We start from the raw sequence: 70686 nt of genomic DNA, 5'->3' as shown, positions 1-70686 counted from the left end.
TAGGCCCGCGCATCGCCCCCCGCTGCTGGCCCAAGGCCGTCGCCCCCCTCTGACCCCTGCCCGCACTTGCCTCCACCGCCCCGCGTCGTCCAGTCGCCGCGGCAGCCGCCCGCCTCCGCCAGCCTCTGCCGCGCGCGCACTCGCGACCCCCCTGCTCGCCCCGGTGGCAGCTGCCCCATGCCCGCCTCCCTGTAGTCACCCACGCCTCCGGCCCGCGTGCTGCTCGTCGGCCGAGCCCGCGCCCAACACCACGGCGTCGCGCCTGCGCTCCCGCTCCGTCCCACGGCCCCTCCAGCACCGGCCCGCCTCCTCTGTCGTGCCACCGCGCCCTCCCACGCTCGTCGTTGCCCGCTGCAGCGGCCGCGGCCATGCCTGCTGGCGCCGGACCGTGCGCCCGCCCCTCGCCGTGGCTCCGCTAGCCGCGCCGGCGCCACCCCTTGCCACGGCCTCACCCGCCGTTTGACCCGCTCGGGTCCGCCCCCTTGGGCACGCGCCCACACCCACAGCCCCATTAACCCGCGCCCGCTATGGCCTCTGGCCCAATGCCAGGTGGGCCCCACGCCCCTGTTAAAAAAAGAGAATCAAAAAAAATTAATATAAATTAATTAGTTAATTAACTTATTTAACTCGGGATTAATTAGCCTAGTCACTAGATTAGTTGAAACTATTTTAGTTAACTAGGCACAGTCAATGACAGGGGGCCCGACCCCCTGTTGACCAGTCAAATGTTGACTGGTCAACTGGGACCCCCTGGCCCACCTGTCAGCCTCTGGTACACTTCTGTGTACGCAGAGCTGGGTGCACATAGCATTTTAGCTATTTAATTTCGAATTAATAACAATTTTAGAATATTGCTAAAACTTTAGAAAATCATAGAAAATAATCCGTAACTCGGATGAAAAAGTTTTATACATGAAAGTTGCTCAAAAAAATGTGACGAGTCCGATTACGCAGTCCGTTCATCTGTCATGCATCCCTAGCATAGCAAACATGCAACCTTTCCCCTCCGTTTCATCTGTCCGATAATGACAAACTTCGGGAAAACTTTCCCGGATGTTATCCCCCTTCGTCGGTATCGTGTAGCACAGCATTAGAACACCCCTAGCCCCGCGTGTTAACCCTGTCATGCATCTGTGTTGCATCTGTTTGCATTAGATTTTTCTACTGTTATTGATTGCTCCTATCTGATGCATAGCCTGGTTTTGTTACTTACGTGCTTATCCTAAACTGCTTAGTATAGGTTGGTTAGTGATCCATCAGTGACCCCCACTTGTCCTAGTTGCCCTTGCTTCATCATCGACGACTCGATCAGCGTGATCGACGACCAGAGCCCGACACCTCACATCACATCACGCCCCTTTTGTTGCTCTACTCTGCAGAGCTATTATCGAGTGCCGTGGGTGATCCCTCATAACGCACTCCTCATGATAATTCTGTAGTGTAGCTATTCGGTCGTGGTCATCGAGGGTGATTTCCTCTTTCACCATTCCCGATACGGCTCTGTCGTGCAACACCTCAAGTGTGAACTTCAAGGGTGGTCCCTCTTACGTTCACCTTAATGATTACATTGAGTGGAATCCACCGGGGGTGATTCCTCGGGTTTTCCCCTTGATGTTTGGACACACGGTTACCTTGACTTTACTTGAGACATTGGTGAAAGTCGGGCGGGCCCGGAGAGCACCCGAGGAGTTGTTACGGTGGCGGCTGGCTGTTTAGCGGTATCACCCAGGAGGGGTGATAGCTCTGGACTTGTCCCGACAGCCGTCACTACTTTAATTGTTAATGCACTAACAAGTTTGGGTATTTGTTCTGAGTTGGCCTTTGGCCTTTACGCACTAACCACCACGCGAGAATAGTTATGGGCCTCGACGTCGTGGTACCAGCTGAAGCTTTGTCAGACGTCCAGTTCAGCATTGTGGTCGGGCCGGATCGTGCCATCCACATCACGGGTGGTGCTGGTATCCCCTTGCGCACAACGACCCGGAGTGCAACGGGCGATGGGCCCAGACCCCGGAGTGCTTAGGATGTAGACCGGCGGGGACCTCTCTGCTGAGCCTAGGTCGGGCTGCGACGTGTTGATCTTCCGAGGCCGGGCATTGGCCCCAGAAAGGTGTGTCCGGCCAGAGTGATCGAGCGTGTTGGGTAACGTGGTGCTCCCCTGCAGGGAAGTTATATATTCGAATACCGTGTCCTCGGTAATGGACGTTCAGACTTATATCCTGATCCTATACAACTAGAAATGGATACTTTATATGTGATGGATATGTTGGCTCCGGGATTGCTTTCTCGCAGGGAGTCGAGGAAGGATCTCTGGGCCTTAATGTTACAACATGCTTGTTAATACTGCTATTCTTTACTCTTCTACATAATGCAAGATGCTTGGAGCTGCCTGAAGATGCTAGTCTTCGATAGGCTAGGCCTTCCCCTCTATTTTGGCATTCTGCAGTTCAGTCCACAGATACAGCCCTTCCATTTGATACCAATGCATACTTAGTATAGATCTGATGCTTGCGGGTACTTTGGATGAGTACTCACGGTTGCTTTGCTCCCCCCTTTCCCCCTTCTTTCTCCTTTCTGGTTGTTGCAACCAGATGGTGGACCCCAGGAGTCAGATGCCACCCCCGTCGACTACGACTAGTACCCTGAGGGTGCCTACTACTACGTGGAGCCCGCCAACGACCAGGAGTAGTTAGGAGGTCCCAGGCAGGAGGTCATGCCTCTTCGATCGTTGATGTTTGTGCTAGCCTTCTTAAGGCAAAACTTGTTTAACTAATGTCTGTACTCAGATATTGTTGCTTCCGCTGACTCGCTTATGTATCGAGCTATGTATTCGAGCCCTCGAGGCCCCTGGCTTGTAATATGGAGCTTGTATGTCTTTTATTTGTGTCTAGAGTTGTGTTGTGATATCTTCCCGTGAGTCCCTGATCTTGATCGTACACGTTTGCGTGTATGATTAGTGTACGGTCGAATCGGGGGCGTCACACAAACTTACATAGTTTTGGAACCCAAAATTGCAATTTTGAAGTTATAGGGCTAAACTGACACACCCCCAATAGCTTTAGGACCCAAAACTGCAGTTTCAAAGTAATAGGACTAAACTGACACACCTCCGATAGTTTTAGGACCCAAAACTGCAGTTTCAAAGTTATAGGACTAAACTGACACACCTCTGATAGTTTTAGGAGTTGTGATGCATTTTACTCTCTAAATGCATCTCTAGCAGAAAAGGGTGTATACCATTATCAAATCGGGATATAGAGTGGCGACTATGACATCCTCTTCTGTGTTGTTAGGTGGCCTAGTCCGGTCTCTTCAACCCTCTGAACTAGTCCTAACAGCTCGCAAGTCTGTATTGCATGGGGTGATGGTCCAGCGGTTGCTACTTTAACAATTATTAAATCTCGTCTCACGGGCGAGTGACTATCATGACCTTCAAAGCTTAGTATGTCTAGGGAGTTTGCAGGTGTTCTTTTTCTTTACTGTTGCTTCAGTACAATTTTCAATCTCCAACAGGCAGCGTACAATCGAAGAAAGAAGAAGGCTAGTATGATTATCAATGTAATATTAGTTTTAACTGGTTGTTCTGCGTTCAGTTGTCTGTCCATTGTACTTGCCGTTATTTGCCTTGATATTTATCATATGAAGATGTATCTTTTCCCATAAAATAAGCAAGGTATACGACGAAGCCAGAAAACACACAGACCAGCATATCATCAAACATTGACTAAAGGTCCACGTTGCGCAAAAAGTCCTCCACATTATCTATACGTGGACATCATCGAGACACCGTCCAAACTCCAACCACTTGCTCCGAGGGTTCCTTCATGCCACCTTCTGGCATTGTTTGAGACCGACGAAGTCACCACACCATCCCTGCAAGATGTCATGGGCCGCTCCACCACCTCGGATGCCGGATCCTGCAGATCCAGCCACCTGGGTGACGGCTTGGCGCGGAAGGACCACTCGGCTGTGATGGGAGAGGGGGATGCGGGTGGAGTAGAAATCAAGATATCCCTCCTCTCTATAGAATGCGTTATAAATAAAGAGGGAACATTAATTTCCTGAGTCATGAACGAGTTGTTGCCATAGCTAGAGTAGTTTCTTTTTTACCATGCACTTGATATGTCGTGCACGCCCCCATTGTCCGTCATTGATTTGAGATTTGTGCTACTTTTTTGGTTTTGTTGGCAGAGTTTGTCTTGTTTAAGAGTATTAGATAATTATCTTTATGTTCTTTTTCGTGTTTCAAAATGTATCATAATGCTTTTACGTATCAACAAATAAGACTGCACTTGCTTCAGAGTGTATTTGCTGTTACACTACGAGATATTATGTTACATTTCGACATGAGAAAAAAAATCAATAAGTTGTTATATAACACTCTAAAAAGACAAAATTTGCCGAAACAATGAAATGTAGTACAAATCGCAAAGCATGGAAAGACGGCGGATCCGTATACTATATCACATACGTGATAGAATACCATTTTCATTGCCGAAGCTCTGTGCAATCCAAAAACCGTGGTCTCAGCAATCTAAGAGTGTGAAACCAGGACATGAGAGAGTCCTTACTTCGTCTCCAGGCTTTGACGAGTGGCACGAGGGCGGGCCGCATGCACATGGGTAAGTACTTCCATCACTTTGTCTGCATGCTGTAGGAGGAGCCTATATATGCATAAGCTCAGAGAGAAAGCCGAAAGTGCTATTATGCTCCCGAGCACAGATGCTCATGTTATCTGAGATGTTCGTTCCCTCTGAGATTCACACTGCCACTCGTATTTCCGCATGTATGTGGCAGAGTATATTAATAAGCACAGTTCAAATGGCCCACGCCGATCAGATAATTATTGCAGCCCCTGCCGTTACAGCTACATCCGGTCTAGAATCCTCTCACGTTCTGAGCCGACTCCCATATAGTCACGGGCCGTCACATTAAACGAGGCCAATCACGTTCTGAGCCAGAAGCTTTCTCCTACAAGCTACAAGTTGCATGTCAAACATAAACTCATCACTTAGGCCCCGTTTGACAACCTATTTTTTTACAGTGGCTATGTTTTCTGCTAGTAGTTTCCTTTGCATGAATGGAAACAGTTGTAAAATCACACACTGGTAAACATTTTACATGCCCTGTTTGGATATGAGGGGTAACTGCTGGACTTGCCGCTGGGAGAGGAAAACTGAATGCAATTTGGCAGAAAAAGATCATAGGTAAACTGCAGAAGAAATAACCCCCCCCCCCCCCCCCCCCCCCAAAAAAAAAAAGAACTGCAGTATCCAAAATGTTGAATCAACCATTCTTGGTCATAAACATGGTCATTTCTCTGTAGAAAAACTATGAGCTGAATAAAACTATTTCGACCAGTTCCGGCAATCACAAAAAGCTGAACTGACATTGCATCTCTGAAATTTAACAATAATCTATGTTCATGCCAACCGTATTTCCAAATTGAAATTATGAGCTAGTAATTAAGAACTCCGGTGAATTATAAAATCAAAAAATGAAGGCCTAAAATCATGAGCTGAGGAGAGCCCAATTCCAAGAAGTTCCAAAATACCAAAACGAAAGACTAAACACATCAGGCGAGAAGTGGTTCAATGATTTTATTCTTGTGACCTTCCAACATGTTTCCTGCAATTTAAACATATAACAGAACTCAACCAACGAGGGGAGATTAAACAATGTGAGCTTAAACAATGTGAGCTTACATCTACATAATCAAGAGCTACGATTAATAGTGAAAATCTGAATCAACAAGCATCAATGATAAATGGTAGTTAGAGCATGTTCTCAAGGGATTCCAGCGGCGTAATCATAAGTTGAGCACAAAATAATCTACAACTTATTAGCCTAAGCTACAACAGTGTAGAATGTTTAAATTAAGAACACTGACAATGTCATTAAGCTACAACATGTTTAGCCTCCAAAAACAGGGAATGCTTGAGCACAAAAGAAAATTAGTTGGATGATGAAAGAAAGACGAGAAAACAACAAGACACTAGCTGCCAAAGGAATTCAATGCAACGCATCCCGATGACATATCGAGCCGCCCAGATACCACGCTCACCTGTGCTCGTGACCAGAACAACCGCTTCCTACAAATCACCATCTATTAAGAAATCAATACAAAACATTACCAATCAATCTATGCATTACCTGGTGCTTTTAGTCCTGGGTACCATGCCACCCATCATATGTCTAAATCAGAAAACACCCACTCAAAGCTTTCAAACTGTCTCAACACCAACTAAAACACTAGCGCGAGCGCACTCATACCAACAAGACCTCATGTTCAAACTGTCTCAACACGAACCCTGAATTGTGGTCATCTTGTTGTGATGAGATAAGCCTACTAAAAAAATTAACCATTGAACAGTAAAAGATCTATATATAATCCGTCTTACCGGACATCCACACACAAATTTTGTACACATTTCATTCTCTCCACATTCAACCTCCTCTTCCCATATCTTTTTTGCAGATCCTTTCTCCCAGTAATAGAGGTTGTAGAAATCCTACGTCTCTCCCAGCAAGTCAAAACTTGTCCCAAGCGTCGGTACAATAGCATTCCCAGAATGGTTCTCCGCAAAACCCATCGGCGCTTTCTCGAAGGCAGACACGTGGGAGGGGCAAGGTGCAAGGTGTCCTGTTTGGTGCCTCTGCTCCAATCCTCAACTTGAAATTTTTCCAAATGTTGGCACAACACAAAATTTAGTTAAATTAACCTATCAAACCACATAGTTTGCGCACACAGCGCAACACAGCATCCGTTACAAAAATAAGCCCTAATACATGCACAATTATTTTAAGCCAGTTGGCAGTCCTAAAACCCAGAATCTCATCTATCTAAACTACTAGCAGAAGATATGTGTTTTGCACATATAGGACTACATGATCACTTCATGGCATTTAATTCATCAGTAAATTTCCAGATGAAACATAAATTTTGGAATGATGAATTCTAGAATGCATGAAGACAAAAAGAGAAAGTATAAAATATAGATGCCATGACTTTCTTAATTCACAAGAATCAAGTGCATTTGAATTTGCAATGATATGACTTCTACAACTGTTCGAGGGAGTGAGTACGCATTCAATACACAAAAGACAATTTGTAAGATCTCTAAATTGTGTAGAAAAACCCCTGCAAAAAATCCTATGAAAATATTACGTTCTAATCTAAGATGTCTTCGACATTAAAATCCACGGTGGTACTATAAACACAAAATGCGATTGCTTCATCATTGGTTCGATTAACAATTCCTAACGGAAGGAGTGGTTCCAATCCTCGTATTCTCATTGGATTTATTTTCCTAAAGCTAGCTGGATGCACTGATCGGAGGATCTCAACGATGTAAACAATAAAATCTCAAAAATGACATAAGTGACATAGCGATGATTCCGGCACAAGAGGAGTACCACTGCAGTTTCTACAATAAGTATTGATGAAGAATACTAGGCCCACTTGTAAAACACTAAAACACGATATAGCGTTGCACTGCAGTTTATGCAGCAGGGAATTTCTTGTACTCATGGATGTATGACAAATTATATAGGTTCAGTATCATCCATGTCTAAATTTACAGAGACTATCCCCCTAAGCGAACCCAGATGAATCATTACGACATTTCTCTGCAACAAATTCAGGATTATTTGTTTTCAGCAACGCACCTCTTAGTCCACTAAGTCCAGCCAGGTGCTTGCAGATTCATCTTGCCGGTGGACAGTTTGGAGACCTGGACCAAGCCCTCCCGTCTCGCTGCCCGACCTATTTCTTCCCTCACGGATCTCCGCGTCCCCGCTGATGGCTGCTGCAGGTGCGTGATCTGCTGATCGACCCCGCCCGGCGTCCCTTATGCCGTCAGATCCGTTGGAGTTGAGCTCTCCCCCACCTCCTGAACAAGGGGAAATCTGGATCGGACATGGACACAAGGAGATGCGAATTAACAAATATAGTAGCAAAAGTTCAGATGACGCCCGCATGTAACTAAAGACCAGGGATTGTTTGCGCTACCTGCTGGCTGATGCGCTGTATTAGAGATTTCATCGCCGGCAAAAGTGGATTCCTCTCCCTCACACAATCTCCTCTCCGGCGCCGACAAGGACTCAGTCCCCCACATGCCGGTAAAGTGATTTTCCCGCGCTTGTGGCTTCATCTCCAACACCTGCGGCCAGCATGTCTGTCTCTTCTTCACAGACCCGCGGGTCTTTGCTCAAGGGCCGTCGCTTCATCCACTTGCCGCAGAGAGCCCGCCGTCCCGAAAGCCGGCAGATCCATCGGCGCTGCACTTTCATCCGCCTCCTCCGTCAAATTGGGTCTGGTGCAGATAGGAAACAATCAGACAAAAATGAAGAAGGAACAAGGACCGACGAATAGCAGATCAACAAAATTTATCCTACTGACGGGCTGCATTAGGAATTCCGCTGGCAATGAAGCACCGATCTAACCAGTGAATACGTCAACAAAATCGATAGATTTGGCGCATACCTTTTCTCTGGTTGCATCAGGAACTCCATGAGCCAGATCTTGGGATGCTCCTTCGCACGCCGGCAGGGATCCTTGGCACGGCGACCTAGCTTGTGGCGGGGGCGGGGGTGGGGAATGGATCGAATGCAGCCGAATAGCAGCCCTTCGACGCGCTGCGCCGACGGCAGACGGAAACTGGTTTTCCTGTTCCACGGATCAGGACGGCAGCGGGCGTCCCGAGCCACGGATCAACTCTGACGGGATAACGGTGACCGGCATTCCGCCGTTTCCTGGCCCACAGCTCAGCACCCCCGCTATACGTATCCTCTATTTTTCATCATTATCTGGTCTCTCGTATATCGCTGCGCCATTAAATGCGCCGCATCTCAAGACGTGAACGAGCAGCCCTGATAACGAGCACATGTGCACTCGTGTGCAGAAACACCGCGTCTGAACAAACAAAGCCGACCGCATCCTATAATATAAACTCACAATTACCATGGCGAGCACTACCAAGGTCGTGGTGATTTTTGGCATTCTTGTTTTCCTGCAGGTGTGGTGCGCTGCGGGGGATGTCTACAACATCCCAGCATTGATGTCGGTGAACGGGTTCGAGTAAGGAGAGGAGGGAGGGCCAGCGAAGTGCGACGGCCAGTACCACAGCGACAGCCTCTTGCTGGTGGCGATGACTTCGGCGTGGTACGGGCCCGGCTTCCGATGTGGCTTGGTGATCAGCATCAAAAGCGCTGGCGGGATCACCGTGAAGGCCATGGTCGTCGACAAATGCGACACGGACAATGGCTGCGGCACCACCGAGATCAGCACGTCGGCCGCCGTGTGGCATGCCTTGGGGCTTGACACCAGCGTCGGGGAGGTGGCCGTCACCTGGTCCGATGTCTAACTGAAACATGGAGAGAGTGTTTGCGCTGGTAAGTGGTGACAGCCTTAAAATGGATGAGATTGTGCTCGAGTCATTTGCTTTCAACTTCAAAGTCTTCCCTCAATGTACGTAGTAGCCGAATAAAAGCAACAAACTACATACATGCGTGCGTACATGCATGATGTCTGCGGGTAATCTATACTTAATTATATGTAAGTGTCCATCAATGTATGTTTTGTTGTATAACGTATAAGCAATGTCCTTGCTGAGCAATGCATACCCAGCAATATATATACTTCAACATCCTCCCGTGTGTTTGCTCTGTACTTTTCTCCTTATAATTAATTACAAATTCTCCTAAAGGCGACTAGGACAATGGTTGCGGCCCCACTGGGATCAGCACGTCGGCGAGGTGGCTGTCACCTGGTCGGACGTCTAATTGAAACGGTTGTTTGTGCAATTGTGCTGGTAAATCGAGTCATCTGCTTTACCCCAACTTCTTTTTTTTTGCGAGAAAACTTTCAATCTATTCATCTTCTATCATAGCAGTACAACGAACACTAGAAATAATAAAAATTACATCCAGATCCGTAGACCACCTAGCGATGACTACAATCACTGAAGCGAGCCGAAGGCGCGCCGCCGTCATCACCCCTCCCCTGCCGGAGTCGGGCACAACTTGTTGTAGTAGACAGTCGGGAAGTCGTCGTGCTAAAGCCCCGTAGGACCAGCGCACCAGAACAACAACCGCCGCTGATGAAGAATAACGTAGATCGAAAGGATCCAACCTGAAGACACACGAACATAGACAAACCACAACCAAATGAAATAACAAACTACTCCCTCCGTTCCCAAATATAAGTCTTTCTAGAGATTTCAACAAATGACTACATACGGAGCAAAATGAGTGAATCTACACTCTAAAATATGTCTACATACATCCGTATGTTGTTGTCCATTTGAAATGTCTAAAAAGACTTATATTTAGGAACGGAGGGAGTACATGGGTACGTACATGCATGATGTGTACCAATAATCTGCTTGTATGTACCCCGCAAAAAAATCTGCTTGTATGTACCCCGCAAAACAAATCTGCTTGTATGTAAGTGTCAACCATTGTAAATCTTGGTCAGGCATATTCAAGAATAATTGATCATTGCCATTATGGGGTTCCAGAATATTCGGGAGATGATTGCCACTACGTCTTGGTATTTGTGATGGGAAAGACGTAAATTAGTGCACAAGGAGAGAATACAAGATGCAAAACAGATTTCAATGGGGATACAAGCTCTTACGGCTAATTACGTTGTTTCGTGCAGTCCAAGGGCTTCTATGAAAAGAGGGGGTTGGATTCGTCCCCCGGTGGGTTTTGTGAAACTTAATGTTGATGCTTCTTTTGATCATGATCTTCTTAAAGGTACGGCCGGGGCTGTCCCAAGGAACGACAAAGGGAATTTTATTGCAGGGGGTACTTGGAAACTTGATCATTGCGTCGATGCTCTAACAGCGGAAGCTTGGGCTCTCAGATTCGGTCTTTCACTAGCGCAATGTGCGGGTTGCAATCGCCTTGTTATTAATTCTGATAATTTGGAGGTTATTGAAACGATCAATAATGGCGGACGGTCAGCAGGAGCGGCGGCGGCAATTTTTGATGATTGCTATTTTCTGGCGTGTGATTTTCCTACCACTAGTTTTGAACATTGTAATAGGGAAGCCAATAAGGTTGCACACGAGCTTGCTAGGTTGGCTAGTTTTTCTTCTACTGTTGATTGATTTGAGGAGCCTATGATTGAGATTGTACCATTCCTCACAAACGATGTATCTGTTTTTTCGTTGAATAAAGTCCATATGTTTTCAAAAAAAAAAGTGTCAACCATTGTAAGTTTGTTTGTGACAGTACAAGTCACTGTATGTAAGATGATCTCATGCTAGTCCTCGATGAGCAATATACTTCCACATCCTCCGGTAAGTTTGATCTGTGTTTTTCTCTTTATAATTACAAATTCTCCTAAATTCGGCATTCTCCTTTTTTATTCAAAGTTTAAAATAATGAAAGTAGAATTAGTTTCTACTTCATGAAAAAAAATTAAAATGGAAACTGTGGTAGGAAAATATTCACATAATGATTTAGGTGCAAGTACACCAGTAAAAAATATCATCCTACGTTAATGAAGTGACAATGTAACGTTAGCTGGCACCGGGAGTAACATATAGACAGGTTTACATGGGTCGCCAAATAGGAATAAGTTCCTTTAAATTTCCAAAACCTTACAATACAAATGGGAAGTGTGGATGCATGCAATACCATGTCCAAAGAAAACAAAAACTAAATCTATTGGTACAGAACAACAAGATTGCTTCCACTGTCCCATGTAACAACTTTAGAGAAAAAAAAGAGCATGCACCAAACAACTGCTTGCCAAAAAAAAGTAGGAACAGTCACACATGGATTGTCATGCAGTGCATCTTATCATTCCACATTTCAATCGGTGTTAATTAGCCTATGCCGTTTTTTTACTATTGTAACTTACCAGACATGCATGTTGAAAAAAAACCAAGGCACTGTTTGGAACATGGAAATCTCATAAGAATGAAGACATATAGGAAATTTGTGCAAATGAGGAATCATTTGCAAATTAGAAATACAAAATATTTCTGTTAATATTTTAATATGTTACTACCTATTTTCATAGCCTATAAAATATTATAACCTTTATGCCACAATTAAAATTTGTGCCACCATTATATATATTTAATTGCTTCTATTTTATCAATTAATAAATACACATGAAAATATGTTTTCTTTATAACATTTTATACACATATGATCTACATGGTTACTTCTTGGTTCCGCATGCATGTGTAGAAAATTTCATTCATCGGCGGCGGTTGCTATTCTGGTGCACTCGTCCTATGGGGCCTCAACATGACGAGTTCCCGGCTGTCTACTACAAGAAATTTTGTCCGGCTTCGGTGGGGAAGGGGAAATGACGGTGGTGCGCCTTTGACTCGGTTCAGTGCTTGTAGTCGTTGCTAGGTGGTCTACAGATCTGGATGTAATTTTTATTGTTTCTAATGTTCGTTGTACTACCATGATTGAAGATGAATAGATCGAATATTTCCCTGCAAAAATAAAACATGGTGCAACAACCGATCTGCGAGGTTAGTTTATGCTCATCACTCTCCACGGTCCACACATACATATCTAACTCGTCGATGCCCTTACCAACCAAGTTCTTATCAGTTCAAGAGGCTGGTGAGCTCTCTGCATTGATAAGTGTCGCCACTCGGTTCAAGTTTATCGTTGTCCTTTTAAATGTTTGGAAGGTCGTTGAACTTCTCGAGGTTTGTTTCTGAACTCGTGGAAGCCTTCTGTCTTTTCAATAATTTTCTGCATTTCTAGTTTTCTAATTTAATTTTTCTTTTACTCTTACTGTAATGTTCTAGAAGCCATCATTATAATTTTAATTTCAAGACTGAAATTTGAATTTTCCCCCTAAATTAGTGGACGCCCACCTGTAAGTTTTTACGTTACTTTGTAAATTTTAAAAAATTCATCCTATTTCCACTGCTTTATCTGGCGGACAAATATGTGCATTTCTCCTTTTGGGTATTGTGTTATTATTTTTATTAGTTAAGTGCTCTCACATTAATGTGGTCTTATTCCTTAATATAAAACTTAAACGACATGCCCAGTCTTCTGAAAAGCAGTGGGTTTTCTAATGCGCTTGCACAGTTAAGCAATTTTGATTTTTATAATATTGTCTAGGGTTTGTTTATTAATATATTTGTGAGATAGTTATATTTTTTCATTTTCAGAAAACTATGTGCATGTCCCAAACGAATTTGGGAGTATATACAGGAGGCTGATTTGTTGACGGGATTGGATTTGTACATGCATATATCCTTTGTGGTCTGTTCGCAAAATAAACTTGTGGTTGTGCACGTCTGGGGGAGAAAAGGTAGTTCACATACCTAGGTCTACGCCCACACACTAAAATATTGTACACATATTTTTAGCAAACAGAACAACGTTGTGCGTGACTTTGATCTGTGATACACATATTTGCTATCTTTTGCATGCATGCATGCACTGGAAACTTCGCTAATAGTTTTCAGAAAGAAAAAAAAGAAGCTATAGTTGGTTAGGTGATTTCCTAACAAACTTTGGACATTTCCTTCTTCGTTTTGTACAACCTGGACGTTCCTTTCCTAGTGTGAACCTGTTGGACTCTCAGGCCTTAGGAACGTATGGGCTAGTAAATGTGAGGCGGTAGCGTTGAGAACGGCGATGGCGCGGACGGGCTCGTGCGCTCCTGCTAGCTGGCGCGAACAGAGCGACGACGTGTTGGGTACTGTATTAAATGCGGTTGTATGTATACATCGTCATTACGTACGTTCGCAAACTACGTGCGGAAACGGGGACGTCCAACATAACCGGTAAATATCGGTCCAGGATAGTTATGTTCTGTTGGTGCAGGTGCGCAAGTACTGTTCATAGGAAACTCCGTCTGATGCGTCCGTTACACAAACGCCGCGTGCGAGATGGATAAGTGATTGCTATAATGTGGGCCATCGTCACCCGACTGACGCTGAAAAGTAAAACCAGATCTGTCTTCTCCCCGGTGGTGCCTGGCGCGGTAGACGAATTTGAAACTGCATGGGAGCAGCTTATTGAGACTGCATGTGTGCGTACGAGTTCAGAGATGTCTGCAGCTCAGTCGATCGGGTACTCTGCTGGGCAGGTGTCTTCAAGTTCTGCTTCATTCGGCATTCGACTCGTTGACCAGCGAGAGCAGCCAACAAGCAGTGATCCACAGCATGAAGTTTTCTCCCGCAGATCCTCTTTGATCGCGGTATGTACATATCATCTTTGCTGCTGCTGTTCTGTTGTTCCCCCTTGTCATGTTCTAGCAGTAAGGATGCAGATCTGAAATTTTTTGACTCGTGCATGCAGGCTTCAGTTCATGGCAGGGCTGATGGCGTGTCAATGGCGGATGGAGATCTGAAAGAAGAACCTGAAGTCCATATCTCGTCTTTCAGCTGTGGAGGAGGTGGCTACATATGATACAGAAGACCATATTTTTGCTGACGGTGATGACTCCACAAACGTGAGCAGCTGTTGAAAGTCAACTACCAAAGTCGCTCGTGGATCCACCACCGACGACGATGATGGCGCCACACCAGCTAAGCGGGCACGCCTTGATGAATGAAAAATCTGCGGGATGTGGTAACAGCTGATAAGATGGAGGTACGACTCCATAAGTAGAAAGCCCTGACAAGATTAGCCCACTATTAGGTTTGCCTGAAATAATAAATGTAGTTGTCGTTTCCCCCTTTACCGCTTTAGTACAGAAGTGCAAGCGCAGGAAATTGTATTGTGTTAGGTTTGTATGGAGAACTGAATGTAGGTCCCACCACGCCTAGCTGGATTGTATGGTTTCTGCTTAATGTAGTTCACCGTTCGTGAAAATTTAGATCTAGCTTCTTTTCTTTTTTTTGCGAAAATTTAGATCTAGCTTCTGCTCCGCTGATAAATTAAATTATGAGTACTTATTTAGAGAGCAACTAATTAACGAGCGCTTCTTCAGGAGTCTCACAACGATCAGCGTCAGTTGTCGCGCCCTCAGCCATTCGCCACGTGTCGCACTCTGCCGCTCCCTCCGGATTTTGTTTTTATTTTATTTTTTCGCACGCGTTTTCGGCTTTTTAAACGGTTTTTTTTCAGGTTTTTTCGACGTTTTGGTTTTCCACCGGTCTTCCTTAGCTTTTCGACAAAAAAGTTGCGCAAAAAAACGCGTTTTTTTTTCCTTTCGCGAGAGTCACGGCCGTGCCTCTTGGAACGGAAAAAAACGCGTTTTCTGTTTTTTTTTCTTTCACGAGAGTCACGGTTTTGCTTCCGCGAGAGTCACGGGTGTGCTTTCACGATGACTCTCGGAAACGAAAAAAACGTGTTTTCTGTTTTTTTCCTTTCGTGAGAATCACGGTTTTGCTTCCGCGAGAGGCACGGTTGTGCTTTAGCGAGAGTCACGGCCGTGCCTCTCGTAAACGAAAAAAAACGCGTTTTTTTCGCGAGAGTCATGGTTTTGCTTCCGCGAGAGGCACGGTTGTGCTTTCGCGAGAGTCACGGCCGTGCCTCTCGTAAACGAAAAAAACGCGTTTTTTTCGCGAGAGTCATGGTTTTGCTTCCGCGAGAGGCACGGTTGTGCTTTCGCGAGAGTCACGGCCGTGCCTCTTGGAAACGGAAAAAAAACGTATTTTCTGTTTTTTTCCTTTCGCGAGAGTTACGGTTTTGCTTCCACGAAAGGCACGGTTGTGCTTTCGCGAGAGTCACGACCGTGCCTCCTCGGAAAAATAAACGTGTTTTCTCTGGTTTTTTTCTTCCGCGAGGGTCACGGTTTTGTTTCCGCGAGAGGCACGATTGTAATTTCGTGAGAGGCACGGGCGTGCCTCTTTCGGAAAGGGAAAAAACCCGTGCTCCCGGTTCGGTTTTTTCATCCGTTTTTTGTGAAAAAAAGTTCGTCAAAATCTATCAACATGGAATCTAGTTTTGAAGATCTCGACGCGAGGAATCCAATGGTGAAAGCGGTTCGAGATTTGGACGCACGGTTTGAGAGATAAAACGTTTTGAATAAACGAATCTATGAAAAAAGGGAAAACTTCCAGATTGGGACAAATGGCGCGCTGCATGTGCACCACTTGTCGTAACCAAGGGAGTTGGAGTGATCTTTGCAACGAGTACTCCTCAACTAGTGATTTCGACACCATACTTGTGTTTTCTATCATAACAATCCCCACAAGGTGCATACCCTGTCCAATCTCACGGAATAAAAACATCCATTTATGCAAGGTTTGTGATTTATAGTTGGCGTCTTTTTTTAACTCGGAAGAATAAGTAAAATAAGAATTTATATTATTTTTCTTCGAGTAAGTAAAATAAGAACAAATGATGTTCCATGCACCAGAAAACTACAAACAAACTTGCATGACAAAAAAAGAGTAACGGTTTTTCGCTTCCGAAATAAAAAGTAATTAATGCACCAACTACTAGCAGCAACAAATAATTATTTCATACACACTTGCCTAGATGCCTTCCTGGTCTCCACGCACAAATCACTCTCTCCCGCGGCCGCCTATGCTTACGTAATACTCCCTCCGTTCCAAAATAAGTGACTCAACTTTATACTAACTTTGTATTAAAGCTAATACAAAGTTAAGTCACTTATTTTGAGACGAAGGGAGTACCAAATTAATGAGCTGCGTTGACAGGCCAGGACACATTAATGGCTGGGTTAAATACATCCGGTGGGCCGCACAACAACATAACGTACGTCACCCGTTACACGCGGTTCCCTTACTTCCGGTACACATAGGTATAGAACAGGAGACAAACGACACGTTACAAAAACACCATCAAATCCTCGTCTAACGTCCGCACCACCAACGTCTCTTGCCGGTTACGTACGCGCATTAACTCTCCCCACCCGCCACGTACAATACGGCAGGCATCTCGCATCTCCAGGGGATCGAACGCGTGACCATTCCGAGAGCGTGCGAGCTTGTCCGCGCCTGGCAATTTTCACGGTAGCGTTCCCATATCTCGTTTAATCCTAGACGCACAAAGTTCTCATGGTTATTTTATCTTTTAAATTAGTTTATGAGGATTAATGCTGAGGCTCATATAGTTCCGGCAATTAGTACCTCTGTATCAAAATATAAGTTGATTTTTTTGGTCTAGATTTAGACAAAAAAACATCTTATATTTTGACAAGATATAAGATATAAAGATATAAAATTCAGACTCTGTGACGACACATGAGTGGTATATCGCACCTTGGAGAGGGAAACGAAGAATTTAATCTTGTCCTTTTCACATGGATTGAAAATCCATACCAGTTCCCTATGCCACGAGTGTCCAGTTCCCTTAGGCTGGTCATAGTGGGGACTAACTTAGACTAGTGTCTTAGACTAGTGTCATGCATATGACACTAGTCTAAGTTACTACCTTCATAATGCAAAGTAATATAATAGTAGTATCATAGATGGCTTCATTTATTAGCTCGTAGACTCATCTTGTCTTGGAAAGCGCTATGTTACAGTAACATATTATGTTACCACCTCTCATTAATTACTTGCCACATAAGCAGAATTTTCTCGAAGTGCGCTATGTTACTAGCTAAGTTACTCCCACTATGACTAGCCTTAGCTCAGCGGTCTTGTCTCCACTGCAACACGAGCATACATAAACTCATCATTGAGAGAAAGCTAGCAACAGGGCAAGCTAGCTAGGTTATAAACGCAACCGGGAGGTCGCTCAGGGCCTGTTTGGTTCCAATAAGTCATCTGACTTATAAGTCAGGTGACTTAAAACCAGTGACTTATAAGTCACGCCTGTTTGGTTGTCACCTGACTTATAAGTCACCTGACCACACCTTCTCATCTTATTTTTTTATGTAAAGGTGGTGGGACCCATGCAAAAGGGGATGACTTAGAGGGTGTTTGTTTTCAGGGACTTATTGGTTTAGGGACTTAAAAAAGTCTCTATAAGTCCCATCTAAACCAAACAGGAGGGACTTATAGGGACTTAAAGTGGGCATTTGGGATTTATAAAATAAGACTCTCAAGGAGGGACTTATAGGGACTTATAGTTGTAATATGGTCTTTTAGTCCATGTTAAGTCCCAAGAACCAAACAGGTAGGGACTTTTTAGGGACTTGGGACTTATAAGTTGGGACTAAAAAAAGTCATAAGACTTATGAACCAAACAGGGCCTTATATGTTTTATAAGTTGGGGTGGAGCAACTTATGACTTATAAGTTGGGGTGACTTATAAGTTGGGTCTGTTTGGCAAAATAAGTCACTTTTTTCACTTTTCGACTTATAAGTTGGTGACTTATTTGGAACCAAACAGGCCCTCAATTACCACGGCGAACACAGCCAAGGTGGCGGCAATCTTATTTGTTTTTCTGCAGGTGGCGTGCACTGTCGCCTGGCACCATGCTGATCCAGGGACGTCGTCTCTCACCATCGTCCAGGCTCCAGGGGTGATGACGGTGAGCGGGTTCGACAAAGGAGAGGAGCGCGGGCCGGCGTCATGCAGCGGCACATACCACGACGACATGGAATTTGTGATGACGGTGTCTACCAAGCTCTACACGAGCGGGGGCCTGTGCGGCATCATGTTCCGCATCACGAGCACGGAGACCGGGCGCAGCACGATGGCCGAGGTCGTGGATGAGTGCCACGACTGCCGCGACGACCAGGTGGGAGCGCCGGCCGGCGTGTGGGGACGCCTCGGGCTCGACACCAATGTTGGCTTGGCACCCGTCATATTGACCTGGTGAGAGCCTGAGAGGTCGGCTGGTGTACATGCTTGCTGACGAGATAAACTGTTCATGGTAAATCAAGTTGGGGTCATACACGATACATGCATGGTGTGTGAGGCATATATATATATAGGAGAACAGCTGAATAAAGCAATATATACTTACCTATAGGTGTGAATCAGTGCAAGTCTCTATTATTTGTTTTCAACTGTTAAAGACATACGAGTACAATACACATTTCCTCTTCTCTCTCACAGAAAGAAAGGCGACCCCCGAGGCCATGGTCTCCTCCTTCGTTAGCAACTCCGACGAAGAAGGGAGCAGGAATCCTTGATCTGTGTTATGGTGATGTAGTTAGGTCTCTTTAGGAATAAGGTTACGATGGCCAAAGGCGGCGTTGTGGTGGTGATGCTAGCGCCTTACATTTAGATGTAGAGGAACACAGCCCAATTGTTATTCTGGAGCCCATTCTTTTAGCGAAGATCAACACAACCGCTTGATCACATGAACATATTTTTATTACCATGAATATTGACCATCAATAAAACACCTCTAGTTGTGTTATGCTAGAACAAGAAAAGGCAAATGTAGCAAACATTCCCTGCGACTCCACTAGTGTTCCACCAGCTTCGGCATCAAAGACAACAAGTTCGTTAACTAACACAACCAAAGGGTCCCCGCAAGATCATAATAACACTTTGCAAACAGAGCTCAGCTATCTAACACCGTCTCTTCAGACGATACACCGGTTTCGATCAGGGTCGCCGCTCGGCACTGCTGCTATAGCAGCGGCCTCTGGTTTACATCCAAGGTGTCATCGCTAGTCTGGAAAAGCTTCTTGCCTAGACTGCGCCACTCCGCCTTCCTTTTTAGTTCCATCTTCACAGGCGCGTCGGGCCAAAGCAATCTGATGAGACAACTACCTAAAACCCAGATTGAGAATGATGTTAATGGCCCCACCCAGTAGCAAATTGCCGAGCTCAATTGTCTAGCTGAACAGACTTTGCAGACCCCAATTGCAACCAACACGCCGGTGAAAGCTGCGCTTGAAGCCGCTCGCGTCACCACCTTGGCACATTTGAGGCTCGGAGAACATGCTTTGGAGGCAAGGCCACGCAACATCCCTAGTTCCAGTCGTCCAAGGAGACAGCTCTGGCAGAATGCAAACACATAGACTTTTTAGGTTTTGCGCACTCCTGTTAAGAATGTGGTGAGAAAGATCCTTTATGTCTGCACTGCAATGGATTTGACCATATGGATTGGACTCATCGCCTGATATTGCCATTCTGACATTCCCAGCCTCTTCTACTTCTTGGGGGTATTCCCTATCAAATGCCTTCCGTGCTGCAAAATCTGATGGATGTACTATCTTATGTGGATGGTACCTAATCCCCTGCTTGTGCCACTTCATCATTTTGGCAGACACCTTGGCCATGAAAAGGGGATGCGGTCTTGGTATGAAATGAAGATACGGAAGAACCTTTGCAGGGATGGCTAGCTGCTTCTTCTGACCATCAGCAGTGTCCATCTCAATATACCTATAGGTACCACACTCCTTATAGTAATTTTCATCTGCATACCCATTCCTAAACAAAAAACAATTCTTTGGAAAAACATGTATCTTCTCATATTCTATAGAGAGCGCCTTGATGATTTTCTATGACTCGTACATGCTTTTGGTAGTTCATCACCCTCTGGGAGGCTATTAGCCCATAGTTCTAGAAATGCTTCAAAGCAAGCTCAGCTATAGCCGTACTCGGCCTTGACTGCCAGTAGTTGCAAGATGGCATCCAACTGAGAGATTTTGGCGCCCTCTTAAAGAGGTTTCTTTGACGAGGCCAACATCTCAATGAAGGAATTTGCGGTTTCCTCCACTTCATTCTTTGAAGGTGTCAAATGTGGCGTCTTTGCAGCAGGGAGATCGTCTAGCATGTTTCTAACCCCATCGTCCTCATGACCATCGATCCATTGCCACATCACCATCTCTGTAGCATGTTCCTACTCTCGTCAAAGTTTACCAGCATGGTGAGGAGGCAAAGGGTCCAACGCATGCTTCAAGCTTCGGAGTGCAAACTGCAATTCTTGCATATTTCCATTTCTACTCTAATCTGGCCATGCACTAGCGTAGCGTAAGTTGATTGGACTATTTTAGAAATTTCGGTCCAAGTTTCTGTCCTTCAAGCTGCTCTTCTCCTGTTGAGGTATGCACATACATACAACAACATTTTCTAGCTTTCTTTCTTTGTGCCCTTCAAGTATTCTGCTGCATAAGTAGCACTAAATCTTTGAGCGGTCAAGCACAAAACTAACATGTTACCATTCTGTTGTGCAAGAGTAGGTGCTGGCAAGAAATCTTCAGTTATGGGTTAGATTATTAAATTTTCCTTTGTTTCTCTCCTGGCCTTCAGCAGAGCAATTCATCATGAGTCTTCCTAAATTGGTAATGTTCTTGTCCATGGTTTTTCTTTAGCTATGAGTTATCTTATGTTGAGCATCTCGTTGGTCATGCATGCCAATATTTCTCTACATCAACCCTGAGTCATGCATGCATGGTATATATTATTCGTTCTCATCGATGGAAGGGGACACTAGGTTGGAAAACACTGGGTAAAGAAACATGGTGGTCTCTAGATAGTGTTGCAATCACTGTAAGTGTCATATATGCGAGAGCGATCCTTGGCTAATTTATTTATTTAACAAAATGAGCTTAAACCCATAGGTATGTAGAAGGATTCCTACTTTAGGAGAAGTTAGGAATACTAAAACGACCTATATCTATGACAATAACCGACAGGGTAGATCATTAAATGTTCCTCACCATAATTGCTAGGCCTGGGCTAAGTAGTAGATGTGAATCATGTGATCCGCAAAAAAAAAAAGATGTGAATCATGTGAGTGTTCCAAAGATCTACATTTGCTTGTTCACCATGAACCCCGTTAAATATCACTCCCCTGTGCCTCTCAAAATTATTAGTGCAATTTCAATGTTGTTTTTCCTAATTTTCCTTTTGTAATTTCCTCGTTGGAACTATAATGTAGCTGTAATAAATCCTTAAGTCAAATCATCATGCAAATCTCTAAGTGCATCAACTGCTCTTTCACAAGATCTGGTCACAATAATATCATCAACGTAGATGAGCATACGAAGATCACTATCCCATTCTTGTCATAAAAGAATGATGAAATATCCGTCTTTGAAGGGCTAAAACCAAGTGACTGCAGTTTTGAGGACAAACAGGATTACCATGCATGAGGAGCTTGATCTAATCCACATATACTACTTTAGGACATGGATCCTCTGATGTGCGGTGACGCCCACTGACAAGTGGCCCCGGGCCCACATGTCAGTGGCTCAACGGCAGCGGGCCGTGACGACTGAGGATCTGGCTCCACAACATTATCTAGCTTGATGATTAGTACTATTGTTAATTAGCTTGAACATGGGAGTTTGTTTCTTGCCTGGAGTAAAATCAATATATACTCCCTCCTTTTTTTTAATGGAATACACTCCCTCCTTTTCTCAATAGAGTCCGTGCATCCGGGAGTAATAATTAATATATCACCCTTCTTTATAAAATGTATATACTGTATTGAGGAAAAAGATGAAGCAATAGTTCCCTATGACATGTTGCCCTCGCTCCATGAAATCCAAAAACAAGCGTGGTCTCAACGATGCAAGAGTTTGTTAATACAGGAGAGGAGAGAATCCTTACTTTGTCACGAGTTCTGTGACGAGTCACATGAGGGAGGCATGCACATGTGTATGTACGCCCCTTGCTTTGTCTGCAGGCTTCAGAACGAGGCTTATATAAACTCAGAGAGAATGGGAGCACACAGGGCAAGCCAACTGCGAGCTAGCTTTACAAACGCAAGCAGCAGGTCAATAACCATGGCGAGCACTAGCAAGGTCGTGGCGATTTTTGCCATTCTGGTTTTCGTGCAGGTGTGGTGCGCCGCCGGGCAAGTCTACAACGTCCCAGCGGTGATGTCGCTGAACGGCTTCGAGCAGGGAGAGGAGGGCGGGCCGGCGAAGTGCGACGGCCAGTACCACAGCGACGACCTCTACCTGGTGGCGATGACCTCAGTGTGGTATGGGCCAGGTCTCCGGTGTGGCAAGATGATCAGCATCAAGAGCTCTGGCGGGAGCAGCCTGCAGGCCATGGTCGTGGACGAGTGCGACTCGGACAACGGCTGCGGCGCTACCGAGATCAGCACGTCGGCCGCCGTGTGGAAGTTCTTTGGGCTTGACACCAGTGTCGGCGAGGTGGCCGTCACCTGGTCGGACGTCTAATTCAAATGCTTACTTGCTTGTACTGGTAAATCCACTCATCTGCTTTCAACTCCAAAGTCTCTCCTCCATGAAATAACTAGTATTTACATGCATACGCACATGCACGATGGGTGCGGGTAATCTGCTTATATGTAAGTGTCAACCGATGTAAGCTTGTTTGTGACGGTATAAGTCACTGTATGTAGACGATCTCAGCTTGCTAGTCCTCGATGCGCAATACCCGGTAAACTTGGTCTGTATTTTTCTCCTTATAAGTTCAAATTCTCCCAAATTCGGTATTTTCCTTTTCCTTCAAATCTAAAGATAATTAAAGCAGCATCCCTACTTCGTCAAAACGATAAAAAAACAAATGAAAACTGTGCTAGGAAAATATTCATGGAGTCAATATCATCTTCAAAAACTCGACGTGAATGAAATAACAATGTAACACTACAAGAAACAGAGACACACACAGAGAAACATGTATACAGGTTTACATATGGGTCGCCAAATAGGAACTTTAAATTTCCAAAACATTACAATACAACTGGGAATGATGGATGCATGGAATGACATGTTCGAACGAAAGAAAAAGTTATATCTATTGTTACATGAATGATGGACGCTTGAAATGTCGCATGCAACAACCTTAGAGAAAATAAGAGGACACGCATGAAACCAATGTTTGACAAAAAGAAAAGGTGGATGCATAATTACATATGGATGATCTTCACACTCTCACCCTCCTGTAGCCTCCCCGAGCGAGGCGAACGGGGAGGCCTCTCCTTCCCCTCACCGCTGAGCGCCCCCCTCTCCCTCCCGCCGCTGCTGTCGGCTGGCGCGGCCGGGCGTTTGCTCGTGCAGCGCTGCTCAAAGCCGGCAGTGGCGGCCCCCCTCCTCTTCCCAACGCGGATCCTGGCTCGGGCGGCGGTGTACCTCGGCGGGCGGCGCGCCCCCTTGGCCGCAATGGCGGCTGGCGGCGCCCTACAAGCCTAGATTTGGCCGTTTATGCCCGATCTGGGTCAGGGTGGGCCAGTTTGGAGTCCAGCGGGTCACCTCCGGCTGGTCTTGCGAGCTACCACTACTGCATGAATGACTAGCAGTGGCGGGTGGAACAAACCCAGTAGTGGTGGGCAAGGCTCTCAGGGGCGCCCGCCACTGACCTCCCGCCACTGCTTGCAAGGCATCAGTGGTGGGTGTGCGCCCGCCACTGTAAAAGACCTAGCAGTGGCCGGCTTTACCTAGAGCCTGCCACAAGTATAATCTACTAACAGCACTAACAACACAAACTAGCAATGGCGGTCCTTGTTCCCCGCCCGCCACGGGTAAGTTTTTACAAAATTTAAAAAAATAGTAGGCCCTCCCGACGCTGCAGTAGCGACGCTCAACGGTGGGTCCCTTTCCCTGCTTGGCAGGCCGGTACACGTGCGTGCGGAAGAAAGAGGTTGAGTCAGAGTAGAGTGGTATTTTTAAAGTCGAATAAAGAGGCATTTGTGTAATGTCTGTTCTTTTACCGTAAATAGGTTCAATTGGATACAATGGCATCTGAACAAGCATGGGAAAGTTGCCATTGTATTTTTTAAAGTTTCATAATTTCTGTGACTTGTCTCGAATTGACGAAAACACTATTATACGATTAATTTTCTTTATTGAGGGAATATACTCCCTCCTTTTCTCAGTAGAGTAGTGCATCGAGAAGTAAAAATCAATATATCTTCCCTTGTTACCAAATGCACTCTAATTGAGAAAAGGCGGAAGCTCCATAGAATCCAAAAACAAGCGTGGTCTCAACAATGCAACAGCCTGTTAATTAAAGCATGGACCACATCATGAGCAATTCTATCAACACTTCTAGACAAATCATCAATCTTACTCAACTTTTCTTCTATGGAAGTGTTGAAAACCCGTGTTGATAAATTCTTTAATATTGTTCTCAAGATCAGAGGTGTTCCTATTATTATAAGATTGATTTTCATAGGAATTACCATAATTATTAGAGGAATTACTAGAAAAAGGCCTAGGATTAAAATTACCTCTATAAGCATTGTTATTGAAATTATTTTGAGAGATAAAATTCACATCTATGGCATCAATATTTTGCTCAATCAAAGTAGACAAAGGCATATCATTAAAATCAATAGGAGCACTTTTACTAGCAACCAATTTCATAAGAGCATCAACTTTTTCACACAAAGAAGAAATTTCTTCAACCGAATTAATTTTTTTACTAGTAGTAGCTCTTTCGGTATGCCATTGTGAATAATTTGCCATGATATTATCAAGCAATTTAGTGGCTTCACCCAATGTAATTTTCATAAAAGTACCACCGGCGGCGGAATCTAAAAGATTACGAGAAACAAAATTCAATCCCGCATAAAAAAATTGTATGATCATCTAAAGACTTAACCCATGAGTTGGGCAATTCCTTAGCATCATTTTCATCCTTTCCCAAGATTGTGCAACCTGCTCATGTTCAAGTTGCTTGAAATTCATGATCTGGGTTCTAAGGGAAATAATTTTTGCGGGCGGAAAATACTTAGTGATAAAAGCATCTTTTCACTTATTCCAAGAATTGATACTATTGCGAGGCAAAGAAGAAAACCAAATTTTTGTAGAATCACGCAAAGAAAACGGAAATAATTTCATCTTCACCACATCATTGTCCACATCTTTTTTCTTTTGCATATCACATAATTCCATGAAGGTATTAAGATGGGACGCGGCATCCTCATTAGGAGTACCGGAAAATTGATCTTTTATAACAAGATTCAGCAAAAGCTCAATCTAGCGTCGCAGAGTGTTGAGCCAACATTAGGGTGCTTCTGATTTTCTCCATGGCCACCATCACGCGGTCAGCATCGCGCTGCTTCCCCAAGGGGGTTCACATCTGAGGCTTCGGATGTGATTTTGTTTCGTACGTATCCGCTTGATGCCGTATTATGAGTCAATCAAGCGCCCTATATAAAAAAAGAGGCACTCCACTATTGCAACGCTTGGTAGAGTCCTTATCAATGTTATACTGACTGGTTCAATGCTTTTTGCAAACTTTTGAAGTTTTGAACTTTGAGGATTTCAAGCTTTGAGAAAAGTCATACTTTTCAAATACCAACCTTTTAAAATTTCCAAAAAAATATATCAAAATTCCTAAAATGTTTTGAAGTTTCAAAAAATTTGAACTTTTGGTTGTTTCAACCTTTCAAGAGATTACAACCTTTTGCAACGACTTTGATTTTGTTTCTCAAATTTACCGAAACAAAAAGACTTCTGTTAAAATAATATAACTATAAAAAAGGAATTTGTGACGCTATGCACATCGTCCTAAGAAGCGTGTCTAGTGTGATGATGATTTCTAGGATGGAAATCAAAATAAAAGCTCCTAGAAAAATCGTAGAAATCATCATCACTCTAGACAAACTTAGACTGAGTGCCAATTTCAGAAAAGTATATTTCCTGGACACATAGTGCATTTTTCTAACACGAAGATAATCACCGGCCACTGTACCTCTTGATGGCTTGATGCGCATCCCGCGCGTAGCTCGGAGAATATTTCCACAGACAAAATACCAAAACTTGCAAGAGGATGTTGAAGCCTGGTATGCATTGGTCAGTGCAGGAGACTAGCGAGCTGAGATCTCACTTTACATTGATTTTCACCCTTATTTGGACTACAGATGCATGCTTCACAGACCAAGCACGTATGCAAGTACTTTATTACTGGTATTTTAGATTGATCTTTTTCACTCTTATCACTCTGATAGACTTGCACTGACCGATACGTAATACGATGTTTCATAGGACAAACCACCTGATGGGTGCAACGCCGGCATTGGTGTCGAGCCCCAGGGCATTCCACACGGCGGCTGACGTCCCCAACTCATCATCGCCGCAGTCATCGCACACGTCCACGACCAAGGCCAATGCGCTATGCCCGGTTTGCGTGCTGGCGATGGCTATAATCCTGTTACACATGCTCCCGCCCGCGTACAGCTCTGTAGGCAATGTTGTCAGCAAATCCCCGTCGCTGTAGTATATGCCATCACACGCTGCCGGCCCGCCGCCTTCCTCTCCTTCTTCATACCCGTCCACCGTCATCGTTCCTGCCTGGACGCTGGCGAGAGAACTCCCTAGATCAGCATGGTGCCGGACGACGGCACATGATACGGCCTGCAGGAACACAAGAACGCCAAAGATTGCCACGACCTTGGCGGTGTTTGCCATGGTAATTATCAAGGAGTTCCTGCTTGCGTTTCAATGCTAGCTTACCTTGCTGCCCTGTGTGCTCTCTCAATGGCGTTGGTTCATTTTGGGAGTTCATATAGGGGTCGTGTTGCAGCTTGGAGACAAAACAGTTGAGCTAATGGATCTGGTCACTTGTGGCATAGGGAACTGGGTACTCATTTTCACTCCATGCGAGGAGGACAAGTTCAAATTCATTGTTTCACACTCCAAGGTGGGACCTGCCCACGGAGAACACAGAAGATATGCTTCTAATGATGCTCGCTCTCTCAATGACCATCAGGTTCAGCACTAAAAAAGGACATGGCTGTAGATTGCGTTTAAAAAAACCCTGATAAAGAGTGTTTTTATTGTCTCACAGCATCATATCAAGATGGTACAAGCATAACGAGTTTACATTCGGTCTCTACACTTCTAAGGAGCAACATTGTCAAGAAAAGAAGGCTGAATATTGTTAACAAAGGATAAAAAGAAGGCCTATGGACGAGGGCTGTTCCCCTGAACACCACCATCTGTGGTAAGTAAAAACTTCCTTGACTGCTTGTTCCAACCACACACATGCCACTTCCTTGACTGCTTGTTGCAACCACTCACATGCCAGTGTAAGCGATTTGTTTTGGGAGCACTAGTAAAGGACTAGCTTGTAGTGCGTGGCGGCACGACACGCTTCACTGACATATGGTATATACAATTATATTTGGCCCAAACATGTTCTTGGCAGCTATTAATGCTGATCACTTTCCCGCACCGGGCGCCGTTCTCATACCACGCCGTGTTCAGCGCCACCAGGAAGAGGCCGTCGCTGTGATACTGGCCCTCGCACGCCGCCGGCCCGCCCTCTTCTCCTTGCTGGAAGCCATTCAATGATATCAGCGCCCGGAGATCCATGGCCGGCCCAGCCGCGCCGGACACCTGCAGGAACACAAGGATGCCAAAGATTACCACCGCCTTGCTAGTGCTCCCCATGGTGATTCAGCTATAAAAGCTCCATGCAGAGGCGGGGGCTATCCTCCTTTTCAAGAAAAAAATATCTATACACTAGTAGAAAAAGGGGCTTTCTTTCGGGCCTGGCCAGCCCATTAGTCTCGGTTTTGCCACGAACCGAGACCAATGGAGGCATTTGTCCCGATTCGTGAGCCCAGGGGGCCGGCCGGGGCCTCGTGAGCATTGGTCCCGGTTCGTCTGGGCCCATTTGTCCCGGTTTTTGGCACGAACGGGGACCAATGGGCCTCGCTCCTGGCCCACAACCATTGGTCCCGGTTCGTGGCAGGAACCGGGACAGAAGGATGGCCTTTAGTCCCGGTTCCAGCCACGAACCGGGACAAATGAGTTGCCTATATATACCCCATCGCCGGCGAGCAGAGCACTCCACAGTGCTCTGTTTTTTGTTGGCCGGCGAGGAAGGGCATTTGGGTGCTCTAGATCACCACTTATGCATGTGAGCTGTTCGATGAAATGCCCGAGCCACACTAGTTAAGCTTTCTCCTCTCGAAGCTCGACCTCCGAGCTCCATTTTTTTCCAAGATTTGTCTAGGTTTAGCGGTCCGTCACGCCCCGTCCTCGTCTTCACCGCCGTCGATCGCCCGTGCCGATCTCGTCGCCGGCACCACCATGCTGTGCCTCTTGTTCTTATCTTCTTTCTGAAAGAAAAAAAATCTTACTTTAGATAGATACTTGTCTAATTTTCTTACTTTTGACACACATAATTATATATAATGCACGCAGATGAACCGGCAATGGATGTACGGTGACAGACACACCTCTGAGTACATTAAGGGCGTGCATAATTTTCTCGAAGTGGCTGAGGCAAACAAGCAGAATGATTTTATGTGTTGTCCATGCCCTAATTATGGGAATACGAGGTCTTACTCTGACAAGAAAATCCTTCACACCCACCTGCTTTATAAGGGTTTCATGCCACACTATAATGTGCATATCTCCTACATAATGTTTGGACGAAGCACAGAGAAATAGGGGTTATGATGGAAGACAGCGAAGAAGAAGAGGACGATGACAACTATGTGCCCCCTGAATACGGTGATGCTGCAACGGGGGAAGCTGAAGATCAAGAGGAAGCTGAAGATCCAGAGGAATCAGACGATGTGCCCGATGATGATCTCCGCCGGGTCATTGTTGATGCAAGGGAAAAGTGCGAAAGTGAAAAGGAGAAGCTGAAGTTCGATCGCATGTTAGAGGATCACAAAAAAGGGTTGTACCCCAATTGCGAAGATGGCAACACGAAGCTCGGTACCGTACTGGAATTGCTGCAGTGGAAGGCAGAGAATGTTGTGCCTGACAAAGGATTTGAGAAGCTACTGAAAATATTGAAGAAGAAGCTTCCAAAGGATAACGAATTACCCGACAGTACGTACGCAACAAAGAAGGTCGTATGCCCTCTAGGATTGGAGGTGAAGAAGATACATGCATGCCCTAATGACTGCATCCTCTACCACGGTGCGTACAAGGATTTGAACACATGCCCGGTATGCGGTGCATTGCGGTATAGGATCAAACGAGATGACCCTGGTGATGTTGAGGGCGAGCCCCGCAGGAAGAGGGTTCCTGCGAAGGTGATGTGGTATGCTCATATAATACCACGGTTGAAACGACTGTTCAGAAATAAAGAGCATGCCAAGTTGATGCGATGGCACAGTGAGGACCGTAAGAAAGACTGGAAGTTGAGAGCACCCGCTGACGGGTCGCAGTGGAGAAAAATCGAGAGAAAGTTCTGGGCTGAGTTTGCAAGTGACCCAAGGAACGTATGGTTTGCTTTAAGCGCGGATGGCATTAATCCTTTCGGGGAGCAGAGCAGCAATCACAGCACCTGGCCCGTGACTCTATGTATGTATAACCTTCCTCCTTGGATGTGCATGAAGCGGAAGTTCATTATGATATCAATTCTCATCCAAGGCCCTAAGCAACCCGACAACGACATTGATGTGTACCTAAGGCCATTAGTTGAAGAACTCTTACAGCTGTGGAATGGAACAGGTGTACGTGCGTGGGATGAGCACATGGGGGAAGAATTTGACCTAAAGGCGCTGCTGTTCGTGACCATCAATGATTGGCCCGCTCTCAGTAACCTTTCAGGACAGACAAACAAAGGATACCACGCATGCACGCACTGTTTAGGTGACACCGAAAATATATACCTGGACAGATACAGGAAGAATATGTACCTAGGCCATCGTCGATTTCTCCCTGAATGCATAGTGCATTTTCTTAACACGATCAAGGATAATCACCGGCCACTGTACCTCTTGATGGCTTGATGCACATCCCGCGCGTAGCTCGGAGACTATTTCCACAGACAAAATACCAAAACATGAAAGAGGATGTTCAAGCCCGTTATGCATTGGTCAGTGCAGGAGATCTCACTTTACATTGACTTTCACCTTGTACTACATATGTATGCTTCACACACCATGCACGTATGCAAGTACTTTATTACTAGTATTTTAGATTGATCTTTTTCACTCTAACACTCTGATAGTCTTGCACCGACCAATACATACTATGATGTTTCATGGGACAGCCCACCTGATGGGCGCGACGCCGGCATTGGTGTCGAGCCCCAGGGCATTCCACACAGCGGCGGACGTCCCCAACTCATCCTCGGTGCAGTCATCGCACACGTCCACGACCATGGCCAATGTGCTACGCCCGGTTTGTATGCTGGAGATGCCTATAAAGCTGTGACACCGGCCCCCGCCCGCGTACAGCTCTGTAGGCAGCGTTGTCAGCAAATCCCCGTCGCTGTGGTATATGCCGTCGCATGCTGCCGGCCCTCCGCCCTCCTCTCCTTCTTCGTACCCGTCCACCGTCATGGTTCCTGTGTGTATGCTGGCGAGAGAATTCCCTAGATCAGCATGGTGCGGGGCGACATCACATGATACGACCTGCAGGAACACAAGAACGCCAAAGATTGCCACGACCTTGGCGGTGTTTCCCATGGTAATTATCAAGGAGTTCCTGCTTGCGTTTCAATGCTAGCTTACCTTGCTGCCCTGTGTGCTCTCTCGATGGCGTTGGTTCATTTTGGGAGTTCATATAGGGGTCGTGTTGCAGCTTGGAGACAAAACAGCCGAGCTAATGGATCTGGTCACTCGTGGCATAGGGAACTGGGTACTGATTTTCACTCCATGCGAGGAGGACAAGTTCAAATTCATTGTTTCACCCTCCAAGGTGGGACCTGCCCACAGAGAAGACAGAAGACATGCTTCTAATGATGCCCGCTCTCTAAATGACCATCAGGTTCAGCACTAAAAAAAGGACATGGCTGTAGCTTGTGTTTAAAAAATAATAATCTCAATAACGAGTGCTTTTATTGTCTCACAACATCATATCATGACGGTACAAGCATAAAGTGTTTACATCCGGTCTCTACACATCTAAGGAGCAACATAGTCAAGAAAAGAAGGTGTAAGAGCAACTCCAACGAGCCGACCCAAACGGACGGCGATTTCGTCTGTTTTTTGTTCGTTTGGGTCGGCCGCCCGCCCTTCGTCCGCCCTTTTTTAGATTTGGGTCGGCAACGCGCCCAACGCGCCGACCCATATGTGCCGGCGTGGCCGGCTGGCCGCCCAATATTTACATTGATTTGCATTCAAACATATTGTCAAAAACATAGTTTTATCGAATAAAAATATTATAGTTTTACAAGCCGGATACAAATAAAAATGTTTCACATAGTTTTGCAAGCGAATAAAAGACGATACATCTATTGGTTGCCAACATGAGCCCACATATGCTCAACCAAATCATTTTGCAGCTGCACGTGAGTTTCCCAGTCACGCATGCCTTCATGAAATTGGGTGAACTGTTCAAATGTTGCCGCTACTCCATGTTCAGGCACAACATTCTCACCCTGAAACTGAAGCCCTTGATCATACAGACGTTCCGGGCGCTCGTCTTCTACGATCATATTATGCATGATCACACAAGCAGTCATCGCCTCCCATAGTTTCTGCGTGCTCCGGGTATTAGCAGGATACCGAACGATGCCCCATCGAGATTGCAAAACACCAAAGGCACGCTCGACATCCTTCCTGGCACTCTCTTGCTCTTGGGCAAATCTTTTCCTATTCTCTCCGACGGGGTTGGGTATTGTCTTAACAATAGTGGTCCACTGAGGATAGATACCGTCACCCAGGTAGTATCCTTTGTCGTAGTTGTGTCCGTTGACAGTAAAGTTCACCGGTGGGCTGTTGCCTTCGGCAAGCCTAGCAAACATCGGCGAGCGCTGAAGCACGTTGATATCATTGTGTGATCCAGCCATGCCAAAGAAAGAGTGCCAGATTCAGAGATCTTGAGACGCCACGACCTCTAATATGACAGTGCAAGCCCTGACATGTCCCTTATACTGCCCTTGCCAAGCAGAAGGACAGTTCTTCCACTCCCAGTGCATGCAGTCTATGCTGCCAAGCATCCCTGGGAAGCCCCTTCTGGCATTCATTGGCAACAAACGGGCTGTATCTTCAGCTGTCGGCTCTCTCAAGTACTCAGGGTCAAACACAGCAATAACAGCCTTGCAGAACTTATACAGGGACTCTAGGCATGTAGACTCACTCATATGGACGTACTCGTTAATGAGATCACCAGGCACTCCGTATGCAAGCATCCGGATGGCGGCAGTGCATTTCTGATAAGAGGAGAAACCGATCTTGCCGACGGCATCCTCTTTGCACTCGAAATAGTCATCATAGCCGACCACCCCCTCTCTAATACGGTTGAAAAGATGCCTACTCATACGGAAACGGCGGCGGAATTTTTGATGTTTGAACAACGGATTTGTTGTATCAAAGTAGTCCTTCCAAAGAAGGAAATGTCCGCTCTCTTGGTTGCGATTCAACGCCGGAAGTGGCCCAGAATGGAGCCACGAAACAACGGCCGCTGGCTGTTGAGGTGGTGATGGACCAACACGGCAGCCAATATCTCCTCCTCGTCGTCGGACGACGAATCGTCGGAGTCGCAAAGGAAATTACGGAAAAAGAACTCGTCGGCGGAGTCCATTTTCGTACCTTGGCAAACTATCAAACAGCTCGCGGGCGTCGAAGAAGGAGACGGCCGGCGAGGGGAGTCGCGGCGCACACGGACCAGCTAGCTGCCCTGCCGGCGTCCGACGAGTGGGCCGGCGTCCGACAAGCGTGCCGGTGAGGATCTGGCCGGGGCGGCGAGGCGGCCTCTTGATCGTGGGCGGCTGTGCGGTTGGGGGAGCGGCGGTGGGAAGCAGTTTGCTCCCCGGCGGCAAGACTGCGGTGGCGGGCGACGGGAGGCGTGAGCGGCGTTGCTGGGCGGATGTCGAGGCGGCGGCAGCTGGCAGAGTCGCCGGCAAAAAAAGGCGGCGGCGTCGACGACGAAGGAGGCGTGCGAGGGTTGTTGTTGGCTGGGGGCGGGGGAAGGCCAATGAGCCACCGACCAGCGGGCCCGGGGAGAGGAGGAGGCGAGCGTCGCGCGTCCGTCGCGTGTCCGCGCCGATGCAAATCCGGCTCAAAAATGGGCCGGGAATGGATCCCCGCGGACGAAAAGCAGACGCGCATCCGTTTGGGTCAGCGCGTTGGGCGGCCTTTTGTGTCCGCGCCGACCCAAACGAACAGCGGCGGACGAAATGAGTCGTTCCATTGGAGTTGCTCTAATATAGTTAATAAAAGGATAAAAAGAAGGCTTATGGACGGGGGCTCGTCTCCTGAACACCACCATCTGTGGTAAGTAAAAACTTCCTTAACTTCTTGTTCCAACCACGTACATGCACTACTAAGGAAAACTTTATACACAGAATCATACCAGTAACGCGACATAAAAACAGACGCTACTGCTACTTAGCAGTAGCGCGCTTCAAAACAACACGCTACTAATACACAGGTAGCAGTAGCATGCTAGAGGAAAAGTACGCTACTGCTACAACTGCCAGGGCGTCGCCCCCAAACCATGTGTTGTAGTAGCGCCTTTCCAAAAGAAGCGCTATTGCTAAAGTTCTTAGCAGTAGCACTTTTCTACAACCATCGCTACTGCTAAGGTCTCAGCCCCTAAGTTTAGTCCCATACTGCTAAGCGAACAGGGCGTTTACCACCTTAAATACGTTATTTCTCAAACCATCACAAGCACTTGGTCTTCACTGAACTCTATGTGTAGGATCTGTGGCAAAACTGGTGAAGATTCCTATTGACAATTTAGATTCTACACAAAAAGATCATTGATGACTAATGTATTTTTGATTTTTTTTACATGCTTAGCCTTAGCAATAGCGTGTTATACGATCCCGCGCTACTGCTAAGTTCAATGTGTATACGCGCCCCCAGCCGGCCGCCCCCCACTCTCCCTCTCCACTCTCACTCCCTCGGACCCCCCATCATCCGCCGCCGCCGTTCCCCGACAAGCTCTCGTCGCCCACCGCCGCCGACAAGCTTTCGTCGCCCACCGCCGTCGACGCTCCTGCTCCTCCTCCACTGAGGTAGTTCCTCCTCCCTACCACGCCCTCCCTCCACCTCCGGCTGCCCCCTCCTTCCTCCTCCCTCCTCCTCCGGCCGCCCCCTCCTTCCTCCTTCTCTGGCCACCCCCTCCTCCCTCCTCCTCCGGACGCCCCCTCCTCCCTCTTCCTCCTCCTCTCTACTCCCTCCTCCCTCCTCCTCCTCCCTCCTCCCTCCATCTCTCCAAACCCTAAACATTTTTTGTACTTTTCTTGTATAATGTAGTTTTTTACTGTTTTTTAGTAAGAAAATTAATTGTTTTTATTTATAGTAAGTGCTTAGTTGAACTAGTTGAATTAATAGAACCATTTTATTTTTAGTAAGAAAATTTAGGTATATGAGATTTGATGATCTAATTAAAATTTTACTATAGAACTAGTTTATTTTTAGTAAGAAAATTAATAGAACTAGTTTATTTTTAGCAAGTGCTTAGTTGAACTAGTTGAATTAATAGAACTAGTTGAATTTATGTCATTATCACTTTGTCATCAAAGAATGCTATATGAGATTTGATGATCTAATTAAAATTTTACTCGGTGGAATATGCAGGCTTTGTAGAGTTGTGTCTCCTTGGGGTGATCGTCATCCGAGCTACCTCTACTTCCTCTACACCTGAGTCGGCGAGCTTAAAGTCCACCTCCTGTTTATCCACTCCTCGGTGTGTTGAATAGAGTAGAACTAGGGTATTTAGTCGGTGAGCTCATATGAGAATGCTTATGATAATTGATCCGGATGGAATTGCAAGTTTAAGCATGAACATCTTTGTATCGCAGGGAAAATCCGAGTGGCCTATGTTTTGCCGGAGTGTTGATTCATTTCTGTTCCGGCAAATTTCATGCGCTCGATATGTCCTATTTCAGCAAAGGTCATGCCAGCTTTTTTCGTGAATTTAAGCATGACTTGTGCTAGAATATGTAGGAAATATCGGGTGCCCTGGATTTGTGTGTTGAGTATCCTGGTAGTTGCCTTCGATCGATTTTCAATTAATGTTTCAACTATGAACATAGGAAATGTCTGACGACGAAAAGGATTTCAGTATTTGCGAATACTGCAAAGACGAGCGCGGCCTATGCGACAGAATCTTCCTAGATGATGATAGGCGCTTCAGCATCAAGCTGGACGAGAACTTCGAAGTGGATACCGTAAGTCACAACAACAAGTCTTTTTTCGTAATTAAGCATGACATCTGCTTCATTTGCTTCAACTTATAATTTTAATTTTTTTTTTATTCTACTAGCTTATCCCCTGCCATGCAAGAGTTTTTGTCTTGGATAAGATAGGTTTCAGTCCTATGAAAACTATGGAGGTAAAGAGAGTTTATTTGAAGACCGAGCATGGTTATACTTTTCACGCAAGATTATACAACGCGGACACCTACACCTATTTTGAATGCAAAACTTGGCAAGCACTATGCAAGACTTATGTATTTGAGCCTGATATGGTTATCACCTTTGATATTCATCCGGAAGATGATATTGAAGGTAATATCGACATCTGGGTCGATGTGCAGACGCCTCTAGTTCTACCATTATGTGAGTTTCTCAACCATATTTATGTCTTGGATATTGTTTATTCAAAAATAGTTGACAACTATTTTCTATTGACAGCTTATTTCCATTCAAGTAAACATGTCCAGAGCTTGGTAGACATGACCGTCCACCGTCCCGGGGCTGAACTAAATTCCGAGGAGATAAGTCATTATGTTTCATGGCTTCAGGATCTTGATGCTGTCAAGACAAATTATTTTCCTGGACTTAAAAATCTTAGTACTCAAAACGTGCGACCAATAATGTTTGTATTGAACTACGGTCACATCTATTTAGGAAAGATGGTAAGATTTTTACTATTTGTCCTCAGTGCATCTTTTGCATACATTATTTTTTTAAGCTAAACTTCATTGCTAAGTATCTTACTACGATGTTCTTCAACAGGGACTCCCGATGAATGTTGTGCCTCATTGGATCGAGACTAAAGGTCGCATGAGAATAGTTAGTTTACGGCCAAGACATCCTACATTGCACTTTAGTGCATTCAGTATTTCTCAAAGCGAGGAAGTCTTAATAGTCAAAGACTGGAGCAAAATTGTGAAGGATCGCCGAGAAGTACTAGGGGGCAACAATCAGAAGCGCAGCCCACAACTAGGAGACAGGTTCATCTGCATGCTCCAATATGATGAAGCAGGAGGGCTACACATGTTTTATGCTATTTTACCTGAGAGAGAGCAGTAGGAGTGATTAGCTATTTAGAATGAGTTTGAAGATGATGATGTGCTACACTATGACTATGATGATTAAATAGCTAGTGTTGGTGGTAATGACTATGATGATTATTATTAGTTAGTGTTGGTGATGATTAGATAGCTACCGTAGCTAGTGTTGGTGGTGATTAGCTAGCTAGAATGAGTTATAAGATTATAATGTGCTACACTATGACTATAATGATTAAATAGCTAGTATTGGTGGTAATGACTATGATGATGATTACATAAACTAGCAGTACTTTCGACGTGCACCACATATTGCCTCCACTTGAACCTAATCCATCTTCATTTCCGACATTGTTATGAACATAATGATATAACAACCTCATAATTGGTATTGTACCAAAATTTGTATAACGGCGTATAAATACACCAAAAATAAAAAATAAAAAACAGAATACTAGTAGCAATGGACAGGAAACACACTACTACTAGTGAGATTAGCAGTAGCGCTGGAATAAACACGTGCTGCGGCTATATGTATTAGCAGTAGCGTGTGCCGCATGCGCTACTGCTAAGTAATAGTTGTAGCGCCTTACTAGTAGCAATGTTCCCCGCGCTAATAGTAGGCATTAAACCCGTGTTACTATTAGACTTTTCCTTAGTAGTGATGCCATATCCTTGACTGCTTGTTGCAACCACTCACATGCCAGTGTAAGCGATTTGTTTTGGGAGCACTAGACACTAGTAAAGGACTAGCGTGTAGTGCGTGGCGGCACGCTGCACTTCACTGGCATATGGTATATATAATTATACTTGGCCCAAACACGATCTTGTTTATTTTTGCCTTTTACATTATGATCAATAATATTGTGATCAAATAGGCATTCAACGTGTTGAAAAAGATGAAAATTTTGAATCATGTCAAAATTATTTTGAAGCATAAAGATCAAGTTGAACTCACTAAAATCATCTCTAAAGCTTACAGAAACGGGTCAAAGACCAAAAACATCATAAAACACAAGCTCTAACCAAGATTTCGACTTAGTAGTTGATCTATAATACAGAAGTTGATGGCTCTTGGCCTTCTGACATGCATCGCGAACTAAAAGATGATCTTTCTTATTTGATATTGGAATACTAAAGTCTCAAAGAATTGTCTGGACCACCGGAAATGAGGGATGCCCTAAGCGTTTATGCCACCGAGAAGAAGATGTGACCATGCCCTAAGCACTTGACGCTTTGAAGAATTGTTCTTCGAGTGGCATGATCCTTAACAAAAAAGAGTTCAGGGTAATATTCAAGAAAAGAACGATTATCCGTGAGAAGCTTGTAGGTGGAAAGTAAGCTTTTTATCGGCTTGAGGAGCATGAAATATATTGTTTAATTCTAAAGATCCACAAGGAGTACGAAGAACCGTATGACCAACATGATGAATTTCCATACCTTGACAACCAATGTTGTGGATTTTCTCCGTGCCGGTGTAGCGATTCCGGACGCCGAGTTTCTCCAACTCTCCAGTCACGTGGTCGATCGCGTTGGCGTCGAGATACCAATTGGTATAAAGTCCATATGAGTGAGTAGGGTTGCAAATCGATTGTCGCCGCCACCACCACCACCTCCTCCTCCTGGATGCCAAACATTGTTGGTGAAGTTGCCATCAAAGCACTTCTTGCAGTGCCACATGCATGCCCCTCGAACTTGCATATGTGGCACTTCTCTCGGTCAGCAACTATTTGGCATGGCACACCACCGACGCCGGCGCCAGAGTTGTTGGCGAAGCGGGCGCCGACGTTGTTGTTGTTGCCGCAAGACCCTAGTGGAAAGACGGGTGGCCACAACATTCGTTAGTGGCGTGTCATTTTGCATCAACGACACCACTATTTTTTTCAAATAGTGGTGGCGTTGGCATTTTTGGTACGATATTACTAACACCATAGTGATGGCGTTGGAAAATAGTTGAACGCCACTTGTAGGTGGGACCCACAGTTGGTACAAGTCATAATATAGTGGTGACATGGCATAACATGGAATGCCAACACTATTATGTTTAGTTCTGGTGTGCCATATTTGCCATGTCAGCACTATATCACGTAGGGTCTATTTTTGGAATTACTTTTATTTGTTTTTATTTATTCCTAATTGATTAAAATGTGTGACCATTTTTTACATTATATTGTACTCTATTTTTATTAAATATAGAATATTTAAATTGGAAATGGTGACTATTTTTATATTATATTGTAGTCACTTTTATGAAAATAATAATATTTGAATTGGAAATGCTGACATTTTTTTAAACATATTTAGTCCTTTAATTGTTTTTATTAAAGTAAAATATTGTTTTTAATAATTACTGTTCTACTATATTTTATTAAATGCTGACATTTTTCATGCTATATTTTGAGTCTTTAATTTACTTTTTGTAAAGTAGAAATATTGTATTACTTTTATTAATGTAAACATTTATTTGTTTTTGTTAACAAACTTTTTTTGCGTATTGGGCCAAGCCCAAAAATGCGTTGGAGGCAATGGGTGAAAACCAAGGTGGCAACGACCCCCTCGCTCCCTCTCTCTCTGCTCGCGCTCTCGCAATGCCTCTCTCGATCCCATTTATGTCGTTGCTCTTCGCCGGCCGATTCCAGCAGCCATTTCTGGCAGGCTCCAGTGCCATAGGTAATATCTACAACTCCCTCTCTTGCTGCCCTATCTCTTGACCCATTTGATTTGATTTGATTTGCTAGGCTTTTGGCGATGGCAATGGAAACAACGGGCTGCTAGGGTTTTGGTTTGGCACGACATCAACTACAAATCATTGGTGTGTTCATCCCCTTCCACCTTCTTTCTCTTTTGTACAAAATCATCGGCAAGTTTATCCCCTCCCGCTTTGCTTTGCATTGCTAGGGTTTCGGTTTGCCTGTGAACTGAGTAGGCAAAATTAGGAGTTTGAATAGATGAACAATAACCGCGCCCGTTTGGTCCTCCCGTGGGCTACCCGGCAGAAGACCTAGCCGCTAGGGAAACCCCTCCTCTCCAAACCTCCCTCCCCTCACCACCTCTGGCAGGCGCTACTGGGCAAAACCCGTGTGGCGGCGGCGGCGGCGGGGTCCTTCCTTTTTCCCCTCTCTCGAGATTTGGGCAGCGCGGGGTGCTCAGCCAAGGTGAGGTGAGGCCGGCGGCGCGGCGAGCGGGTGCGACCGGTGTTTCGCGGAGGCACGGCAGGCGCACACTGAGGCGCGCGGCTGGGCGCGGCAGGATGCTAGAGGGCGCGGTGCGGTCGCGGTAGGCAGATCTGGGGTAGTGCTTGCGCGAGGTGCGCTGGGACTCGGCCGCTATCTTCCTCATGCACGTGTGCTCCTCCAGCCACCCCACTGCTTCAATCGCCACCGCCGCCAATGCCCCACTGCTTCAATGACGGCTTCCCATAGTCGGCCGCAGCAGCAAGTCTCGATGACCACAGACCGCGACCATAATCAAGCGGCTAGGCCAGGTCACAGCCGGTGTTGTTTGTGCTCCGTCTACAGCATCTCCTGGCCCATGCAACCGCTGCCAAAGACTATGAAAGTCGTCTATGACGAACGCCAAGCCCAGTGCGTCATACACACAACTCAAACAAGCGTGCACACAGGTTCACCGTTGCTCAGTTGATGAAGCAGCGTATTACCGCATCCTAGCAAACTATCCGCTACCTCTTGGGTTCTTGGCGTAGAATACAGCCTGCCGAGGCACATCCGTCAGCATACAATAGTGAGGTGGGCCTCATTGTCCCCTTATGACGATCATCATGTAATAACTATGTCTAGAAATTATTATCTTCTGCAGCTGTACGGTTCCATGGCTAGTTGAAATATATTTTTTGCGGTTACAAAATAATGTTCCCATAAGGCGACACATGTAGAACTACGTGCATGTTACGGTCCACATATCTAGGCCAACTAAGTTTGGATGGAGCTCTCCCGACTGGTGTCCCGTTTGCTAGTCATATTACTTCATTCATTCATGTCGAGTATGGCAAAATGACATTGATCTTTGCTAGTGCGCAATATTGATTTTTTTTTAAACAAGGCAAAAGACTTGCCATTTTCATTGGTTAAGAAGAAGGTTTAGACTTAAGCCGCGAGGCGGCAAAAATAAAAAAGTCTACTCTCGCGACATAACAGTACTAAGCTGTTTGGCTCCCGCCAAGGACCAGAGATGGGCCTCCTCTTTGATTTTTGCGACAACAATGGAGGTCGGGGCAGAGACATTTTGAAAAATTCTTGCGTTGCGCTCCTTCCAAATTTCCCACGAGGTAAGCATCATCAAGGAGGCTATGGCCTTCCTGCAGCCACCTCCACCATTAACCGCCTTGATCCACCAATCTCTAACTGAGTTTTCATGACGCCAAATCAATTGTGAGGAGTCAAGGATGCCAAGCCAAGTGCAAATTTCGGTCCAAATCCGGATAGTGAAGCTACATTGGAATAGGAGGTGAGCAGCAGATTCTTGAACTTGCTTGTAGAGAGGGCACAAATTGCAGCTTGGCCAGCCTCGCCGCAGTAAACGATCAGCTATCCAAAAACGATTTTGGAAGATCAACCAAGCAAAAAATTTGCACTTGGTGGAGCCCACATCTTCCAGATTGTAGCATTCATTGGACAAAAGGAGAGACCGGCAAATTGCGTCATGTAAGCCGAGGAGGCGGAGTACTCGCTACTGTTTGTGAACTTCCAAGTTATGGTGTCTTGGCTTCCCTGGTTGAGGGTTACATCAGCAAGCATCCCCCACAGGGTTGCAAATTCCTGAATATGGGCCAAGGTTAGCCCCTGCTGAGTGTCAATATGACGGATCCAAAGGTTATTGTCAAGAGCTTTCCTGACCAGGCACGTTTTCTTTTTTGACAACTCAAAAATCTTTGGTGCAATGTCTTTAGGCCGGAGGCCGTCCAGCCATGGAGATTCCCAGAACTTAGCTTTGTTTCCATCTCCGATGCACACCCGTGTGGCAGCGGCGGAGAGATATTTGTCGTTGCTAGTACAAGGCGTTCCAGGGCCAGACCAAGTCTTAGGTGGATCATCCCATTTGTGCCAGAGCCAACGCAAGCGTAGCGCAGTCGCAAACTTCTGGAGGTTGACACTCCTAGTCCACCATAAATCTTGGGCTTGCAGACGAGGTCCTAATTAACCTTGCACTTTCCGCCGGTCACCTTATCACAACCCGCCCAAAGGTAGGCACGCCGGAGGCTATCGATCTTCTTCATCACTTCATTCGGAAGGTCAAGAGGCGTTAGGTGGATTTTTATTCTTTGAAGTTGTAGGAATGCTGCCTTCATTATTTATGCTTTAAAGGAAAATAAAAGTAGCGAATTTGGGAGAATAATTACAAAGGGGAGAAATACATATAAAGCAAACTCACAAAAGGAAGCACATTATTATAGCAAACTGAGATCGTTTCAAACAGACTAATAGTACCATTACGAACTTCACACCGATTGACCCTTGGTACATAAAATAGATTATAGGCACACAACATGCATGTACGCATGCACATTATTGAAGTTAAAACCAGATGACTCAGATTTACCAGATTACGTCCGACCAGGTGACGGATACCTCGCCGACGCTGGTATCGAGCCCAAGTGCCTCCCACACAGCCACGGACGTGCTGATCTCATCGGTGCGGCAGCCGTTATCGGTGCCGCACTCGTCCACAACCCTAGCCTCATGGGATCGCCCGTTCGAGCTATTGACGCTGATCAGCTTCCCGCACCGGGCGCCGTTCTCATACCACGCCGAGGTCAGCGCCACCAGGAAGAGGTTGTCGCTGTGATACTGGCCGTCGCACGCCGCTGGCCCGCCCTCTTCTCCTTGCTGGAAGCCGTTCAATGACATCACCGCCGGCTGGTCCATGGCCCACCCAGCCGCGCCGGACACCTGCAGGAACACAAGGATGCCAAGGATTACCACCGCCATGCTAGTGCTCGCCATGGTGATTCAGCGATAAAAGCTCCTGCTTGCGTTTATAAGCTAGCTTAGCTTGCCCTTGCCCTCCCTGTGTGCTTTGCTTTCTCTCAAGGCTGTTGGTTGGAGGGCTTTATGTAGGCTCGTGGGGCAGCCTGGAGACAAAACAAGGTACGTACTCGCACACGTGATGTGCATGCCGCCCTTGCGTGGCTCGTCAAAGGGCCTGCAGACAAAGCAAGGATTCTTCCCTCGTAGTATATCTTAATGATTCTTCCCACGTAGTATATCTTAATGTCTTCTCATTGTTAAGACCACACATGTTTTTGGATCTCATATCCCCAAAAAAGGATGGAGTATTGCAATCCAAGTTCAAGCTAATTAATATTTCACTACAAATTAAGATGATCGAGGGCAAGACCGAGAAAAGTGCGTGTAGCAATTTAGGTGTTAATTAACAAGAAATACACCTGGTCAAGGGAGTGCTAGGCATCAGACTATAGATGGAATGCATCCATCAGCCCACCTGTGCGCCGTAGGATCGGAGGAAACAGGGACGTCCCATTTGCCTCCCAGGACCTGCGCGACAGGATTTAATGAGCGCTAATTATGGATGATTCCCTTTAATTACGGGATTTTTGAATTAATCACATCTAATTAGTTTCCAAACTACTACCTCTCTCTCAGTTTACAGGGCGTGCGCGTACCCCTAGGTCGTCAATTTAACCAACCTAATACAAGTCATATATTACAAAAAATATACCAATATAAACTTCAGATGTTCTATTTTCAAACGATAATTTTTTTGTGTTATATAGTTTATATTTGAATGATAAAATTGGCAACCTAGGTATACGCGTAGGACTTGTAACAAATAAATATATTTTTTCAATAAATAAATATATCTGTAAACTGAAATGGAGGTAGTACTAGTGATTTTCTTCCAACAAATAATTTTTTTTTGCAGATGCATTTATGTGCAAGGAAACATCTTTTTTTATTGCGATGTGCTTCCAATAAACAAATACAAAAAATAATTGTTTCCGTAGATGCATTTTGCATGGGAAGTTTGCATACAAGCATTCCTTTTTGTCAATGGAAGCACACTATCACGTTCCAAACATATTATTCATTCATAGAAGCATTACTTTTATCGATGGAAGCACCCTTTCACGTTGCCATGCAAACATATTATTCCATCATGTGATAAAAAACTTTTTATTTTGTATCCATGGAAGCATCATTTCTATGATACAGAAGCATTTTTTAGTTGCTTTGGAAAAATATATTTGGTGTACCAAAATTAATATTCACATTTGATAGAAACCTTTGTTTTGCCAAAGGAATCGTCTAGAAACACAAAACAAAATTAGACGGCGCCTCAAAATTCATCTGATACAACCAATATACAATTCTTTCTACAACAACAGCAACAACACTAATTTCACTTATGCATAGTCAGCTTCGATTTACATTTTCAGTTAACTGATCATCGGAGAGTCCTCACATGTCACTAGTTCTTCAACAAGGTCGCCTCCAATAAGAAGTGATGTCTGGTCGTCCACACTCGACACTAGTAGCATTCTGTTGGAAATAAAGATGCGCCTGAATCAGGTGGCAAAAATATATGTACACGGAAAAGATGAGAAAGAAACAATGAAGCTAACCTCGGTAGTGGTTGGAAACAAAAAGATTGCCGCAAGAAGCAGAATGCATGTACAATAATATCACTGAAAGAAGACTCACCGGTATTGGTTCATGCACTCACTTGCTCGAACCAATACGTCTAGACAACAACAATATATCTAGACAACAACAGAAGCACACATTGGCAATGCTTGAAGCCGGGATTCACTACCATGGAAACATTTACAAGTAGATTTTAGAAGTATCTTGTATGTTTTTCATGGAAAATAAATGAGATTCAATGAAGCATACATTGGTAGTGGGTAAAACAAAAAAATTGTTGCCAGAAGAAAAATGTATGAACAATAAGTTTATTAGAAGAAGCAACGTTTCTGTGGCTGTAACACAAACTAATATTGGTTGAAGCAGTTGAGGTGTGATTCGGAAGCACAGTTTGCAGGAACCATGAAAATATGATATATACATATGATTCATCTTTAGTGCAAGCATAGAGCATTGAACATAGAAACAAATTTTCTAGCCCGAAGAAACATAGCTCAATGACAAAGAAGAAAAAAAGAATAGTTCAAGGCACAGAATAATTGTTATTTGGAAGCATGGAATTTTCAAGTTACATCAAATCAGTATGAAGCATGAAAAGAGTTCTCCGATGAGGAATTACTGGGTAGGATGCATGTGCTATGTCAATAGTAGCCAATTTAACTAGAAGATAACACTGAAATGCAAATTAAAAAATGCAGACACCAACATGCAGATGCATCTTTCTGCCAACTATACTCGAAATTCAACAATAATTGCTGAAGAATTTCCTGGAGAAAAATATCTATACATTTGTAGTATACTTTGGAAGCTCCATATATAGGAAGCATGTAAAGGTTAATATCTCGACAATTCTCAACTTCATTGGAAGCACTGAACTTCGACACTAGAAAATAACAACGATTGTCGTCAACATAGCAATGGAAGTTTGGGTGAGCTGAAAACCAAAAACAACTAAATTGCTTGATGGTTCGCAAAAAAAAAGGCATGCACTGACGCTGTGGTCCATGTGTCAGAGCGATGACATATGTGGTTCTATGTAGCTGCAACTAGGATCAATCTTGATAGTAACCATGGTGCATGTTGTTATTAGTTAGGGTACCAACTGTATATATAGGCTTATGTCTTGGTGGGCTTACTACTTATATGCTTTCAGCAGTTATCCTCTCCGCACTTGGCTTGATCGTAACCATGGTGCATGTTGGCCCAAGTTACACGTTTCAGTGCAATGTGACAACTATTGGTGCATGTGGCCCTTATACCAAGTGCTAGTGCAAAGAGATCAAGATTGATACATGTCGGCCCATTGTCTCATCTTGGAGAGTGCAATGTGGATCCAATGTAACTACAAAAATTGGTGAAAGTTTGGACCCCTTATAGCATGTCATTTTCTCAATAGAGTGACTGCATCAAGGAGTAAAAATCAGTATATCGTCCATTTCTGGAATAATCCCCTAGGGCCTGTTGCCGTAGCTAGCTCCATGAAATCCAAAATCAATCGTGGTCTCAACAATGCAAGAATATGTTAACCTTACTTTGTCCGCAGGCTTGGATGACGTGTTCTCTGATGAGTCACACGATGGAGGGCGGCAGCCACATGAGTAGATACGTCCCTCGCTTTTTGTCTGCAGGTAAGCTCTGAAACTAGCCCGCCGCCCCCCCCCCCCCCCCCCCCGCGCCGCCGCTCCCGCGAGCGACGCGGGGAAAACCCTAGCCGCCGGCTCTCCGCGCCCTCCCTCCCTCCTCCTCCCCTCGCCGCCGCCAGCAAGGGCCAGCGGGCAAAGCCCGGCTGGCTTCGGCGGTGGCGGGGCCTCGTTTCCCCTCCCCTCGCCTTCCCCCGGCTGGCGCGGGACGGCCCGGGCGCATGGAGGCGCTGCACTGGCGCGGGGTGCAGCGGTGCGGCGGCGGGGGCTCTGAGCGGCGGCGCATGTGGTTGGCGGCGTCGCGCGCGGGGCCTCCTCTTGCGGCGCGGCGGCCGCGGTCTCTGGTGGTGCCGCACCCGTCGGGTCCGGCCAGATCTGGCGCCGGCGGCCCGGCGGGTGGCGGGGGCTGCGGGCGGCCTGGACCACGGGCGACCTCCCCTGCCGTGGCCGGCGGCTGGCGGGGCAGGTGGCGTGGCGGCGGGGCCTCCAGTTTGGGCAGCGCAGGTGCGGGGGCGGCGGCCTCCTCCGGTAAGGGCACCCCTCCCTGGCGACGGGGGGAGGTAGTGCTGATGGTTCCGGCCGCTGGACTTGGCCGTGCGGGCGGCGAGTCGGCGGTGAGCATGGATCTCGATTTGAAGACGGCGACCTCCGCGTTCTCTGGCCGCCCACGCCGACTCGGTTGCCGGCGACCTCGTGTGGCTGGTTTGGTGGTTGGTTGGAGTGGGCTATGGACGGGGGAAACCCTTGGCAAGCTGCGGCAGCCACGATGCCGGCGGCGCTCCGTTGCCGTTCTACTTCTTGGGGTCGGCATCGAGTCCTAGCCCATGCTCCTCCTCTCCTTGTCCCGGGTGAAAACCCGAATCCCCTTGGATTGGGCGGCGACGGCGTCTTGGCGTCGCTTTCTTCTTGAAGACGCCGCCTTTGGGTCGGGTGAGTGGTGGTCGCGGCTTTGGCATGGTCGGTTGCCGGTTCTTCAGTGGGTCATGCTCGACAATGTTCGATGTTCTTCGTGGCGTGGCCCGAGGCGGGGGCGCTGATCGGAGTAACTTTGCCGGCGTGGTAGCGTGTTGCCATCCTCTCCTAGTCCATCCGGGATCAAGCGTGCTCCCGGATGGCCGGCAACGGTATGTGAGTTGACGGCTGCGCGCTTCCTCCGGCGGCGGGCCACTCCATTAGCGTGAGCGTGTCGTGGGCATGTCCTGGAGTTGCCGGGGTCCTCGATGTCCTAGCTTCTAGGGTTGTCAGGACTGCTGTTGTCCGGTGGCATCTTGTATCCTCTGTTGCCTTCTTTTTTCCTTCTTCTTCTTTCTTTTTGTGGTATGGATGGTTGTATGCTCGGCTGTTGCTTTATAATATGGCGAGTGATAGGCGCCGGTGCGCCGGCCGAAATTTGGGCCGGTCGCACCAGCATCGTCCGATCAAACGTCACGTAGCCACACGATTCTCTCCCCTCCCTCCATTCAGATGTCATCTCCTTTTCAGAAAAAAAGCTTCCACCGCGCCGCCATGGACTAGCGACGCGCCCGGGGCCTCGAAGCACCGCCCGGCGCGTCTCACCTGTCGCCTCCCCCGCCGCCGGTCGCTGCCCTCACCGCCGGTCGTCGTCGTCCCAGCAGTTCGGCGTCGCTACTGCCGCCTCCTGCGTTTCTCGCCGTCGTCCATGCAGCAGCGTGCGCCAGCTATTGCAGGTCCCCATGGAGACGGCCGCAGCTCCGGTGGCGTCGGTCGCCGGTCATGGTCGCCGGTCGTAACACGCCGACAACGAGCTCGCAGAAAAAAGTACTAGCTCGCAGCAGCAGCAAAAAAAAAAGCCGGTCGTAGCAAAAAGAGTGTGTGGTTCCAGCAAAAATAGCTCGCCGGTGCCGCCACCCCGTCACCATCGTAGCAAAAAAGCTCACAGGTTGTAACTTTTGTAGTCGCGGGTTGTAGCAAAAACACCACCCATCACCACCAAAATGAAGAAGTCGATGTAGGAAAAAATGTAGCAGGTTCCAGCAAAATAAAAAGCTGGTTCCAGCAAAAAAATGACGTCGGCGGTGCGAGGCACGTCCGGTTCCAGCAAAAATCACAGGAAGCAAAAATAAAAAAAAGACATGTAGCAAAAAAATTAGCAAGTTCCAGCAAAAAATAAAGCTGGTTCCAGCACCCGACATAGCCGGTAGTAGCATCGGAGATCGCTGGTTCCAGCACTCGACGCAGCTGGGTTGCAGCTTGCCGTCGAGCTAGTTCCAGCATTGCTGCAGCCGGTGGTAGCACCTTGACTCGCTGGTTCCAGCACCGGATGCAGAAGGTTGCTGCTTGGGTCGAAGCTGCCAATCGACGCCGGAGAAGCCTATCGCAGCTCGTCCGCTCGAGGTCCAACACCTCCCGCTGCTCGTCGCAACACGGCGCCCGGGGTCCCCAGCACCTCCGGCCGCTCCGAGTGGTCCGCGGTGCGGCTGGATAGGAGCGTGACGATGACTACCTCGCCGGCGTTGAACAAGAAACGGTGGCACAGTAGTGGCATGGCTTCCGTAGCCGGCGAGCAGAAAGGGGAAGAATAGATGAGATCTCGCTCGTTGTGTGTGGTGGAAGACGAGATGCAAATGAGTGGTTGTATGAAGCTGTGAAGAGATAAGGATAAAAAGGAGACGTGGACTCTTGGTGGCCCCAGCTTTGCACGTGGCTGCTGTATGCGAGAGAGCGAGCGTGACGGGGAGACCGGCTGAATTTTCAGCCGGTGCGCCGGCTTTAAACGTTTCTCTTATAATATAAAGCGGGGGAAACCTTTTTTCGTAAAAAAGCACAGCTAGGGTAAGCCAACTGCAAGCCAGCTTATAAACCCAAGCAGCAGCTCAGTTACTATGGGGAACACCGGCAAGGCCGTGGTAGTTTTCAGCATTCTTGTTTTCCTGCAGATCTGGTGCGGCGCCGGGCAAGTCCATGACATCCGAGCGGTGATGTCGGTGAACGGATTCCAGCAAGGAGAGGAGGGCGGGCCGGCAACGTGCGACGGCCAGTACCACAGCGACGACCTTTTCCTGGTGTCAATGGCTTCGAAGTGGTTCGGACCTGGCGTCCGGTGTGGCAAGATGATCCGCATCGTGAGCTTGCCCGGGATCGTGCAGGCCATTGTGGTGGACGAATGCGCGGACGGTTGCGGCGACAACGAGATCAGCACATCGGCCGCCGTGTGGAAGGCCATGGGGCTCGACCCCAGTATGGGCGAGGTGCCCGTTCTCTGGTCGGATGTCTAATTGAAACGGTCGTGTTGTGTGCGCTCGTACTCCTTTCAACTTATATAATTGGCCCCGACGCGAGATCGAACTGGAATATAGGATGCGTGTATGGCTTGGTATTGGGTCCCGCTTCTCTATCGATCTCTTCCATCCAAATTAAAGCGCGCTCCTCGATCGAGTAGAGGAAGATGGATGGAGGTCCATATGTATGCGTGCGAATTCCGCGCCAAGCATTCATGCCAAACATGCATGCATGCGTTTGTTCCGCGAGACGAAGCCAACAAAGCAAACATGCGTCCATGCGTTTCATCCGTCCATCCATTGCAAAATGAACGAACGAACGAACGTACTCCTTTTTTTTCGATCCAACCAATCAAAACCAGCCCAGGAAACCAAGAGTCTCTTCTTTTTTCTTCTTCTCAATCAACCTTTTTCGAAAAGGGGGTCGCCCCGGCCTCTGCATCAGAGTGATGCATACGGCCATCTTATTAACCAAATGAAAAGGTTCCAACAAGGTTCCAAAATCTCCGACTGAAAAGAACTAAAAAGACAGCTCACACAGAGCTAAAAAGGCTAGAAACACAAACTAGCCAAGATAAGACGACACAACCGGCTGGCTAAAGATAGATAGGTAAACTAATTGCCTATCCTATTACATGACCACCATCCAAACCGGTTGAAGATATCCCGAGCTACCATCTCCCAGCGGATAGATCCAGTAACCAAATGCTCCCTGGCCTCCATCGGAGTGAGTAGCGACCATGAACGGATCACGGCCGTGGCTCGGAAAATAACCTGCAAAAAGTGAATACGTGATGTTCTGTTAAAAACCAAATCATTTCTGCACGTCCAGATAGTCCACAACAAAGCACAAACTCCAACACGAATATGTCTCGCTAAGTCAGGCTCAATCCCAGTGAGCCATGTCCCAAATAACGTGGTGACAGAATTCGGTGGAGTAATATTAAAGGCAATGTGAACCGTCCGCCAAAGGACTCTGGCAAACGGGCAATCAAGAAAGTGATGTTTGATCGTCTCGTCCCGATCACAGAAGCTACACCTCGTAGGTCCTGTCCAATTACGTTTAATCAAGTTATCCTTGGTTAAAATAACTTGTTTATGGACAAACCACATAAACACTTTTATTTTCAAAGGAACTTTGACAGCCCAAACATGCTTGGAGGTAGGAATGGAGCTCGAATTAATAACATCAATATACATTGATTTAACCGTGAATACTCCAGACCTTCTCAATCAACCTGCAAGAGTCTTCTTCCTCCCCGGCCCGTACGGCCATCGTCTTCCCTTCTTCTCCCTCTCCATCCAGCACTCCACCTCCAATTCACCCAAATTGTTAATTTCGCCACCTCCAAACCTCCAGTTCGCCACCGGCCGGGCGGCCCCTGGAATCGTACCCACGTGCGATCTCAGTCCTCAGCCGCCCGCCTTGGTTGCCGTACGGACGTCTTCCTCCTCGCCCCGCCTCGCTCGAGGAGGCGATGCGGCATGTACGGGAGGGAGAGGGTGTGAAGGTCATCCATATGTAAATATGCATCCACTTTTTCTTTTTGTCAAACATTTGTTTCATGCGTGCCCTCTTTTTTTCTCTAAGGTTGTTGCATGTGACATTTCAAGCGCCCATCATTCATGTAACAATAGATATAAATTTTTTCTTTCGTTCGAACATGTCATTGCATGCATCCAGCATTCCCAATTGTATTGTAATGTTTTGGAAATTTAAAGTTCCTATTTGGCGACCCATATGTAAACCTGTATCACTAGTAGAAAAAGAGGCTTTCATACGCCCCCATTAGTCCCCAAAATAATCGAACCGCGACCAAAGGGGTCTTTAGTCGCGGTTCGGGAGGAGACCCGCGACCAACTATCTGGGCCCAGCGCGCTCGGTCGACAGCGAGGGGCTTTAGTCCCGGTTGGCAGGCTGGCCCGAAGGCCTTTAGTCGCGGTTGGCCAGACCAACCGGGACTAAAGGTTAGTCCTTTAGTCGCGGTTGGCCAGACCAACCGGTACTAAAGGGCCCATCAAACTCTACCCCCCCGGACCGCCTTTTCAGTTTTAGAAAAACCAAAAGAAAATGATGGAAATGTCAAAAAAATAAAATAAAATAAGTTTCTCATGTGATATGTGGTCTAGTTGTTGGGAAAATTAACAAATATGAATTTCGACTTTATTTGCAAAATCTCTCTGGAATTTCTTAAAATGGGCATAACTTTTGCATACGAACTTGGATGAAAAAAAATTTATATGAAAAATCATGTACTCGAAAAGTTACATCCGAATTTAACCGGGGAAACCCCGTTAAACATTTTCAAAATCCTCAAAAACCTAACAGAAAAAAAGATACGGGGCTTTTAAGATCTGGAGAGGCAAAAAAATAAAAAAAATTCAAATTATGGTCAAACTGTGGTCAAACAATGGTCAAACTAATTATTCTAGAATATTAGTGTTACTAAATAATTATTTCAGTTTTTTTTAAATTTTGGTCAAATCTGGTCAAACTGTGGTCAAACTGTGGTCAAACAATGGTCAAACTAATTATTCCAGAAATATTAGTGTTACTAAATAATTATTGTTTTTTAAAACAATAGTTTCAAACTCAAACAGTGAAATGTGTCACTTCATGCTCAAGCTAAATTCCTGAGGGTTAATAGAATTGACATCGTACTATTGTCAGGAAAACAACAAGTGCAGACTTGGAAACGAGGGAGAATAGAACCCGGAAGTTAAGCGTGCTCAGGCTGGAGTAGTGAGAGGATGGGTGACTGTCCGGGAAGTTAGATGATTTGGAATGATGAGGGGTGATTAGAGATTAGAGGATAAATTGAGCAGTGATGAGGGGTGGTGATTAGAGATTAGAGGTTAAAATAATTCAGAAATTTGAAAATAAAAAAAAATTAAAAAAATTCACAAAAAAACCAGGTTTAGGGGGGCTAAAACCCTAAATCTGCGGAGGAGGCCTTTAGTCCCGGTTAGCCACGAGAACCGGGACTAAAGGTCCTCCGCCCTGACGGACTCCTGGCGCGCACGTGGACGGGCCTTTAGTCGCGGTTCGTAAGAGGCGCGACTAAGGGGGGGGGGCCTTTAGTCGCGCATATTTAGTCCCGGTTGCACAGCCGGGATTAATGGCCTTTGCGAACCGGGACTAAAGGCCTATTCTCTACCAGTGTATATACATGTTTCTATGTGTGTGTCTCTGTTTCTTGTAATGTTACATTGTTATTTCATTCATGTCCAGTATTTTAAGATGATATTGACTCCGTGAATATTTTCGTAGCGCAGTTTTCATTTTTATCGTTTTGACGAAGTAGGGATGCTGCTTTAATTATTTTTTTAATTTAAAGAAAAAGGAAAATACCAAATTTGGGACAATTTGTACTTATAAAGAGAAAAATACAGACCAAGCTTTACCGGGTATTGCGCATCGAGGACTAGCAAGCTGAGATCGTCTACACACAGTGACTTATACCGTCACAAACAACCTTACATTGGTTGACACTTACATATAAGCATATTACCCGCACCCACCATGCATGTGCGTATGCATGTAAATACTCCCTCCGTCCGAAAATACTTGTTATCAAAATGAATAAAAAGAGATGTATCTAGACGTATTTTAGTTTTAGATACATCCATTTTTATCAATTCTGATGACAAGTATTTTCGGCGGAGGGAGTACTAGTTATTTCATGGAGGAGAGACTTTGGAGTTGAAAGCAGATGACTCAATTTACCAGTACAAGCAAGCAACGATTTGAATTAGACGTCCGACCAGGTGACGGCCACCTCGCCGACACTGGTGTCAAGCCCAAAGAACTTCCACACGGCGGCCGACGTGCTGATCTCGGTAGCGCCGCAGCCGTTGTCCGAGTCGCACTCGTCCACCACCATGGCCTGCAGGCTGCTCCCGCCAGAGCTCTTGATGCTGATCATCTTGCCACACCGGAGACCTGGCCCATACCACACTGAGGTCATCGCCACCAGGTAGAGGTCGTCGCTGTGGTACTGGCCGTCGCACTTCGCCGGCCCGCCCTCCTCTCCTTGCTCGAAGCCGTTCAGCGACATCACAGCTGGGACGTTGTAGACTTGCCCGGCGGCGCTCCACACCTGCAGGAAAACCAGAATGGCAAAAATCGCCACGACCTCGCTAGTGCTCGCCATGGTGATTGAGCTGCTTCTTGCGTTTGTAAGCTAGCTTGCAGTTGGCTTGCCCTGTGTGCTTTTTCACTGAGTTTATATAAGCCTCGTTCTGGAGCCTGCAGACAAAACGATGGACGTACCTACACAAGTGCATACGGCCCTCGTGTGACTCGTCACAGAACTCGTGACAAAGTAAGGATTCTCTCCTCTCCTGCATTAACAAACTCTTGCATCGTTGAGACCACGCTTGTTTTTGGATTTCATGGAGCGAGGGCAACATGTCATAGGGAACTATTGCTTCATCTTTTTCCTCAATACAGTATACATTTTATATAGAAGGGTGATATAGTAATTATTACTCCCGGATGCACGGACTCTATTGAGAAAACGAGGGAGTGTATTCCATTAAAAAAAGGAGGGAGTATATATTGATTTTACTCCAGGCAAAAAACAAACACCCATGTTCAAGCTAATTAATAATAGTACTAATCAAGCTAGATAATGTTGTGGAGCCAGATCCTCAATCGTCACGGTCCGCTGCTGTTGAGCCACTGACGTGTGGGCCCGGGGCCACATGTCAGTTGGCGTCACGGCACATAAGAGGATCCGTGTCCAAAAGTAGTATATGTGGATTAGAACAAGCTCCTCATGCATGGCAATCCTGTCTGTCCTCAAAACCGCAGTCACTTGGTTTTAGTCCTTCAAACACGGATATTTCATCATTCTTTTATGACAAGAATGGGATAGTGATCTTCGTATGCTCATCTATGTCGATGATATTATTGTGAGCAGATCTTGTGAAAGAGCAGTTGATGCACTTAGAGATTTGCATGATGATTTGACTTAAAGGATTTTTTACAGCTACATTATAGTTCCAACAAGGAAATTACGAAAGGAAAAATAGGAAAAAACAACATTGAAATTGCACAAATAATTTTGAGAGGCACAGGGGAGTGATATTTAATGGGGTTCATGGTGAACAAACAAATGTAGATCTTTAGAACACTCACATGATTCACCTCTACTGCTTAAGCGAGGCCAATTACATAGCAATTACAGTGAGGAACATTTAATGATATACCTGTCAGTTATTGTCATAAATATAGGTCGTTTTAGTATTCCTAACTTGTCCCAAAGTAGAAATCCTTCTACATACCAATGGGTTTAAGCTCATTTTGTTAAATAAATAAATTAGCCAAGGAGCGCTCTGGCATATATGACTCTTAGCAGTGATTGCAACACTATCTAGAGACCGCCATATTTCTTTACCCAGTGTTTTCCAAGCTAGTGCCCCCTTCCATCGATGAGAACGAATAATATATACCATGCATGCATGACTCAGGGTTGATGTAGAGAAATATTGGCATACATGACCACGAGATGCTCAACATAAGATAACTCACAGCTAGAGAAAAACCATGGACAAGAACATTACCAATTTAGGAAGACTCATGATGACACTCGGCATGAATGACCCGGGACTGCAGCTCATGGAGAAGGGCAACAACTTCCTCGTTCTGAACGAGGAGAACTTCAAACCTCAGCTATGCATGGGTGAATCAAGCCACAGCTCTATGCTCGTATGTAACCAAACAACATGCACCCGTGTGAGCACATACAATGCGAGCAACCAACGGTGCGTATGGGAATCGTTACGATGCAAGGAGAGGACATGCAGGCAAACAAACTAAGTGTAGATGTTGGTTTTTGGCCTGCATTTGCTAAGCCAGGCCCAACAGGGACAAGTATGCAAATGGGTAAAAAACGATGCAGGTAACCAAACACACCCAATGTGATGCGCGCACACACAGAGTTTGCTACAGTTTTCTTCAAACGTGATGAACAAAAACGTCATACCAAAAGGAAGGTACAAACTGAAGCACCACAACGTACAAAGTACAGATGATTTTCAGATATGGGGGTAGATGGGGGAGAGAGGAAGCTCACCACATTGGTGCGGGGTGGGATGTTTGCCTGCTCCTCCACCTCCTGAGGCTATTATGTTGGTTGCCGCTGTACAAATAGGGGACTGATTTGCTGGTTGCCGATGTACCCACAACCTATAGAGACGAGTTGGGGGCTAGAGAGAGAGCTGGCCATACGAGAATTAACATCAGCCCCCCCCCCCCCCCCCCCCCCCCCGCCCCCCCCCCCCCCCCCCCCCCCCCCGCGCCCGCGCGGGTGACCTTAAAAAAATAAAGCACACATGCATATTCGTCTAATGGAGGACATTTGCATGCAAGTGGCCGTCTCTAGACAAATGAAACAGTTGGTGAAAAGAAATCATGTACTTAATTGACAGCAAGTCATTTGCTCAATTGTAAGCATGTGTGGCTAGAGACTATGTTTTTAGGAATAAATATTCATTGCACTAATAAATGTACAGTCTGAAACTTTACTGGGTGCATATCCAAGAAGTCAAGCCGTGCATGTTTATATCACAGAACAATAGTGTGTTACTTTTAGTTAGCCCGAATCAATAGCAATTCACTCGATAGAATCATGCGGAATTTAGTTTGCCTGAATCTGTAACATATGGCACCAACATCAACATGTAATTTCTTGACAACCATGTTCATAAATCTGTGGCACAGGGCCCCGCCCGCGTACAACTCCGCAGGCAGCGTCATTAGGAAATCTCCGTCGCCGTGGTATATGCCGCCGCACGCCGTCGGCCCGCCGCCTTCATCTCCTTCTTCATACCCGTTCATCATCATCATTCCTGCCTGGACGCCGGCGAGGGACGTCCTTGGATCAGCGTGGTGCCAGGCCATGGCGCACGATACGGCCTGCAAGAACACAAGAACACCAAAGGTTGCCATGACCTTGGTGTTGTTCCCCATGGTAATTATCGAGCGACAACAATATCAATAACAAGTCTCTGGCCTGAAGAAGAAAGCGCCAAACAGGGTTGGATGACTACCACAGATCCGGGAAGATCTAACCTTACAACGAATTGAAAGTTGATTGCACATCAACGGTCGGAGAAGAAACCTGAAGACCGAGACGCGATACTCCTTAAACCACTTCGCCGCACAACTCCATTGAAGATGACCCATATGTACAAGACACAAAGACCGTACCAGATCCCCCACACCAGTGGCTGATCCCCCCCCCCCCCCCCCGGCAACCCATCCTCGTCATGGACGGGAAGAAAATCTGACTAGGTGGACTAAGAGATCATGGAGCTCAACCTTAATCTGCATGGTCCTGCCATGACCGCCACATGGCGACCTTGGGGGAGCGAAACCTTATTCCAAAGTGACTTAACTATATCACCGCACGCAGGTCCGGGATACCCACTGCCTCCCCTGCCAGAGCGACACGGATCCCAAGCAGACCTTTTTTCTCACGGGTCACCGGAATTTGCGGTTACCATGGTAACCGCGAAATACCGAAAATAATTCGGACAAAATTTGAAATGGAAATTTGAATTCAAATATTTTTATGTTGATATAGATACATATTTTACTCCTCAATTTCACGAATCATGCCCTCGCGTAGTGGCTAGTGGACCGCAGCTTTTGCTTGCTTGTAGGCCGCGAGTTTGACCCCTGGTCTCTGCAACATTTTTGCGCCTAAATCATCCTGTGAATATTTTCCTGCCACAGTTTCCATTTTAAATTTTTTCATGAAGTAGGAATTAATTCTACATTCATTATTTTAAACTTTAAAGGAAAAAGGAGAATACCGAATTTAGGAGAATTTGTAATTATAAGGAGAAAAACACATATCAAACTTACCGGAGGATGTGGAAGTATATAGCATGAGATCATCTTACATACAGTGACTTGTACCATCACAAACAAACTTACAATGGTTGACACTTACATACAAGCAGATTTTTTTTTTTGCGGGGTATATACAAGTAGATTTTTTTTGCTGGGTACATACAAGCAGATTTTTTTTGCACATCATGCATGTATGAACGCATGTAGTTTGTTATTTCATTTGGTTAAGACACTGAAGTTGAAAGCAGATGAGTCGATTTACCAGCACAATAGCACAAACAACCGATTCAATTAGACGTCCGACCAGGTGACAGCCACCTCGCCGACGTGCTGATCTCAGTGGGGCCGCAACCATTGTCCTAGTCGCATTTAGGAGAATTTATAATTAATTATAAGGAGAAAAGTACAGAGCAAACACACGGGAGGATGTTGAAGTATATATATTGCTGGGTATGCATTGCTCACCAAGGACACTGCTTATACGTTATACAACAAAACATACATTGATGGACACTTACATATAATTAAGTAGATTACCCGCAGACATCATGCATGTACGCACGCATGTACTATGTAGTCTGTTGCTTTTATTCGGCTACTACATTGAGGAAAGACTTTGAAGTTGAAAGCAAATGACTCGAGTACAATCTCATCCATTTTAAGGCTGTCACCACTTACCAGCACAAAACACTCTCTCGATGTTTCAGTTAGACATCCGACCAGGTGACGGCCACCTCGCCGACGCTGGTGTCAAGCCCCAAGGCATGCCACACGGCGGCTGACGTGCTGATCTCGGTGGTGCCGCAGCCGTTGTCCGTGTCGCATTCGTCGACGACCATGGCCTTCACGGTGATCCCGCCAGCGCTTTTGATGCTGATCACCAAGCCGCACCGGAAGCCGGGCCCGTACCACGCCGAAGTCATCGCCACCAGCAAGAGGCTGTCGCTGTGGTACTGGCCGTCGCACTTCGCCGGCCCTCCCTCCTCTCCTTGCTCGAACCCGTTCACTGACATCAATGCTGGGATGTTGTAGACATCCCCCGCGGCGCACCACACCTGCAGGAAAACAAGAATGCCAAAAATCACCACGGCCTTGGTAGTGCTCGCCATGGTAATTGAGTTTATATGATAGGATGCAGTTGGCTTGCCCTGGTAGTTGTGTGCTTTCTCTCTGAGTTTATGCATATATAGGCTCCTCCTACAGCATGCAGACAAAGTGATGGACGTACTTACCCATGTGCATGCGGCCCGCCCTCGTGCCACTCGTCAAAGCCTGGAGACGAAGTAAGGACTCTCTCATGTCCTGGTTTCACACTCTTGGATTGCTGAGACCACGGTTTTTGGATTGCACAGAGCTACGGCAATGAAAAATGGTATTCTATCATGTATGTGATATAGTATATGGATCCGCCGTCTTTCCATGCTTTCAGATTTGTACTACATTTCATTGTTCTGGCAAATTTTGTCTTTTTAAGTATTATATAACAACTTATTGATTTTTTTTCTCATGTTGAAATCTAACATAATATCTTGTAGTGTAACAGCAAATACACTATGAAGCAAGTGCAGTCTTATTTGTTGATACGTAAAAGCATTATGATACATTTTGAAAATAATTATCTAATACTCTTAAACAAGACAAACTCTACCAACAAAACCAAAAAAGTAGCACAAATCTCAAATCAATGACGGACAATGGGGGCGTGCACGACATATCAAGTGCATGGTAAAAAGAAACTACTGTAGCTATGGCAACAAGTCGTTCATGACTCAGGAAATTAATGCTCCCTCTTTATTTATAACGCATTCTATAGAGAGGGGGCATATATTGATTTCTACTCCACCCACACCCCCCTCTCCCATCACAGCCGAGTGGTCCTTCCGCGTCAAGCTGTCACCCAAGTGGCTGGATCTGCAGGATCCGGCATCCAAGGTGGTGGAGCGGCCCATGACATCTTGCAGGGATGGTGTGGTGACTTCGTCGGTCTCAAACAATGCCAGAATGCGGCATGAAGGAACCCTCGGAGCAAGTGGTTGGAGTTTGGACGGCGTCTCGATGATGTCCAAGTATAGATAATGTGGAGGACTTTTTGCGCAACGTCGACCTTTAGTCAATGTTTGATGATATGCTGGCGTGTGTGTTTTTTGGCTTCGTCGTCTATACCTTGCTTATTTCATGGGAAAAGATACATCTTACATATGATAAATATCAAGGCAAATAACGGCAAGTACAATGGACAGACCACTGGACGCGAAACAACCAATTAAAACTAATATTACATTGAAAATCATACTCGCCTTCTTCTTTCTTCGATTGTACGCTGCCTGCTGGAGATTGAAAATTGTACTGAAGCAACAGTAAAGAAAAAGAACACCTGCAAACTCCCTGGACATACTAAGCTTTGAAGATCATAATAGTCACTCACCCCTGAGATGAGATTTAATAATTGTTAAAGTAGCAACGGCTGGACCATCACCCCATGCAATATAGACTTGCAATCTGTTAGGACTAGTTCAGAGGGTTGAAGAGACTGGACTAGGCCACCCACTAGTAGAAAGCAGGGCTTTGGTTGGGGCCTGGCCAGCCCATTAGTCCCGGTTCAGTCACGAACCGGGACCCATGGGGGCATACGTCCCGGTTCGTGAGCCCAGGGGGCCGGCTGGGGCCTCGTGGGCATTGGTCCCGGTTCGTCTGGACCCATTTGTCCCGGTTCCTGGCACGAACCGGGACCAATAGGCCTCACTCCTGGCCCACATACATTTGTCCCGGTTCGTGCCACGAACCGGGATAGAAGGTGGGGCTTTAGTCCCGGTTCCAGCCACGAACCAGGACAAATGAGTTGCCTATATATACCCCATCGCCGTGGCAGAGCACTCCACGGTGCTCTGTTTTTTCTGGCCGACGAGGGGTGGGCATTTGGGTGCTCTAGCTCACCTCCTATGCACATGAGGTGTTCGATGAAATGTCCGAGCCACACTAGTTAAGCTTTCTCCTCTCGAAGCTCGACCTCCAAGCTCCATTTTCCCCGAGATTTGCATAGGTTTAGCGGCACGTCACGTCTTGTCCCCATCTTCACCGCCGTCGATCGCCCGCGCCGATCTCGTCGCCGGTCCCACCGTGGCGAGCCTCTTGTTCTTATCTTCTTTCTGAAAGAAAAGAATTCTTACTTTAGATAGATACTTGTCTAATTATATATAATGCACGCAGATGAACCGGCAATGGATGTATGGTGACAGACACACCTCCGAGTACGTTAAGGGCGTGCATAATTTTCTCGAAGTGGCTGAGGCAAACAAGCAGAATGGTTTTATGTGTTGTCCATGCCCTAGTTGTGGGAATACAAAGTCTTACTCTGACCGGAAAATCCTTCACACCCACCTGCTTTATAAGGGTTTCATGCCACACTATAATGTTTGGACGAGGCACGGAGAAATAGGGGTTATGATGGAAGACAGCGAAGAAGAAGGGGGCGATGACAACTATGTGCCCCCTGAATACGGTGATGCTGCAACGGGGGAAGCTGCTGAAGATCAAGATCAGGAACCAGACGATGTGCCCGATGATGATGATCTCCGCCGGGTCATTGTTGATGCAAGGACACAGTGCGAAAGTCAAAAGGAGAAGCTAAAGTTCGATCGCAGTTAGAGGATCACAAAAAAGGGTTGTACCCCAATTGCGAAGATGGCAACACAAAGCTCGGTACCGTACTGGAATTGCTGCAGTGGAAGGCAGAGAATGCTGTGCTTAACAAAGTATTTGAGAAGCTACTGAAAATATTGAAGAAGAAGCTTCCAAAGGATAACGAATTGCCCGACAGTACGTACGCAGCAAAGAAGGTCGTATGCCCTCTAGGATTGGAGGTGCAGAAGATACATGCATGCCCTAATGACTGCATCCTCTACCGTGGTGCGTACGAGGATTTGAACACATGCCCGGTATGCGGTGCATTGCGGTATAAGATCAGACGAGATGACCCTGGTGATGTTGACGGCGAGACCCCAGGAAGAGGGTTCCTGCGAAGGTGATGTGGTATGCTCCTATAATACCACGGTTGAAACGTCTGTTCAGAAACGAAGAGCGTGCCAAGTTGCTGCGATGGCACAGAGAGGGCCGTAAGAAAGACGGGAAGTTGAGAGCACCCGCTGACGGGTCGCAGTGGAGAAAAATGGAGAGAAAGTACTGGGCTGAGTTTGCAAGTGACCCAAGAAACGTATGGTTTGGTTTAAGCGTGGATGGCATTAATCCTTTCGGGGAGCAGAGCAGCAATCACAGCACCTGGCCCGTGACTCTATGTATGTATAACCTTCCTCCTTGTATGTGCATGAAGCGGAAGTTCATTATGATGCTAGTTCTCATTCAAGGCCCTAAGCAACCCGACAACGACATTGATGTGTACCTAAGGCCATTAGTTGAAAAACTTTTACAGTTGTGGAATGGAAAAGGTGTACGTGTGTGGGATGAGCACAAACAGGAGGAATTTAACCTGCACGCGTTGCTATTTGTAACCATCAACGATTGGCCCGCTCTCAGTAACCTTTCAGGACAGACAAACAAGGGATACCATGCATGCACGCACTGTTTAGCTGACACCGAAAGTATATGCCTGGACAAATGCAGGAAGAATGTGTACCTGGGCCATCGTCGATTTCTTCCGACCAACCATCAATGTCGAAAGAAAGGCAAGCATTTCAAAGGCGAGGCAGATCACCGGAAGAAGCCCGCCATGCGTACCGGTGATCACGTACTTGCTATGGTCAATGATTTACACGTAATCTTTGGAAAGGGTCCCGGCGGACTAGCTATTCCGAATGACGCTGAGGGACACGCACCCATGTGGAAGAAGAAATCTATATTTTGGGACCTACCCTACTGGAAAGAGCTAGAGGTCCGCTCTTCAATCGACGTGATGCACGTGACGAAGAACCTTTGCGTGAACCTGCTAGGCTTCTTGGGCGTTTATGGGAAGACAAAAGATACACCTAAGGCACGGGAGGACCTGCAACGTTTGCACGAAAAAGACGGCATGCCTCCGAAGCAGTATGAAGGTCCTGACAGCTACGCTCTTACGAAAGAAGAGAAAGAAATCTTCTTTGAATGCCTGCTCAGTATGAAGGTCCCGACTGGCTTCTCGTAGAATATAAAGGGAATAATAAATATGCCAGAGAAAAAGTTCCAGAACCTAAAGTCTCATGACTGCCACATGATTATGACGCAACTGCTTCCGCTTGCATTGAGGGGGCTTCTACCGGAAAACGTCCGATTAGCCATTGTGAAGCTATGTGCATTCCTCAATGCAATCTCTCAGAAGGTGATCGATCCAGAAATCATACCAAGGCTAAGGAGTGATGTGGCGCAATGTCTTGTCAGTTTCGAGCTGGTGTTCCCACCATCCTTCTTCAATATCATGACGCACGTCCTAGTTCATCTAGTCGACGAGATTGTCATTCTGGGGCCCGTATTTCTACACAATATGTTCCCCTTTGAGAGGTTCATGAAAGTCCTAAAGAAATATGTCCGTAACCGCGCTAGGCCAGAAGGAAGCATCTCCATGGGCCATCAAACAGAGGATGTCATTGGGTTTTGTGTTGACTTCATTCCTGGCCTTAAGAAGATAGGTCTCCCTAAATCGCGGTATGAGGGGAGACTGACTAGAAAAGGCACGCTTGGAGGGGACTCAATAATATGCAGGGACGGATATTCTTGGTCTCAAGCACACTACACAGTTCTACAGAACTCTACCTTGGTGACCCCGTATGTCGATGAACACAAGAACAGTCTGCGCTCCAAACACCCGGAGCAGTGTGACGACTGGATTACATGTGAACACATCAGGACTTTCAGCAGTTGGTTGGAAACACGTCTCAGAGGTGACACCACTGTTTGTGATGAGTTGTACTCGTTGTCCAGGGGACCATCTTCGACTGTATTGATTTACAAAGGATACGAGATAAATGGGAATACATTTTACACGATCGCCCAAGATCAAAAGAGCACCAACCAAAACAGCGGTGTCCGCTTTGATGCAGCAACCGAGAGGGGAAATGACACATATTATGGTTACATAATGGACATATGGGAACTTGACTACGGACATGATTTTAAGGTCCCTTTGTTTAAGTGCAAATGGGTCAATCTGTCAGGAGACGGGGTACAGGTAGACCCACAGTACGGAATGACAACAGTGGATCTGAACAATCTTGGGTACACTGACGAACTGTTCGTCCTAGCCAATGATGTGGCACAGGTTATCTATGTGAAGGACATGTCTACCAGACCGAGAAAAAGAAAAGATAAGGAAGCGAATACATCATACGATTAGCCAAAGCGCCACATAGTTCTTTCAGGAAAAAGGGACATTGTGGGAGTGGAGGGCAAGACTGACATGTCTGAAGATTATGAAAAGTTTCATGAAATTCCTCCCTTCAAAGTCAAGGCTGACCCAAGCATCCTGATAAACGATGAAGATTATCCATGGTTACGGCGCAATAAGCAAATGACACAAGCGAAGAAAAAGTGAAGACTTTCTCCCGCAACTATTATGATGATACCATGCCAACTTTGTAATAGACGAGTATGATACCATTGTCCGTTTTGTACACGAAGTGCATCCAGTTTTTGCCGTAACCCTCTCAACTTTCTTGCACATGCTATGTGGATGAAATGATGATACCATGCCAACTTTCAACATTTTCAGAGTTCATTTGAAATGCTTTTCAATTTTAGGGTCTTATAGCTCAAAATAATTAGTAAATGCATGAAAAATAACAGGCCAAAAATTAAAAATTATGCCACCTACTGGGCCACCACGGCCTGAATACGATTAGAAACCCATCCATGGGCCGGGATTCAGGCCCGCAGAAGGCCCAGTAGTCCCACAGGCATGTACAGAGAGGTTAGCCCTGTAAGCCTGCTTTAGAGAGGAGCTCGACAGCTCAGGCGCACCGCACCTTATAAACAGGTGCGGCTCTCTCTCAGTTAGCAAGGTGGGACTAAACTCCCACCACCACGCCGCTGTGCAAGGCCATTGGTCCCGGTTGGTGGCACGAACCGGGACCAATTCCACCCTTTGGTCCCGGTTGGTGCCACGAACCGGTACTGATGAGGCTGTGGCCCCACGAGCACCTTTAGTACCGGTTCGTGGCACGAACCGGTACTAGAGTTTCTTACTAAGCAGTTTTTTAGTCCCACCTCGCTAGCTGAGAGGCACTAGGAGCGGTTTATAAGCCCTGAGTGCAGAGACGATGAAGAAGAGGTGCAATGCTCACCTTCACGTTGCTTAGCTTCAAGCCTTGAGGAATAAGGTAGACTGCATGGAGCTATGTGCAGTGCAGTCTACTCTATTCCGAAAGGCTTGAAACAAATCAACGAGCATTGCGCCTCTTTTTTATTTTTAATAACTTATTACAACTACGGAGTTCTTGTGTTACGACAAAATAAAATAAACTTTAATAAAATTTATGAAAGTAAAATTAACAAAGTATTTTCTGTTCAAAACATTATAAGAAACCTCTAGTATTATTGAAACTAAAATCATATAAAATTGATGCAACTAAAATTATCGAAGTATTTTCTGTTCAAAATCATTAAAAGCAAAAAGAATTTTCATAAAGAACTTTTTTTGATAGAAACCTTAATAGCAAAAAGAATTATCATAAAGTAAAATAAATAAGTAATTAGAAACAAAATAAAATAAAATAAATAAGTTTTTTGTTGTAAGTACAAACAAAACAAAATAAATAAAGCAAAAAAGAAAACAAAAAAACTAAATACAGCAAAAAGAATTTTCATAAAGAACTTTTTTTGATAGAAACTTTAATAGCAAAAAGAATTATCATAAAGTAAAATAAATAAGTAATTAGAAACAAAATAAAATAAAATAAATAAGTTTTTTGTTGTAAGTAGAAACAAAACAAAATAAATAAAGCAAAAAAGAAAACAAAAAAATAAATACAGCAAAAAAAATTGTTGGGGCGCTGCCCGCTGGGCCCTCCAACCCTCGGGTTTGCAAATACAGGCCCAGAAGGGCTAGAGGGCTCAACGGGCAGCGCGCCAAAGTTAGGCCCAGAAGCCTTCTAGAGGAGTTCGAGACAGCAGCCGCGCCGGGGCTTTTAAACTGGTACGGGCGCCCCTCGGCTAGCGAGGTGGGACTAAACTTTTGGCCGCGACGCGGGCAGCAAGAGGCCTTTGGTCCCGGTTGGTGCCACCAACCGGGACTAAAGGGGTGCAGTGGTACCGGTTCGTGGCACCAACCGGGACAAAATCCCCCCTTTAGTCCCGGTTGGTGCCACCAACCGGGACCAAAGGACGCCGCTTCCCGCCCTTTGCGCTGCTGAAAAAGGCCTTTGGTCCCGGTTGGTGGCACCAACCGGGACTAATGCCTACCTTTAGTCCCGGTTGGTGCCACGAACCGGGACTAAAGGCTTTGCTATATAAGCATACACATAGAAAAATTTGCAGATTTCATCTGCAGTTTGCCCCGACGACGCCGACGCCGCCCGCCGCCCCGACGCCGCCAGGCCGCCCCGACGCCGCCCGCCGCCCCCGCCGTCACCGTCGCCGTCGCCCGTGCCCGTCGTCGCCGTCGCCGTTGCCCGCGCCCTCGCCGTCAGCCGCGCCCCTGCCCCGACGCACGCCGCCCCGGCCCGTCCCCGTCGTCGCCGTCGCCCTGCCCTGCCCTTCGCCGCCGTCGCCCCCTACCCCGAGCGCGCGCCCACTGCCCCATCGCCATCCTCGCCGCCGACCCCGCGGTCCTCCTCACCTTGGTCCGGCCGGCGCCCTCCCTAGCATTGTTTCTTGTTTTTTTTCATATATATATGCTTGTTTTTTTATATATATGATGATATATATGCTTGTTATCATAATTGTTTTTGTTCATATATATATATATATATGTAATGATTTTTTTTGTAGAATATGATGTTTTTTTCATAGATGATCACATATATGATGTATGCATGGATGTGGATGAAATATGATTTTTTTTGTTCATAGAACATGATGAAATATGAACAATGCATTAGGCAAAACCTTTACTTTTTTCGAAATATGAACATGATGAAATATGAACAATGATGAAATAGGAAGAAAGGAGAAGAAGAGGAGAGGAAGAAGAGGAGAAATAAATAAGAAGAGGAAAAAAGAAGAAAAAGAAGAGGAGAAGAAGAAAGGAATAGAAGAGAAGAAGAAAAAATAGAAAAAATTCTATTTTTTCTTCTTCTCTCCTCTATTCCTTTCTTCTTCTCCTCTTTTTTTTTTCTTATTTTTTTTCTTCGATCTTCTCCTCTATTCCTTTCTTCTTCTCCTCTTTTTGTTTCTTCTACGTTTTCTTATGTTTTATCGGGTCTGTCGTCGTCGATATACGTACCCCTCTCCAGATAACTTCAACACGAGGGGGGGTCGATATACCCCCTCCCCGATAATATTATTTTCCCATGTACGTTCATTGTCGTTGTCGATATAACCCCCTCCCGATAACTTCAACACGTGGGGGGGTCGATATACCCCCTCCCCGATAACATTATTTTCCCATGTATGTATGTCGTCGTTGTCGATATATATAACTCCCTCCCAGATAACTTCGACATGATGGACGATCGATATTTATACCCCCTCTCGACCGTGATAACTTATACCACGGGAGCACCCCCCGGCCCTCTCGCTCGACCAAAACTCTCGAGGACACCCAAACCCTAGAAAAAAACGATGTCGGTCTCCTACCCTCTCCCGCCGCGCCCCTACCCTTGAAGCGTTGCCGAGGCCACCCCAAACCCGGAATAAGCTAGGTCTACGTTTGCACTAATATATCCACCTGCTGTCATGTTTGTGTAATAATTGCCATGTTGTAATATTTCCAGAAACAATGGAGCACGGACGAGACGAGCAAGCAGAAGAGGTGTTGGGGGACATAATCTTAGCCGGAGGTGATATCTTGTCGTATCTTAACGACAATGATGGTCTAGAAGAACAGGGTGAAGAAGCAGGCTACGGTGATCGAAGAGTGGAGGAGGAAAGACATGATTATGGTGACGGCTCCGGTGACCGAACAGAGTCCGGCCAGGTAAATATATTAGTTAAGCCTGTGCTGACTAGCTAATTGATGCATTCATTGTTTTGGTATGTACACATATTAATTAACACTCGTCTTTCTTCTTTTATCTAGCCCTCCGGATCGAGCACAACTTCGGTAAAGAGACGAGGCCCGAAGAGAAAGTTGCGCTCGGATGAAAGGTTTGAGATCACAGCAATCGCGCGCGACCGCCAACCGATTGAACCCCTCCGGAAAAAGGATGCATTTGCTGCTCAGTGCGGGGTTCTAGTTAGGGACAAGATCCCGATCAGCATCCACCAATGGTATAAGCCTAAGAAGGAAGACCCTAAGGTGTCTTATGTCAATGATATGCAGAAAGATGATCTTTGGACTGAGCTGAAGGCAAATTTCACCCTACCGCCAGAGGAGGATCCGGAGAAGCCAGTTAAAGAGCAATTAATCAAGTCTCATGCTCTTAAGAAGATGGCAGACCTATTCAGGAGGTGGAAGAATGAGCTGAAAACGTTTGTCGACAAAGAAGAGACACCAGAATTCATCGGCCGGTATGAGAAGATCAGAGATCACTGGCCCGCATTTGTGGCCCACAAGACATCGGAAAAGAGTAAGAAGATGTCAGCGACAAACAAGAAGAATGCTGTGAAGAAGAAGCTTCACCATCGCACGGGGTCAGGTGGCTACCTCAAAGCCCGGCCTAAGTGGGCCAAGGCTGAGAATGATCTGCTTGAAAAAGGGATCGAACCACAGACAATGAACTGGACACACCGTTGCCGGACTTGGTTCTTCGGGGCTGGCGGAACCTTGGACCCTGTATCAGGTAGGTGCGTTTGGACGAACGAGCTTTTGAGAATACCAGTCAAGAAGATTCAGCAATATATCGATGCAGCGCAGGAAGGGACGTTCGTTCCCGACAGAGAGAAGGACGAGCTCACAATGGCCCTCGGGAATCCTGAGCACCCTGGACGGACACGAGGCACGCCAGGCTCCGTTCCGTGGAAGGCTGGTTTTCCGGACGCGGGCGGTTACAAAAGCCAGGAGAGGAGGAAAAAAGTGGAGCAGATCCAAATTCAGAAGCTACACGAAAGGGTTCAAGCGCTAGAGGAACGAGACGGCAATCGACATGCCGAAACTACCCCCTCAGCTACACCGCCATCTCAGCGGAGAAGCAGCGTGGCTTCCACCGAGCTGCTTCAGCCGGAGCATGTCTTGACGGCTCGTGCTAGCTACCCCGTGGATGCTATCACGGAGTCTCAACATTGCCACCTTATGGCGCAATGGCAGAACTTCAAAGTCAAGGCAGCTGTTGGCTCTGTTTTACCTCCTGAACCCGGCGCAACCTACCACTGCCGGCCGATTCCAGAAGGATATGCTAGGGTGATGGTGGATGAAATAACGGAGGGATTTGAGAACCTCCAGCTTGACCACCCTACCGGTGAAGGGGAGACTCGGCTGGGTTCTGCTCTGAAGACTCCATGCCTATGGCGGAAGGAGCTCATTAACCTTCCGAACTGGACGGCTCCGGCGAGTAAGGGAACTCCGCCTCCTCCTCCGCCTCCTCCTCCGGCGAGTGATCAGGGCACTCAGCCTCCTTCTCCGGCGCGTGGCAGCACTCCGCCTCCTCCTCCGGCGAGTGATCAGGGCACTCAGCCTCCTTCTCCGGCGCGTGGCGGCACTCCGCCTCCTTCTCTGCCTGCGCCGGCGCGCCAGAGCAGCCAGCCTCCTCCTTCTCCGCCTCGTCAGCAAGGGCGAAAGAGACCCGCCGCCGCTCCGGCTGCTCCGGTGCGTCGTAGTCCTTCTCCTCCGCCTCGTAAGCAAGGAAAGAAGACAGCCGCAGCCGCTCCGTCTGCTCTGCCGGCGTCTAGCAGTACAGCTGCCAGAGGCGGGAGGCAATACAGATTCGGTCCTTCTCTGAAGACTCCAGAGAAGTTACCATACGAGAGGACCGAGGAGGAAACTAGGGAGATCGTGCGAGCCGAAGTGACAAACTTCTTTGAAGGGGTGAAAGCAAAGAAACATCCACCTCCGGAGGAGAAGGTAGATCCGGTGAAAGCAAAGCGCACTCTGGCTGCCCTGACAAAACCACCAAAGTCTCCGCCGAGAGGCAACTATGAGCGCATTCTTGCAAAGACATATGCCGAAGCGGAGCGGTCGGGAAGTACTGTCAGTGTTCAAAGGTTAAAAGAACAACGAGCTGGGAAAAAAATTGCCCAGCTCGGCGAACAAGCGAACCAATCGTGCCCCCCGCTCAAGGTGTCAAAAGACATCGTCGCTAATGATCCGAGGATGGTGGCCGGTTATAGCATTCTTGCCCGACGATGTACATTATGAAATCATGGAGGTCGACGAACACAAATACCATTACGGGAAGCCTCTCGTCAAAGATGAAAGATCTCTAACAACGATGATGCGAAGACTACATGATTGGTACATGAAAACCTGCAGAGAGTCTGATGGGATGAATACTTTGACGCTGAGAGTTAAACCGGAGCATGACCTCGTTGGAATTGATCTGCTGAATGTTCCATTTGAGGATTTCTTCCAGTTTTACAATCAAAAGGCCCTCGATAAAACAATGATCACTTGCTACTGTCTGTAAGTAGTACTACTTCTGTCATTAAGTCTCTCTATATAGGTCAGCTCTTTCATTGCATGTATTTATAATTATCCTCACTATATTATGCAGATTGAAGATCGCCGAATTGAAAAAAAGACAAATCGGTGATATTGGGTTCATTAACACAAATCTCATAGATGCATATACGGTTGAAAAACATCCCAAAGAAGCCGAGGCCAACTTGCTACGATCGTTGGTATTAAATCAAAACAAAGATATAATACTCTTTCCTTACAACTTCAAGTGAGTGTTACTGTCTTGTGCATATTCGGTTTCCCTTATTAGTCCAGGTTATGGTAATGTAATTGATGACTTATGCATGCATGCGCAGCTTCCACTATATTCTCCTAGAGATTAAGCTTGAGCAGGGAGTAGTAACCGTCTTAGACTCGAGACGAAAAGCTCCCCAGGACTATGCGAACATGACTCAAATGCTCGAGAAGTAAGTTAAATCGATCATTATCCACCATATCAGCAACTTTGTTCATTTCCTGATATCAAGTAATTGTTTTCTTTGTCTGGCAGGGTTTGGAGAAAATTCACCACAAAAGCTCCGGGACTGCCGAAGAAGCTGCAATTTAAACACCCGAAAGTAAGTACTATAGTAGCATGTTCCGCGCATCTCCTAGTGATTCAAGCGCTAGTTTCATCAATACCATTTAGCATGCTTGCTTATCAGTTTGATTGACCTCTATTTCTTGTAAAGTGGTTGTGGCAGGAAGCCGGGAATAATTACTGTGGATACTACGTTTGCGAGTCCATCCGCTACACGACCTGTGAGCGGGGCTACACTGAAGAACAATATGAAGTGCGT

At 46.3% G+C, this 70686-nt stretch overlaps 9 protein-coding genes and 1 long non-coding RNA gene across 10 annotated transcripts; 4 read left to right on the top strand and 6 right to left on the bottom strand.

The window, feature by feature from the left end:
• The first annotated feature begins 13835 nt into the window (after window positions 1-13835).
• LOC120965996 (uncharacterized) lies at window positions 13836-14817 on the top strand. Its single transcript, XR_012186910.1, has 2 exons — window positions 13836-14200; window positions 14302-14817. It is a non-coding gene; the product is annotated as an uncharacterized lncRNA (long non-coding RNA).
• A 3574-nt stretch (window positions 14818-18391) lies between these two features.
• LOC120967231 (putative ripening-related protein 6) lies at window positions 18392-19004 on the top strand. Its single transcript, XM_040393849.1, has 2 exons — window positions 18392-18655; window positions 18888-19004. Exons 1-2 carry the CDS (start codon window positions 18392-18394, stop codon window positions 19002-19004), a joined length of 381 nt encoding a protein of 126 aa, XP_040249783.1.
• A 3555-nt stretch (window positions 19005-22559) lies between these two features.
• On the top strand, window positions 22560-22961 carry LOC109779869 (putative ripening-related protein 6). Its single transcript, XM_020338487.1, has one exon. It carries the CDS (start codon window positions 22560-22562, stop codon window positions 22959-22961), a length of 402 nt encoding a protein of 133 aa, XP_020194076.1.
• A 3768-nt stretch (window positions 22962-26729) lies between these two features.
• Window positions 26730-28142, bottom strand: LOC109779870 (kiwellin-like). Its single transcript, XM_020338488.3, has 2 exons — window positions 27915-28142; window positions 26730-27104 (listed from the first exon to the last, which is right to left on the bottom strand). The coding sequence occupies exons 1-2, from the start codon at window positions 28140-28142 to the stop codon at window positions 26730-26732; spliced, it is 603 nt and encodes a 200-aa protein (XP_020194077.3).
• A 2558-nt stretch (window positions 28143-30700) lies between these two features.
• On the bottom strand, window positions 30701-31129 carry LOC109779872 (putative ripening-related protein 6). The gene has a single exon (XM_020338489.1). The coding sequence runs from the start codon at window positions 31127-31129 to the stop codon at window positions 30701-30703; it is 429 nt and encodes a 142-aa protein (XP_020194078.1).
• Window positions 31130-42400: 11271 nt separating this feature from the next.
• Window positions 42401-42808, bottom strand: LOC109779873 (putative ripening-related protein 6). The gene has a single exon (XM_020338490.1). The coding sequence runs from the start codon at window positions 42806-42808 to the stop codon at window positions 42401-42403; it is 408 nt and encodes a 135-aa protein (XP_020194079.1).
• Window positions 42809-48953: 6145 nt separating this feature from the next.
• On the top strand, window positions 48954-49346 carry LOC109779874 (putative ripening-related protein 6). The gene has a single exon (XM_020338491.1). The coding sequence runs from the start codon at window positions 48954-48956 to the stop codon at window positions 49344-49346; it is 393 nt and encodes a 130-aa protein (XP_020194080.1).
• Window positions 49347-53101: 3755 nt separating this feature from the next.
• Window positions 53102-53503, bottom strand: LOC109779875 (putative ripening-related protein 6). The gene has a single exon (XM_020338492.3). The coding sequence runs from the start codon at window positions 53501-53503 to the stop codon at window positions 53102-53104; it is 402 nt and encodes a 133-aa protein (XP_020194081.3).
• A 2441-nt stretch (window positions 53504-55944) lies between these two features.
• LOC141026239 (putative ripening-related protein 6) lies at window positions 55945-56325 on the bottom strand. Its single transcript, XM_073502238.1, has one exon. The coding sequence runs from the start codon at window positions 56323-56325 to the stop codon at window positions 55945-55947; it is 381 nt and encodes a 126-aa protein (XP_073358339.1).
• A 1595-nt stretch (window positions 56326-57920) lies between these two features.
• LOC109779876 (putative ripening-related protein 6) lies at window positions 57921-58322 on the bottom strand. The gene has a single exon (XM_020338493.1). It carries the CDS (start codon window positions 58320-58322, stop codon window positions 57921-57923), a length of 402 nt encoding a protein of 133 aa, XP_020194082.1.
• Window positions 58323-70686: the final 12364 nt, after the last annotated feature.

Source organism: Aegilops tauschii, chromosome 6, assembly GCF_002575655.3.
Source record: "Aegilops tauschii subsp. strangulata cultivar AL8/78 chromosome 6, Aet v6.0, whole genome shotgun sequence".
Classification (NCBI taxonomy): Eukaryota; Viridiplantae; Streptophyta; class Magnoliopsida; order Poales; family Poaceae; genus Aegilops; species Aegilops tauschii.
This window is presented reverse-complemented; position numbering and strand designations above follow the sequence as displayed.

Bases quoted from the DNA above. Each gene is read 5' to 3' on its own strand.
- LOC109779876 (XM_020338493.1), bottom strand. From the start codon at position 58,322: ATGGCGAGCACTACCAAGGCCGTGGTGATTTTTGGCATTCTTGTTTTC.
- LOC109779875 (XM_020338492.3), bottom strand. From the start codon at position 53,503: ATGGCGAGCACTAGCGAGGTCGTGGCGATTTTTGCCATTCTGGTTTTC.
- LOC109779873 (XM_020338490.1), bottom strand. From the start codon at position 42,808: ATGGCGAGCACTAGCATGGCGGTGGTAATCCTTGGCATCCTTGTGTTC.
- LOC109779869 (XM_020338487.1), top strand. From the start codon at position 22,560: ATGGCGAGCACTAGCAAGGTCGTGGCGATTTTTGCCATTCTGGTTTTC.
- LOC120967231 (XM_040393849.1), top strand. From the start codon at position 18,392: ATGACGGTGAGCGGGTTCGACAAAGGAGAGGAGCGCGGGCCGGCGTCA. The intron at 18,656-18,887 runs GTTGGCTTGGCA...CAACTGTTAAAG, and splicing joins GCCTCGGGCTCGACACCAAT to ACATACGAGTACAATACACA.
- LOC109779870 (XM_020338488.3), bottom strand. From the start codon at position 28,142: ATGGGGAGCACTAGCAAGGCGGTGGTAATCTTTGGCATCCTTGTGTTC. The intron at 27,105-27,914 runs GTGATCAGCATT...GTGTTCCTGCAG, and splicing joins ACGGCGCCCGGTGCGGGAAA to GCCGTATCATGTGCCGTCGT.
- LOC109779872 (XM_020338489.1), bottom strand. From the start codon at position 31,129: ATGGGAAACACCGCCAAGGTCGTGGCAATCTTTGGCGTTCTTGTGTTC.
- LOC109779874 (XM_020338491.1), top strand. From the start codon at position 48,954: ATGGGGAACACCGGCAAGGCCGTGGTAGTTTTCAGCATTCTTGTTTTC.
- LOC141026239 (XM_073502238.1), bottom strand. From the start codon at position 56,325: ATGGGGAACAACACCAAGGTCATGGCAACCTTTGGTGTTCTTGTGTTC.